We start from the raw sequence: 72,089 nt of genomic DNA, 5'->3' as shown, positions 1-72,089 counted from the left end.
GGTGAGGATGTGGAGAAAAAGGAACCCTTGTGCACTGTTGGTGGGAATGCAAACCAGTATAGCTACCATGGAAAATAGTATGGAGTTTTCAAAAAATTAAAGAGAATTGCCATATGATCTAATAATTCCACAACTGGATATTCACACGAAGAATATAAAAACACTAATTTGAAAAGATATGTGTCCTTCTGGGACACCTGGGTGGCTCAGCAGTTGAGCATCTGCCTCAAAGCTCAGAGCGTGATCCTCGTCCTGGGATCGAGTCTCACATTGGGCTCCCTGCATGGAGTCTGCTTCTCCCTCTGCCTGGTTCTCTGCACCCCCCCTTCTCTCATGAATAAATAAATAAAATATTTAAAAAACTATTTAAAAATGAAAAGATATATGCACTTCTATGTTTATTGCAGCATTATTTTGAATAGCCAAATTGTGCAAGCAACCAAGAGTCCATCAATAGATGAATGAATAAAGATGTGATATATATGAATAATTTATGCATATATACATATATTTACATATATAATTGAATATTACTCAGCCATAAAAAATAATGAAATCTTGCCACTTGCAACCATATGGATGGACCTAGAGACTATAGTGCTAAGTGAAATAACTCAGTCAGAGAAAGATAAATGCCATATGCTTTTATTCATGTGGAATCTAAGAAACAAAACAATGAGCAAAGTAAAAAAGAGACAAGCTATAAAACACTCTGTATTTTAAAGATTTTATTTACTTGAGAGAAAACAAACAAAAGAGAGCATATGAGTCAGGAGGAAGGGCAAAGGGGAAGGGAAAGGGAAAAGCAGACACCCTACTGACCAGGGAGCCCAATGCTGGGCTCTATCCCAGGACCCCAGGATTATGACCTGAGCCAAAGGCGGATGCTTAACCAACTGAATCACCTAGGTGCCCTATAAAAAACTCTTAACTATAGAGAACAAACAGATGGTTTCCAGTGGTGATAGGTGAAACTGGTAAAGGGGATTAAGAGCACATTTATCATGATGAGCACTGTATCATGTATGGAATTGTCAAGTCACTATATTGTACACTTAAAACTAATGTAACGTCTACTGAAATTAAAACAACAAAAGAAACTAACAAAAAAAAGCAATTAGTAACATAAAAAATCAAAAACTTGTACCTAAAGTGAACAAAAGAGATAAAATGAAATGGTTAGAAAAATGATCTTAAGGTGCCAAAAAAAGAACAAGAAACAAAACTGATGGGAAAAAGAGAAAAATAGGATAAAATACATTTCATCCTAACCAAATAAATAGTAAAATTAAATCTAAATGATCAAAATATTGAATTAAAAGACAAACAGATTAGATGAAAAGATAAAATCTAACTCTATAAGGCCTATAGGTTAGAACTAAAAGGATACAAAAAAATAATAATTCTACTAAGCCTAATGAAAACAAGCTGAGAAGCTGAGTGGCAATATTAATATTTGAGAAAGATTTGAGGATAAACAGTATTGCCAGAGGTAAAGAATATCAGTTCGTATTCATAAATCAGTACAAGAATTTAAATCTTAAAAATCCCAAAATATTTGAAAATTAAGTAAAATGCTCCTAAACAACCTGTAAATTAATGCAATAATTAAAAGAGTTATGATAAAGTATTTTGAACTTAGTGAATGCAACCTATGAAAATGTGTTGAATACAGCAAAATCGTTGTCTAGAGGAAAAATTAGAGCAATAACTGCCTACAGGAGGAAAATAAACACCACAATTCAATGACTTTCTCTTTTGATTCTAGATTTCAGAAAGAAGAAATAAAAATGAAAAGAATTTAATTACAATAAAGTTATAAAAATCAAGACAGTGTGGTATTAGTGAAAGAAGAAAAAAACTAACCAACAGAACAGAATGAGAAGCCCAACAAAGACCCACATAAATATAGTCAAGTGATCTTTGATAAAGGAACAAAGTCAGTTTAATGGAGAAAAAAATAGTCTTTCAACAAGTAGTATTGGAACAATGGGATAGCCACGTGCAAAAAAAAGAAAAGATTCTAGACACAGACAATTCACCCCTTACAAAAATTAATTCAAAATAGATGATAGAGTTCAATGTAAAATACAAAATTATACAACATTTAGAAGATAACATGATAAAATCTAAATGACCTGGGTATGGTGATGATTTTACTATATACAACATCAAAGGCATAACTCATTAGGAAAAGAATTGATAAGCTGGATTTAGATAAATTGAAATTCCTCTCTTTGTGAAAGACACTATCAAGAGAAATGAAGCCACAGACTAGGAAGACATATATCCCACAGACACATCTGATGAAGGACTATTACCCAAAATATACAAAGAATACTTAAAATTCACCATAGGAAAACAATCTAATTTTTTTTTAAATGGGACACAACCTGAACAGAAACCTTACCCAAGAAGATATGAAAATGGCAAATAATCATGTTAAACTATGTTTAATATCATAGGTCATTAGGAAATTGCTAATGAAAACAGCAGTGAGATACCATCACACACCACTTAGAAGGACCAAGACCCACAATACCAACAAAATCAAATGCTGGCAAGGATGAGGTTGTGGAGCACAGGAACCCTCACTCATTGCTGATGGGAATGCAAAACAGTACAAAATCTTTGGAATACATTTTGGCAGCTTCTTACAAAATAAATGTACTTTTGCCACACAATCCAGTAATTGCACTCCTTGGTATTTATTCAAATGAACTGAAACCTTATGTCCATAGAAACACCTGCACACAAATGCTCCTAATAGCTTTATTCATAACTGCCAAAACTTGGAAGCCACCAACACGTTCTACAGTAGGTGAAAGGATAAATAAACTGTGGAGCATTGAGACAATGAGTTAGTGCTACCAAGAAATGAGCTATCAAACCATAAAAGGGCACAGAGGCACATTACTAAGTGAAAGAAACCAATCTGAAAAGGCTATGTATTATATGATTCCAACTGTATGATATTCTGGAAAAGGCAAAATTACCAAGACAATAAAAGGACCAGAGATTGCCAGGAGTTAGAAGGGAGGGGTAAATGAATAGGTGGATCACAGAAAAATTTTAAGGCAATAAAACTATTCTTTATGATACTATAATGGTGGCTATATCCCATCGTATATTTGTCAAAACCCATGGAATGTATAACACGAACAGTGAACTTTCATGTAAACTATGACTTTGGGTGATAATAATGAGTCCATGTAGGTTCATCAATTGTAACTGAACTATCGCTCCTGTGCTGGATGTTGATAGTGGGGGAAGCTATATGTGGGTAGGAGATGGGGATATAAGAAGATCTCTAATTTCTGCTCAACTTAGATGTGAATGCAAAACTTCTCTTTTCATTAAAAATGAAAGGAGTCAGAGTAAAAGAAATAATACAGATTGGAACTGGAAACAGTTACATAGACAAATAATGAAACCAAAGCTACTTTGTCAAGAATATTATGCAAATATTGTCAAATCTCTACCCAGAATAACCAGGAAAAAATAGAATAGATAAATAGGATTGACATCACAACAGATTCTACAGGTATCATGAAGCAAGCAAAAGATACGAAGAATATCCCTAATAAAAAGAAGACATTTCCAGATAATATTTTCATCTGTGTACAAAATTCAATGCGTCCTACAAAAAAAAAAAGATAGTAGAGCTAATGACTTAGTAATGAGTTTGTTGGATACAAATCAACAAAGAAAATTGAAAAAAAAATAATGCCATGTACAATAATATCAAATAATAGGAAATGTTAGGTATCAATTTAACAAACATTGGTAAACCCCGTTCTCTGAATACTCTAAAAAACTGCTAAGCAAAGTTAAAAAGTTCAAAATGATCAAGATATACCTGCCCATGTTTCAAACACTCAGTATTGTTAAAATGCCAATTTTCTCCACATTGATCAGTAAATTAAATAAATCCCTAATCAAAATCGCAGCAGGATTTTTTTTTGGAAGACGTTGTTCAGTTAATTCTCAAACTTACAGAATACAAATGACCTAGAATTGCTAAAACATCTTTGAAAGAATACAAACAAAGCTGGAAGACTAATCATACCTCTCTTCACGTCTTAGTATAAAATTACAATAACTTAGCAGTATAATTTTGGCTTCACAACAGACCAAGAGCTCAATGAAACAAACACAGAAATAGACATATACATGATTGGGGAGGCAAGAAGGGACAAATCAGGGAACAATAAAGGGAACAAATTTTATAGGTGTAGGTACATGTCAGGATGCATCCAACTGTGCACTTCAGGATGTGTCTTATTACAATAAATTTATTTTAAATAAAAAAATATTGCATGATAAGTGGTATATTAAATATATATATATATATATTTAGGGTTACCTGTTCTCAGGTAATTTTCAAAGTGTTACATTAAAACCAACAGCAGTGCTCCATGCAATTTGTAAAGAGATAGGTTATTTCCAATCTCAAAGATCATTTTGCTATAATTTATTCAATATACCTCTTTATCTACACATTAATATTTTGTTTTCCACAAAGAATATATGCAACCTGAACTGCTGAGGGTGGGGGGGAAGCAAATCTGTGGGTTACACACATGTAACTAGAAAACTCCTATCTGTTTTAAGATCAAGTAGAAAAGTTCGTAAAAGAGAGTTGACCTCATTTTCTGTTTCTGTTCCTCTTCTTCCCACCAAGTCCTAAATGGTATAAGAAGCAATGCATTTTAATATGGTGAAAAGATGGCTACAGAGTGGGGAAAAATGGAGAGAACTATTTCTGAGTTGTCAGAACTAGTTAGAAAGAAAAAAAAAATGAAAGTTAGAAAAATGAGTCCGGCTTGATTCCTCCAGAGAGCTCATTTTCCTTTGCAAACATTTTATTGAATGCCATGAAATTAACTGATTTAAACGAATCTTCTTCTGGAAGGTTATTACAAAGAGACTTACCACCCTGCTTACCTACTTTCTATCCATATTTACAGAGTTTCCATACTGTGCTTCACATTGACTTGCTATTGACTTTGATATGGCCACAGGTGTCAACAGAAAGTACTAAATTGAGATGCAAACAATTAAGGATATTGTGAGGGTTGTAAAATGCATACATTTAAAGTATTTGGAAAACTTGCAATTTATACTTGCAGAAAATCAGTAGATTCTTTGGACAATCCAGGTTGCTGGAATAATAAGCCAACTTAATACAAATCTTCATACGTGCTCTGGGTGACGTTTTGAATAGTTACTGTAATGGTGACATGAGGGAATTTATAACGTTGAAGAAAGTTTAGATAAAAAGGCCATACACACAGACACACACCCAGAAACTTCAATATCTATTCCTATCTAATTTGCCATTGTTTCTCATCCTACTTTTTATACGCAGTACCAACAAAGGATGACCCTGAACAAGCCATGTTCTGTATCATAGAAAACTCCCTTCAGTCTCTCTGACATGCCCCTCTCATTAGTCCTTTTAAATGTCTTACTTTTTCAAATAATAGAGAAAGAAAATATCACCTTTTCTTAGTAATCTTAAATGTCCCACGTCATCCTACCTAGACAGAATTAATCACACATCCGTATGTACTCCCATGAATGCATTAAGGAATTTAAATTCAATACATACCATTTAATGAGAGTCTATTTTATATCAAGAATTTTATTATTTTCTTTATATATATTTTTTCTCACTAGATTGAAAGCCTGTAAAGATCAAAAAGCAGGCCATACTTTTTTTGTATTCATTACACTTAGCATAGTGTCTAGGATTTAGTATCAATAAATGCTTACTGAATTAATCCATTTTATGACCTTTGAAATACTGCCATTCTGGGGTGTGTACACAGAGAGCTTATGCATCTAATCACCAGGCTTCTTTGTAAGACTCCTTAGCTACAATAATTAGTTTTCACTGTAACAGGTTATCACATGGAATATCTAAAAGAATGCATATTCATCAAGGGAGGAAAAAATTAGTAAATCATATTTCCCGTATATCGTAAGAAATTCCACCTCTACCTATGGATATTTCCACAAATCCATTACCTTTTTTTTAAGTAAGCACTCAACTTATACAGAATCACTATAGCATTTTGGCTTTTTTAAAAAGATTTTTTATTTATTTATTCATGAAAGACACAGAGAGAGAGAGAGGCAAAGACACAGGCAGAGGGAGGAGCAGGGGTGCTAAACCACTGAGCCACCTGGGCTGCCCAGCATTTTGGCTTTAAATGCAAAATTGGAAGTCAGAGAAAGATGTGTTCAAATTCCCATTCCATGATTTTGTGAATAACTTTATTATGTGAACATGTTTGTGAGTTATTTAACTGTTTGCACTTAAACTTGCCTGACAGGAAGAAAAGGGACAATATGTTGTTTTATTAATGTATGCATTAAATGGAATATATGAAAAAGACTACAAGTGAGGCTGCAAGCAGTCAGTACTTAAATACAAGATCTATGCACCACCACCTGAACACAAAGCTGAGAGTATTCACGAGAGCTAATAAAAAAAAAAAATTATGCATGTTACTCTTCTTAAGAAATGTATAATCTAGCCAGAGAACTAAAGTTGTTTGTCATACAAATATGAGACAGGGTTTAATTATAAAACATATTGCCTGATGCAGACTGTGATATTATAGGAGTTCAGAGAAAGGAGAGAAAACTGGGAAATATAGAAATCTTTTTGTCTACGGGAGGTAGTGCAAAAGGATGGTAAGAACTGACTCATGCAAGGATTTGGCAGGAAGAGAGAAACACAGTTTGGATCTACTAAAATATAATATCAAAACCAAAGAACCGATAATACTACTCTTTCCTTTGTCTTTCTTTCTCTGAATGTTCTAGGGATGTGTTGATTAAGCACTTTGGACCAACCACATTTGGGCAGTGCCTTCCTTGTGTTGACTAAAGTTCTATCAATCGATGTAGGCAAATAACACTGCAACCAACTTCAAAAAGCATTTACCAACTACAGTCTCCGAGAGTCATTTATTATCTTTTGATTTAGGGTCACTGATTTTCAACCATGTTTTGATAAGCATCCTAGAGGAAACTGGAAACACTATTACCATAAAAGAAAATGAATAGATCATAATTATTTTCATATTTTCTTGAACTGTGACTTACTGACCCAAAAGGAATTGAGGTTGATGATGCACAAAGATAATTTTGTTTGCCTGTTTATGATTCAACATTCAATAGGATATTTGAAATACATGGAATTTTCTGCAGGTGTTTCTAAGAATAGGTACGAAGTGCATTGTTGTGCAAAAGAAAAATATCTTGGATGAAGGAAAAAGCACCAATTCCACTTAAAACGGATACCATGTGAATTACAATTTCTACTGATTTCCACTAAACATAAATCTTCTTGGAGATATTACCATCCAGGTTTGGTTTGGCAGAGTTTAGGATAGTAACTTTAACTTATGTATTTCTCTTTGTATTTCACCATCCCCCTTTCCTTTCAAAGTCATTGACGATCTACATTCTTCCTTGCTTCAGGGGAAAAATATGACTGGTAGGAAAAATGACATTCAACACAACACATTCCTCCCTGGCTGCTGAGCCTAAAAGCCCAAACCCATTATGAGGAACGTGCCTCCCTGCACTGAGATGTTTAAGGATAAACACAGACATGTAGGCAAGCAGAAGGTGGAATAATAAATGTTGTCCCAAGACAATGACCATGAGACAGAGGCCAACCTTAGTCTGGAGGCCTGAGTGATGGACTTAAGAAGATCAAACCTTGGGCACTGGAATTCCCAGCCTCACTGTGCCCCAAGAGTGCCACAGAAGCCAGTAGATCCAATGGACCTGAACAACAATGTGGACTGGGGCAATAAAGGGACCTCCCCAAGGCTTCAACGCTCTCTTTACTTCCAGGGTGCCAGAGCTCCAACAATGCCTGAGGTTGAAGTCCCATAAGTGCAGGGGTACAAGAACTCAAAGTCAGATTCCATGAAGATAGATTTAAAAAATATAGATTTTTGTAAACTGTGCTTCCCAGTGCTACACATGGCGTGCCTCCACAGGTGGTCATTTACGCACCCTCACCATGAAGAGGTTTATTTTTTAGCATCTTCAAATTTCCTTCTGGGACTCTTGCCTGAGAATACTTGTATTCTTCACAGAAAACTGAAAAATAATTGTGCCTCCCTGCAAACCTACAGAGTTCACTTCTCACTTACCATTTAGAGAAATCAAAAGAGATACTTTTTTTTTCCCCCATAGTTTATGTGACAGATTGAGTCTGGTAGTAAACTATATGATTTAGATATTTTCAAGGACAAATAGTAAACTATGAGATTAACAAGTACGTAGGTTGATAGTAACAAATGCCAATATAGGGAAGAAATGGGTACGAGGCAATTAAAAACATGTCCTGAGAACCTCTATGTGCCGGGTAATGTACGATAGATTGTTCCAGCAAATTAATCTCTACAAGTATCCTGAGCCCTCTGTCAGGAATGCTCTTCTCCTACTTACTGACTTATCTTGCTGTAGCACCTCCCTCTCGTTTTTACACTAATGTCACCTTCCAGTGAGGCCTTCCCCTGCCACCTTATCTAAATTTTAAACCCGCTCCCAACCTTTCTATTCCTCTTCTGTAATTAATTTTTCTCCTTAACACTTATCACTACCTAACATACTGTATGTTTCATCCATCTTGTTTACTAAATGTTTTATGCTTCTGGAGGCAGGGATTTTGTCTCTTTTGTATACTCCTAGATCCTCAACCCTAGAGCCATGTCTGACACATGATAAAAGCTGCATAAGTATTTGTTGGAAAAAATGGATTAATATTTGAATGACTCACTGAAGAAATGGCAGCTATTTATCCTCATTTTGCCAGATAGGAAATCAAGGCTAATACAGAGTCAGTAATTTACCCAAGGTCACACAGTAAACTGAAATTTGAATATAGATTTAATCTGACTCCAAGGCTTCTGCTTTTTTCACTAACACATTCTTTCATGTATTTAAAAAAGTCACGTGAGCATGCACTTAAACACCACGCCAGGGGCTAAAACACAGGAGATAAACAGGTGACTAAGATACTATTTCCAATGTTACTTTGTGCTCTAGGAAAGGAAGCAGGATAATGAAGAAGAAATTTCAGCAAAAAGACATGTGTACTCTGGCCTACTGAATGCTTACTGAAAGGAGTGGAGGAACTCTCCAGCTAGATTTAGGGGGTTATAGAAAGTTCCTTATGACATGTGATTTTTAAGCGGAGACATGAAGAATGGATTAGAGAAAAGAACAACAAAAACGTTAAAGAGAAAATGAAGAAGGAGAACAGCAGGTGCAAGATCAAATGATGGGGAAGTATAGCTACTAGTTCACAGTCTAGTCCTTGACCATGACGTCCATGAGTAGTTTAGTGGAGCTAAATAGCAGAGTCTGGTTTGAAGTGGAATAAAATGAAAAATGCCCAGTAATTAGGCTATGACATAAGGAGAAGCCAGGTCACAAGTGTTTTTGCTAGAAGGAAACCATCTCGTAGGACAGAGACAAAGATTAAAAAGAAAAAAGCGGAGAGCAACCCCTTTGGTTTATTGATACCTTAGTAAACTATTACCTCATACATTTCGAAAAAAAGGAAGTTAACCCCCAAAATATCTTGAACTATCTTCCCTTAAGTCTTTATTTTCAGAGACTGGACTCCTTGTCAAGACCTCTGTTGAGAAATCTACTGTCCACACAAATTAATGATTTGCTGAGATGTATTAGTTATATATTGATGCGTAACAAAATTACCATAAACATAGTCGCTTAAAACAACACATATTCATTATCTCACAGGTGTTAGGAATCTAGAAACGACTTACCTGAGTCCTCAGCTTAGGGGCTCCTAAGGTTGCAATCAAGCTGTTGGCGGTGGCTGCTATTTCATCTGAATCTCTGGGCAAGGATAGGCTAATATTTCACACAGTTTTTGGCAGAATTCAGTTCCTTGCAATTCCTGAACAGAGAACTTCAACTTCTTACGGACTGTAGATTGGAGGTGACCTGCAGCTCCTGGTCATGTGACAGTCCCACATGGGAGCTTGCTTTTTCAAAGCGAGCAAAGGAGAGAAAGTCTTCTTACAGGATGAGCCTTACAGTTTTATGTAATGTAGTCATGTACAGGTCAACACAGGCATCCTATCACCTTTGCTGTATGCTTTCGCTTAGAAGCAGGTCATAGGTCCAGCACACACTCCACGGGAGGAAAACACATGGGCATGGATACCAGGAGATGGGGATCCTAGCGACCAACAAAGAGTTTGTCTGCCACATGAAGTTTCTCTGCTAAACTCCAATGTGGTCATTTGCTTATCATTTCCCTTCACTGAAGTAAACACACACATGACCCTGTCTGTCCTGGTCAGCACAGGCTGCCATAACAAGTTGCCATAGACTGGGTGGCTTAAACAACTTCTATTTCTCACAGCTGTGGAAGTCTGGAGGTCTAAGATCAAGGCACAGGCACATTGGCAGATCTAGTGTCTAGTGAGGACACTCTTCTTGCTTTGCAAATGGCTGTCTTCTCAATTTACCCTCACATAGTAGAACAAAGAAGGAAGCTCTCTTGCATCTTTTCCCATAAGGACACAAATCCTCTTCATCAGGGCTCCACCACATGACCTAATGATCTCCCAAAGGACCCACTTCCTAATATCATCACACGTGGGAGGGGGGGTGGGATTTCAATATAACGATTTGGGTTTATGAGTCCATAACCCCTCACGTAGTCTAGTTGCTGTTTTAAAAATCCAGTATTAAATCTCTGGGAAAAACTTCACAACTCACAATGCTTCATCCCCACATCTGCTGAACCTGATATGTTTGAACTCTCTAGAGAGGGAGTTAGTCCCATTTCACGATTAATTAGAATCACCCATGCTCAGGGGATGCTGTAATTGCAACACCTGTTAATAAATGAGAACAGCTCTCATGATTTTTATGGCTCCTCCATTTGAAGCTATTCTTCCTTGATAGTTATCATTTCTTTAGGCTAAAAAGAGCTTGGCAGACCTGGGGACCAACTGTTCTATGTATTGATGTAAAAACAAACAAACAAACAAAAAATGCCAGGGAAAGGAGGTCAGAAGGGAGAGCAGGAAGCCAGATTTCCCCAATTTATGTGCAAACTTTAATCCACAAAGACCTCATAGGCAATTGTTTTGTAAAATGACATCCAAACAGTTGTAACTGCCAACAGCTATTTTATTCTTGACATCAATTTCTGAAAACATCACCTGTGAAAAGTTCAACATTTAGCATTTCCTATTGTTTTATTGTTTCTTTGAGTACAGATCTAGTTCATGTGAAAAGTGTCATTTGAGGAGGAGAGCAAATACTAATGACCCCCAGATGAGATAAAAGGACATGGGGGATCTAGGGAGCAACAGAGTGGACGCTGGAGTCAGAAGACCTTTGCACTACTTTGGGCAAACTGTGATTCCCAGAAAGGCAATTAACCTCTCTGGGCCACCGTTTCTGATGTGTAACACGAGAGAAATAGATGCTCCCATCTAGTCCTTTGATAGTTTAAGAGGAGAAATAAGACAGTCATTAAAAGTAGAGATTTTACTACATTCCCTAGATATAATTCTTTATTACTATCTTGAAGAAAAAAAAAAAGAATAAAAGAAAGGAAAAGGAAGGATTGAATGTCTCCAGAATTGAGCCTGATTTTATGAAGCTTGACACTGTGTGCTCATTTCTTCAGTTTGAGATGGTAATACATTCAGAAGGTAAGTTGGTCTAATTGTGCAAATCTCAATCTCTTTGTATTGCCCATAAGAACCACCCAGGTGTTCCCTCGGAAGGAGAGTACCAGCCTCCATTTCCAGATGTTCTCATTAGGAGGTCACAGGTGGGTCTCAGTGATCTGCATTTTTATCAGTATGGTTTGGTGCAGCTCTTGCCTACACCTCATTTACAACACCCTTGTCTAAAATTACAAGAATTCTAATCATTACTATTACGCCTTTGATTTCTTCCCCAGCCGAGGCATGCTCCAAAAGGGCCCTTGTACAAACCGCTCTCCTTTCTCCTGCCTTATTTAGATGACTTTTCAGGCTTCACTTTAACACCATTTTCTCCCATCAAGTCCTCTCTACTGCCAGAGACTACTCTAGGTAGGTGCCTCTTTCACATTTTATACCACTATGCGCTTCTTCACAGCAATTACCATAATGATAGTTAATTAATATCTGTGTAATTATTTAGTATTATCACCCTCTTCAACAGGATATAAGATTCCTGAGGCTAGACAGTGTTACACTGGGGTTCACTAGATCCCCCAAAATGGCTTGAACATAGGAGGTGGGAGAAAGGAAGGAGACAGCATAACCAACCGACAATTCCCATCATTAGAGTCTTAAAGGGAGAAAAAAAAAAGGCCAAATTATTTAAACTAATATTCTGGGGCTAAGCCTATATAAACACAGCACAGAACAATCTTTAAAAAGAATGAAAACACCTTCACTCTTCTCTTAAAGTGTCAGCTCAAACCAATTTTGCAAAGTGAATGGATTCTATCATGATTCTTCTGTGTAATTACTCAGGCTTTTTCACATTGCAAAGATAAAAGTACATTCAGATAGCCTTAAATTATTGTATTTTTGTTAATAGTAATAATAATAATAGTTGCTGTTATCATCATCATCATCATCATCATCATCATCATTTAGGAGTACAAAAAAAGGTCAAACAAAAAAAGTTTGAGTATTACCATAAGTTGAGACGGCAAACAAGGGGAGCCTGACTGGCTCAGTACGTGACTGGGAATGTGTGACTCTTGTTTTTTTTTTTTTTTTTTATTTTAATTTTTTACTTATTTATAATAGTCACAGAGAGAGAGAGAGAGAGAGGCAGAGACATAAGCAGGCTCCAGGCACCAGGAGCCTGATGTGGGATTTGATCGTGCCCTGGGCCAAAGGCAGGCGCCAAACCGCTGCACCACCCAGGGATCCCAGAATGTGTGACTCTTAATCTTAGGTTTGTGAGTTGAAGCCCCATATGGGGCATGGAGCCTACTTAAAAAAAAAATTTGACAAGCCCCAAAGAAAAATAGATAAAGTGTTCATTATTGATCCAAGTAAAATCTGTTTCCAATGGCTGGGCATTTGCAGCGAGGGACAGCAGATTTCTCACCTGACAAGATCAGTCCCAATAGTTGGTAAATTAGTAGAAAAATCAGTTGAAGTAAAAAAAAAAAAAAATCATGAAAAATGATATATATGTACTTCAAATAATTTTTGAACTAAAACAGAAAAAAAATGTATATTCATTATTAATCTGTTGATGTAGAGCCAAGTCTTCTTCCTTAAATGAATTTGCTAGTAGAGATGCATATATCCTTTCTTTCCAAACAATCCCTGCTATTATTATAGTATCTTCTGTAATTTCTAGCAAGAGTCTCTTAAGGTGAAGTTAAAATTTTAAAACACTTATAAACAAATCCCAGGACAAAGTGTTTATAGCCTCTAATGACTTGTTTTCTCAGTCTTCTATCCTCATCCTCCCATAACTGTTCTGATAGCAATTTTGGTTTAATGGTTTACCTTTATGAAGTTAAACGCTTAGCTCACTTTGCATAAAAGCCATAGCTCTTTTTCTTACTATATTCATATTTAATCAGAGTAAGTACTGTATTGATTACAACGGTACATGCAACACATGTGGAGACAGATTCAACGGATGTTAAGTAAGCACACAACCCGATTGGTGAACCCAAAATTGTTTAGGATGGCTTGAAGTCCCTGACTCCATTGGGAAGGGAAAGATGTTCATTGATCTGGTGATGTATTAAATAGAAGCCAGCTAATGAAGCCTCTATCCTGTGTAGTTTCAACTTCAGTGGCTTAAGTGGTTGCTAAAATGTTAATAGAATTTTCACATATGTAGGATAGTTCTCTCATCTTTACCAAACTACAATGGTTTTTAAGTGAGAAGCCACAGAATCTTCTCTCACAGGCTTTTTGTTCTGATCAAAATCCAATCGCCTAACGTTTATCAATTGAAAAGTGACAATATTGACCAAAGTAGAGGCACCCTTGAGAGACGGAGCCATTTTGAGTAGGAATTAGTAAGGTTCTGAATTAGATAGACGTGGATTTATAGCTCTGATATCCCACTGAGAGACTAAATGCACATATCGAGTATCTCCTGAACTTCTGTTGGGCAGAGGATATTAATGCTATAGTAAACAAGAGCCAGTTGGCCGAAAGTAGCATGATTTCTAGGGCATCTTGGGTAATTCTCCTCATTCTTTTAAGCCCTAACTATTGTATCCATGACTGAAATGTGATAGAATTATATGTAAAAAGTTTTATAAGGGCTACTTGGTTGTTTCAAAAATTTACCTTTAATCCCATGAAATTCTGCTGCTTGAACCAAGAAAAAAAATTTTGCTTTGCAAAATGCTAATACATTTTTGGTCCTTATGCCAAAGAGACAAATAAACAAAAACTCTCCAGTCAGTAATGTAAATCAAAATAATATTGGCATTGGGATAATGAAAGTGTTCTGAAACAGACCTTAGTGATGGTTGCAAAGCAGTGTAAATATACTAAATGCCACTGAATTGTATACTTTGAAATGTTTAAAATGATAAGTTTTAGGTTACGTATATGCATGACATACACATGACATGGAGAGGTGGCAGTGAGATGGGGACAATATTTGCTGGGTTTCTATCATGAGTGTAAGGGTAAAATGATTACAACTGAGGTATCAGGTGGAATGGAATCAGAGCTTAATGCCAAAATTGAGTTTTAGAAAAACTTTTTTAAAGAAAAGTTAAAAAATTAAAAAATTTAAAAAAAAAATTTAAGAAAAAACGTAAGAAAAAATTTAAAAGAAAAAAATTAAAGAAAAAAATGCCAAAGTAAGTTTTAGAGAACTAACAGCGATTATATTTTTGGACCTCTGGGTATGGGTAATCTACAAGTGGCATTTCCTTCCCTTTATAATCACTCACTGACTATGGACAATAAACAAGGCAGTTAATTACCCTGAGTTTCATACTCACTTTACCAGGACTTATTACAACAGGGGCTTAAACTAGAGGACCTTTAACCTACTTTCTAGCTTTTTCATATTCCCTTTTTTATATGACGAGTACTAGAAAAAAGAAATCTCTCCCTCTGGCACCCTTCTGGTCAGTTCCTTGGCCTTGTCTGCATTGCTCTGTGTTCTGGGGATCTGATCCCCACAGGCTACACCACCTAAGGTCCCTTACATCATATCTTCTAAGAGCACAGACTCTGGGAAGCCCTGGCAGGAGATGAGATGATCTGAGGAAACAACAGAACATCTCTTGTCCATCCCCACCCCCCTACTCTGGTTGGCTTCTCTTCATATCTGTGTCTCCCCCAGGGCAGCCTCCTTGGTTCTAGCTGACACCAGCTTCCAGTAACATTCTTTTACCCCTGGTCCCTTCATCCTTAATGGTGGCTTTGGTTTATTGTTGGAACTCGTCACCAGGTACCGTACCATCCTATGCTTATTTGTTTAACTCTCCCCACACCGCTTCTACAATAAATTCTCTTCATTTGCCCCCTGTGTTTCTAGATAGAATGCTGATGAAGAGCATAAATATATAGGATGCACATTCATGGAATAATTTAGAATTCATTGACAATACCCAATGGGGTGATTATGATACTAATATATGCCCATATGTTGTGTTATCCTCCCAATAATAGAAAATTCTTTTACTTGGTGACACTGCCATTCATTGTTCTGACCACACTCACAAAGGCAAGTGGCAGATATCAATGACCCTTTGGTCATTCCAAAGTAGGCGACCACTTCCACATTTTTTAATAAATTTATTTTTTATTGGTGTTCAACTTGTCAACATACAGAATAACACCCAGTGCTCATCCCGTCAAGTGCCCACCTCAGTGCCCACCACCCAATCACCCCCACCCCCCACCCTCCTCTCCTTCCACCACCCCTAGTTCATTTCCCAGAGTTAGAAGTCTTTCATGTTCTGTCTCCCTTTCTGATATTTCCCACTCATTTTTTCTCCTCTCCCCTTTATTCTTTTTCACTATTTTTTATATTCCCCAAATGAATGAGACCATATAATGTTTGTCCTTCTCCGATTGACTTATTTCACTCAGCATAATACCCTCCAGTTCCATCCACGTCGAAGCAAATGGTGGGTATTTGTCGTTTCTAATGGCTGAGGAATATTCCATTGTACACATAGACCACAGCTTCTTTATCCATTCACCTTTCGATGGACACCGAGGCTCCTTCCACAGTTTGGCTATTGTGGACATTTCTGCTATAAACATCGGGGTGCAGGTGTCCCGGTGTTTCACTGCATCTGTATCTTTGTGGTGAATCCCCAGCAGTGCAATTGCTGGGTCATAGGGCACTTCCACATTTAATATAATACTTAGAGTCTTAAACTGGGAACCTGTATGTATGGTTAGTTAGCAGTTTCGGGCATTTTTTCTATTTTTTTTTTTTCCATTTTTTCTATTAAGAGTAAATACAAAAGTAACAACAGTAATATGTAGAAAAACCCAAAATATATAATCTTATAATCCATAGGCTTAGGTGCTGTAGGAAATCATTCTGCCTCATGCTGTCTGTGAATTGTGTCTATTAGAATGGTTATCACCTGCCGATAGACACCACTACTTAAAACCAAAACCTTTCACACACAGTTAGTAAAATTGAATTACTCTGAAATTAGCATGTATGAAGATTTTTAAGAGATTAAAGTTCTGGAGCGCCTGAGTGGCACAGTGGGCTAAGCATCTGACTCTTGGTTTCAGCTCAGGTCATGTTCTCAGGGCCCTGGGATCGAGCCCCACATCTGGTTCTGCTCGCAATGCAGTCTGCTTGAGATTCTCTCTCCCTCTCCCCCTGTGCCTCCCACTAGTGCGTGCTCTCTAGCTCTTTCTCTCTAAAACAAATCAATAAATCTAAAAAAAAAAAAAAAAAAAAAGAGAGAGAGAGGGAAAAGTTCTCCTATTCCCCCTAAAACGGCTCTCAATTATTTAAAAGATGAGATTATGTAACGGAATAGTTTTCTTCAGCTGCCATAACAAATTACTACAACCTAGGTCGTTTAAATCAATAGAAGTTTATTCTCCAAAAGATGGAAGAAGTCCAAAATCAAGGTGATACCAGGGTTGATTCCTTCTAAAGCCCCTGAAGGAGAGAAACAGTTCTGTGCCTTTCTCCCAGCCCTGGTGGCTGCCAGCGACCCCTGGTGTTCCACGGCTTGTAGCCACAGAAGCCCAGTTCCTGCCTCTATTCGGCATGGGTCTCCCCCATTTGTGGCTCAGTGGCTCAGTTCTCATTCTCTTTTCTCAAAAGGACACCAGCAATCTTATTTGGGGCTAAACCTAAAGCCAGGATGATCTGATCTCAAGATCCTTAAATTCATCTACAAGGACCTCGTTTTCAAATAAGGTTAAATTCATAGGTAATTGAGGGTTAGGACTTGGATATATCATTTTGGAGGCACACTGTTCACCCCACTACATAGGTTTATGTTGTATGTGGTTGTATGTTGTAGCTTCTTCAGGACTCATATTGTTATAAAGAATTGAGCCTATGAAATGATAACCAGGTTTGATGATGCTGAGAGATTATTTTCTGAGAATTCTAAAGCTTTCTCTTAGTGGAACAGATTTTTGCCTTGATACATGAACATCTGCTTGGATCTCATAAAATAATTTGTACTCTTACAAATGGAAAATAATCATGAACTAAGACAGGTGGGCTTTTGTGCAGGCAAAGACTCAGAACTCCCTAAATTTATCTTTGAGACCCTAGTGATATTGAAGGCTATTACAATCTGTTGTTAGGTTGACATATTGTCTTACAACAACACTGCGTGTGCCAGTTATAGGCTTTAAGGTCGTTCATTCTTATATATTTTCTTTCTTTTGTGTTTCCAGGTTATCAATCTTCTAGATTCACGAGCCATCTATTTCTATTATAGCACAACTCAATTTCTCCTGACCTCGTAGTTGTATATACAATTCTCTGATATGTATCTCAGTAAATGAGTTCATCAATGACTATCCCTAACACCTTTCTGTTCCTTGTGTCTCTCCATGACATTAATTTTTTTTTAAATGGCTATTCACTCTTAGCTCTTCCTCTGTGAAAGCAAGAAGTTGATGGATATTGAGATTGACAAATATTTATATGTATTAGAAGCACACAGTTCATATTTAGGTGAAAAAATGCTTGAAGAAAATAAATGAGTAGAAGAAAACAAAATAAAATTTAATGTAATGAATTATTTATTGTGTGCCTGGCAGATGAGGTATTTGTGGAAAATGTAATGCAATTTATTATCTGTGGAAAATAAAATACACACTGATCTAAGAGTCAGAAGAACTAAGGTTTAATATTAATTCATCATTAGTTATCAGTGTGACCTTGAGCAAATCACTTTACCTCAATAAATCACAAGTTGTATTAATTATAAAATAATGGATTTATACCAGGTCATTTCTATAGTCCCTTTTAGCATTTTAACAGTTTATGGTCAGATACTAACATCTATGTTAGAAATGGAACACACAGAAAATATTCATCTGAGACTTTGTCTCAATCTAAAAATGATGTTTTCTTGCTTATGAATTTCATAGTATTATTCTATCCTCATTGATTTATAAACTCACTTGAGCCTAGTTTATCCCTTCATATGATCATATTACTAGAGGGAATCTATTGCCATCAAAGGCCTCTCTGGAATGTATTGTGTAAAATACCTGGCAAAGGAGAGGACTTGTTTCCTTTTTTAAAAAATATTTTATTTATTTACTCATGAGAGACACACAGAATGAGGCAGAGACACAGGCAGAGGGAGAAATAGGCTCCATGCAGAGAGCCTGACATGGGACTCTATCCAGGGACTCCAGGATCACACCCTGAGCTGAGGGAGACGCTCAACCCCCGAGCCACCCAAGCACCCCCGAGAGGAGCTGTTTCAACTACTTTTATCTTGTTCTACATTATGAGCATCAGATGCCCTTCATATATACGAGACGCTCAATGTCTTCATGCTTATTTGTGCAGATTCTCTCCACTTAATTGAGCTGTAATTTACATATAAAGTAAAATTTTTGTTTGTTTTGGAATTTGCTATAATTCCTCATTACATATTTGGATAAATCCAAAGAGCCATTTTTTAGATCTGCTTACTATAAGCAACAAAGGATTAACTGATGGTATTGGAAGTAATCAAGAGTAGAAACAGAAAATTACAAATATACTACCTTTCAAAACCAAAGCCACAACTCTCCCTCCTGATCCTCCCTGAGTGGCTATGTGGGACCAGGTCCTCTGTTAGTAGTTAGAAATGTGCTTGGGGATGTCACTGATTTCTTGGCTTTAAATGATAAACACTTAGCATCTAAGTAATTAAATTGCTAATATTTAACAAAACATTTTTGTGTGTAGTGCTCTCCTAGGGTTCTATAAAGTATTTAAACATGGCATATTCTTGACCTCCCAGGATTTATAATATAGCCTAACATGAATAGAAGATTAACTTCATAGAAGCAATAATTAGACAAATGTTATATAAAAAAAGAAGAAGAATGGGGCTCCTGGGTGGCTCAGTGATTGAGCATCTGCCTTTGGCTCAGGTCGTGGGCTCCTGGGATCCAGTCCTGCATCGGGCTCCCACATGCAGCCTGCTTCTCTTCTCCCTCTGCCTGTGTTTCTGCCTCTCTCTCTCTCTCTCTCTCTGTGTGTGTGTGTGTGTCTGTGTGTGTCTCATGAATAAATAAATAAAATCTTAAAAATAAAAAGGCTAACACAGTTTTAAGCTCCTTAAAGAAAGGAGAGATGGGCTACTGAGAAGATATTCAGAAAAAAAGTATATAGGAAAGTGACAGATATTCTGGGCCTTGAAAAATGAGTAGATTTCTACAGACAGCCATGAGCAGAGGTCCAACCTTGACGTGACTGAGAGATGATAGATAGAATGTGTATTGAAAAATAAAACTAAAAAAGAGACTGGGATGAACAAACAGATGGCCTTGAACGGCACGCTTATGAGAAAATTACTTCTGGAGCACTTTGGAAATTAAGTTGAAATGGAGGCCAGAAGACTAATGGTTGATAGTAGTGGAAATAGAAAAGAGAGAATAAATTCAAGAAGAAAATACTATGGAAGTAAAATCAGCAAGGACTAAAATTTGCAGTTGTACACCTTGACATGCACATTTGCTTAATACTTTGTACTCTATTATTACTTCGAATAATGTTTTTCATCACTAAGTGCTTAATAAGCACTCATTAGGATTAATAAGTCAGACAAAAATGATATGCAAATCACAAGATTTCAGGTGCACTGCATAAATATAATTTTCCCTGCTGTGTAAGTGTTCTTGATACTTTCTGCATCTTTTGTATTTAGAAGAAGCTTGTAATTTCTTGTCATTGTTATTTAGGTTTCCTGTCATCTGATAGTTTTCCAAGATGACTATCTGTCATCTCTCAAGGCATCTATGTCTGAGAGATCAGGAGTTGGGGAGGTCTTAGTAGTGATATACCTTTCCTTCCATTGTAACTTATGTTCTACATCTTGGGTCATCATCTAGGATATCAATAGTACCACTGCAGCTATACTTCCTTATTTTCTCTTGACAGTGTTCTAGGGGTTGATAAATGGTTCCACCTTGGTGTGGAAAGAAAGTATTTATTTTGAAGTTATATATAAGTATATGGAATCATCACTGACTGGCTACAATGACTGAAACAGGAAACAAGGGTTACTACCTCAACAAATTTGAGACCAATACTTCTAAGATTTCTTTCTCAGATTCCATTTATTCTTTTGTAATCCTTTTTATGTTGCTGGTTAGCCTAGCTTTAACCCTGGGAGTTTCTTGCTGTTGATACACTCAAAACAACTCACATAGAATAATTATTCTTTTTTTTTAGAATAATTATTCTTAGACATAAGATTTATGCTTGTCCCGATTTACCCTTTTCAAGGTTTTGTTTGATAGAACGCCCACCCCCCAAAAATGGCATCTAAACTGGGACAACTTATTAATACCACAACATTGCCTATTAAGTTTTAAAATGCATGTTTTGGTAAAGATCCCTTTACAAAGCACAAATTAGGGTGACATCTCAAGTAGGGTCTCGGGATGCCTGGGTGGCTCAGGGGTTGAGCGTCTGCCTTTGACCCAGGGTGTGATCCCGGGGTGCTGGGATGGAGTCCCACATCGGGTTCCCTGCATGGAGCCTGCTTCTCCCTCTGCCTTTGTCTCTGCCTCTCTCTTTCTGTGTCTCGAATGAATGAATGAATGAATGAATCAATGAATGAATGAATAAATAAATACTTTAAAAAAATATAAAGTAGGGTCTCTTATTTCCTTACACTGATATTGAAAAAGCCTACAGTTCCAGACTGACCTGACTTACCCATTTAGTTATAGGCAGAGGAGCCAATAGACAGAGTGCAATGAGTTTCCCTCTGTAGGGAAGTCCTGTCTCCTTAATACAAAGAAACAGAAGTTTAGGAGATCTCAGAAGGGAGAGAACAGAACTGCTATTACCAGAGTACAAACCAAAGGGATGGAAACAGGGCTCCTGCTCTAAGAAAATCGTAAACCTACATCTCAGGAAACTAAGATCCTATACTTGTCATGCTCAACGCAAGATTGGTTCCTGCCCAGGAAGTAAGGATACTGTGTGAATAGGCAACAGCTCCCTCTGCAGACACTGTCCCCATAGGAAGAGAAAGTGAAAGTCTTTTTTATCTTTTCTCAGCTAAAACATGTGAATATGTGTTCGTTCTTATACAACTAAAGACCAGTGGACAAATAAAAATTTATGTTTAAAAAATAAATAAAAAAGGGACACCTGGGTGGCTCAGTGGTTGAGGGTCTGCCTTTGGCACAGAGTGTGATCCCAGGGTCCTGAGATTGAGTCCCGCATCAGCCTGCTTCTCCCTCTGTCTGTGTCTCTGCCTCTCTTTCTGTGTCTCTCATGAATAAATAACATCTTTATAAATCAAATAAATAAATAAATAGTACAATCAATTGGTAATATATTTGGACAGTGGTGTTGGAAAATAATTTTGCATAAATCCCTCATGTTTCTACGAACGTAGGTATTAATAGCCAACTTGTTTCAGACTATCTTTTCAAAAATGATTGTATAAGCAGATCACTTTGGAAAGATAGAGACAGTCATCTTCACTGGAGCAGATTAGCTCAAATTCTAGAATAGTGAAGACAGAAATGTCTGTCTTCCCTGGAGACATTCCAAGTCTATAAAGATGGAGACAATCTCCCTTTTTCTACACAGTAGATTTGCTTGTATTCAGGCAATAACGGTAATATCTCTTTCCCAGGAATTTCCCAGCATCACCTAGATAAGAATAGGGTTTTCTAGGATCTGTGGTCTTCTCTATAATGCATCCCCACTGTATGTTTGGGCAAGATCTCGCTTTCATTGCATTGCACGGTGGGAATGGGGGCTTGAGGGACAAGTATCAAGATGACATTCCAGGTGGGGCTACTGATATGAGTAATAACCTGTCTTTCATCTCTGACCCAGATGCCTCATGTCTTTCTGCCAGCAACTATGATCCTATGACAGGTTACATTGGTTAGCTTTAAGGTACGGTAAACTCAAACTCTTTAGTATTCCTGGTATAACAGTTTAACCAATTTCTCTTTAATAATTTAGGGGAAAATATTATTTTGAAGATTAAAAAAAAAGTAAAGCTAATGGTTACCGAAGGCATGTACATTATAGTATTTAATCTTCACAATGACTTACACATTTTATCTGTGAAGGTAGGGAATCTTTTATTCTCTGTATTTTCTCCAGTGTCTAGTACCAAAAGTCCTCAACAAAACCGATGTTCCAAAAATATTTGTTACAGAAAAAAAATGAATGAGTAAATGAGTGATTGAGTATGTTTTTTTACGGATGGTAGACTGCTGTTCAGGGAAGAGAAACAATTTTCCTCGAGACCCACTGCTAATAATCAGCAGACCTAAAACTGATGTCAAATCTATCTATTCCTATAGCCCCTGTTGTTTGCACAGTTTTATTTTTTTTTAAGATTTTATTTATTTATTCATGAGAGACACAGAGAGAGAGGCAGAGACACAGGCAGCGGGAGAGGCAGGCTCTCTGTGGAGAGCCGATGCAGGATTTGACTCCAGGACCCAGCCGTTCCTGCATACTTATATTTTAATGATGCATCAGCTGATGCTGATAGCCACTCATCTCATGGAAATTTCTTTAACATTAAACTGCATTGAACAGCTATATAGTATAAACAAATAATAAAATATAGAATTAATTAAAATCATTTTCACAATAAAACTGCATTCTTTATAGCTGATGTGCAGAAATCATAGTTACTTTCAGACCTGCACCTTGGAACTTTTGTACTTAATATACCTAATTACACATAAATATTTTAGGTAACATGCCTCTACATTACATTATTCAGCATGGACAAAAAGTAATACTCCATCAACCCATGCATAATGCCCAAATTATTTTATTTTAGATAGATTAACCAGGAATTTCCTTCTGGTATTCACCTATATAGTACTGAGTTGTTTCTTAGAAAGACTCAGAGCTTACGTGTAACATTATTTAAATAACTCTCAAATCACAACTATGAAATGCATCCACAAATTTTTCATGAAAAGAGGGTCACTAATCAGATGTAATCATCATTTCACAATAAAAGACTAAAAATCTAGGGGCACCTGGGTGGCTCAGCGGTTGAGCCTTTGGCTCAGGTCGTGTCCCCGGGGTCCTGGGATCGAGTCCCTCATTGGGCTCCCTACAGGGAGCCTGCATCTCCCTCTGCCTATGTCTCTGCATCTCTCTCTGTGACTCTCATGAATAAGTATTTTTTTTTTTAGACTAAAAACCTGCATTGCTTAAGTTGGGAGAAAGAAGTGAAAGTGAGATCTATCCCTCTCTCAATTACAGGGCACCCTCTGGAGAAAGAAACAAGGTAGACAGTCTAGAAAAATCTCCTTGTGAACACTCGGACAACTGGACCACCTGGTAAATAGAGTTCAACAGAGGAAGAACACTTCTCCACGGAACGCTGTTAGCAGAGTGTCACTGAGATGTAGGACTGCTTATGGTAACAAACCTGGAAGCTGCGGTACCATGAGGCAGGTGACCTGGAAACCTCATGGTAGCTATATGGTTATGGTTTGTTTTAATAATCTGATGGCCTCCCCACCATCTGAGGCCTATGTCTGGAGCTAATAAAGATCGAAAGGCTCATAAGGCTGCATGCATTTATGTTTCTTCATTTTCAAGTTCGAGAAACAAGAAATGAATAATAGCTATAGTATTTTTGCAAAATGCAATGTCTGGCTAGATGTTTTCACTCCTAGAACTCACAGAAAATCCCGCTAAGAATCAACCGTCCAAGGAGTCCAACCAGGACAGACTAAGGTTATGTGCTTAGACTACCCCAAATTTGCACAGTGCCCTGAATAGTCTACTATTCTACAGGTTGTTTGCATTGTGTCCTTTTTTTTTCTTTTTCTTTTGATCCAGTAGTATCTCTGAAGCATTTCTATATCATATTGACTCTCATGACCTTCTATTTGCAGAGATCAACCAAGCTGTTACAGAGTGGCAGTGCTGCTTGGCGTCAAGAAGAGTTCTTTTTAAACCAGTATGGCTTCTTTACAACACCTGTGCTCTCCCTTCTGTTTTTCTTCACACAGTGTATAGCTCAGGTCTCTTCTTCTCAAAAATAAGCATAGTTTTCCTCCCGGTTAGGAAGAGGAAAGTAAATGTAAGGGTGCAATGAAATCATGCTTTGTAAACAAGCGTGGGTTGCTTTTGTGACCACTGAAAACTAAGAAACATAAATTGTTTCTTAACTACAAGCTCTATGAAGGTAGTGAGAGTTTTCCTTCTCACTGCCAGGTGAGGAGAATAATGCAATGTCTAGTTCATTTTATAGATCTCTATTTGTGCATCTGTAAACAGATACATCTATTGATCTGGTGAACGTTAACAATAGATTTTTTAAAAATACTGATTACCTAGCTTTTGAGATACGTTACAATTTTTAATAAGAATAAACATTCCAGAATTTTCACTGTCATATTCATGTGCCTTGTATTTCTTATGTATATAATGGTTTGGAGCATATTTCTAAACCATTGGGGGAATAAACTATGCTTATTGAGTGTCTATATCAGTTCAAATGAAATAGGAGATTTATTTTTATTTGCATGTCACTTTAATACATTCATTTAATGTGGTTTCAGCCCATATGCATGCCCAGGGAGACACTGCAAATACAAGAAACAATGTGTCAAGTCCCTTTAATGAGGTAAATAAATAGAAAATTAAGCATTGGTAAATAAATGGCTACAATTTGACAAGGCACATAAATTGCTCTACCCAGATTCAGGAAGAGCAGGTTTGACCACGTTGAAGTGTCACAAAATAGTGAGGTCATTGCCTCGTAAAATCCCCTATGAGAAACACAAGTGCTGCAATTATGTCTGAACCCTAAACGACTTGAGGAATATTCAGAGGCTCCACCATACCCAGTGTAATGGGCTAATACTCTTATTAAGTTCTAGTCAAGTACTGCGAGTAAGTCAGAATCATTTTAGGAACCCAAACTAGTTGAAATAATTCATTTCCAAGAGCCCACTGTGGCATAATCCGGCTGAAGCCATCTGCTTCCTGAAGTAAGTGGATTCCCAGGTTTATTACTGAAATACCATGGCGATGTCAGTAAATTTGCGAGGCTGATCTCTCCGTGGACACACATTTATTTAGCCAAACAAGTGGCTGCACTACCGGTAGGTAGCAGATGTTGTCCATTGCAGGATACAGCGTCATCTGAAGAGTCTTCTCTTTGGTTGCAACCAAGAGGGAGTCAGAATGTGAAAGGAGAGGAGTGATTTAACTGAAGGACCCACCTTTTGTTCCTTAAAGTCTCCTGTGATTTCCATTGCATCATGTGCCCAGATTTCCCCTGTCGATAACCACTTGAGGTGGTGCTTCACAGCATTGAATACTTTTAAACACATAGAAGAGTAGGGTTCTGCAAAGGGCTCATCTCTGACTATTGATACAAGCCAAAGATGAGCTTCAGGCCTCAATATTCCTCCCTGGCCCAGGAGTACCAGGCACATTCCACCTGTCACGTCACATGAATCTCTCTAGACAATAGCTTTCTGAGTCAGCTGCAAGCTCTCAGGTCTGCTAATGGCATGAGCTTCTTACTCTCTTTCTGTTGATTTCTTTATTCAAGATCACCATCTCTGGCTTGTGGTGTTTTTGCTGAAAAAAGAAAAAAAGAAAAAAAGAAAGAAAAGAAAAGAAGAAAAAAAGAGAAAAGAAAAGAAAGAAAAGAAAAGAAAAAAGAAAAAAGAAAAGAAAAAAGAAAAGAAAAGAAAAGAAAAAGAGAAAAAAACTTGAGGAAGATGTATGCTGGTTCATACAATGCCCCAAAGCAACTCTCTTTTTGTTGGAATACTTAGGATATGAAGTTGAGAAAGCTTATCTTGCAGCTAGGCTAGAGTGGCTAAGTGATACAATTCTGTCCACACCAACATAAGCAAAAATATGCTAAAGTAACCCTCTTTCTGCCTCTTTCTTTCTCCCGGAACCACAGACCTAGTCACACCGCAGCAGATATTGTGTGACCATGAGGGAAAGCCAAAGAAAAATCCAGAGATCTAGACCAGTAGCAGCAGATATCTGCCTTCAGATTTCTTGCTCTTTAACGAAAAAGTCTCTATTTTCCAGTGACTGTAAATTTATTTGTAACTAAAGCATTGTTAAATAAAACAAAATTATTAGACAAGGAAATTTTATTTTATTTATTTTTTTAAAGATTTTATGTATTTATTCATGAGAAACACGAGAGAGAGAGAGAGAGAGAGAGAGAGAAGTGGGCTCCTCTCAGGGAGCCCGACACGGGACTCAATCCCCAGACTCCAAGATCACACCCTGGGTGGAAGGCAGATGCTAAACCGCTGAGCCACCCAGGTGTCCCTATATTTTTGTTTTCTATTTGTATTTTTGTTGTGGTGATTTCTTTCCTATATTCAGTTTAAATCCACAACAAATTCTTAGAAAATTTCTTTTCAAAAAGAAGCACACGTCAATTTTCCCTTCCATCCCCTCAATCTTGAATGTTTTTCTTCCTAGGCTCTTGTGTCCCCGGACCTCTGACAGTTTCTCATGACTCTTGTTCTTTCTTCTCTGGCTCCTTTACAAGACCCCTTCCTCTGAGATTCTCATCAGAACATCACCCTTGGCCATCTTTCCTTATCATATGGCATGTCCCTCTAGAATTATTGTGTTCAATTCCATGGCTTTAATTACATAATGGTAATTCTAAGTTCATGTCTCCAGGCCGGAGCTCTCTCATGAGTTCCATATGGACAATGGTAAGCTGATCCACTTGCTTTCTGTAGGAGGACAGGCATGATTTGTAGCATTTGCTGATTCCTCCCTCTGTAGCCAATTTCAGGCTACCAATAGTTAAATCACTAGCTCACAAAGTTCCTGAATACCAGCAATTGGCTTTTTGCAAGCTGATATGAATTGGTTCCAGTGCACCAGAGAGACTAGTAGATGTCATCGTTTGACTGTCAGAATCAATATGTCCCAAACTAACTGCCATTATCTTCTTCTCTCCCAGCTTTCTTCTTTTCAGTGATTAATGCTACCACTCATTTACTTCCTTAAATCAGAGTCGTGGAAGTCAGCCTCGGTTTGTTCTTCAGCATCACCCTCCACATCTGATCAGTAATCAGATCTGCAATTATTTAATTTTTTTTTAAGATTTTGCTTATTTATTCATGAGACACACACACACACACACACACACACACACACACACAGATGCAGAGACACAGGCAGAGGGATAAGCAGGTTCCATGCAGGGAGCCCAATGTGGGACTCGATCCCGGGACCCCAGGACCACGCCCTAGGCCAAAGGCAGACGCTCAAGCACTGAGCCACCCAGGTGTCCCTATTTATTTGTTTTTAATATCTTTCAAAATACCCTAGTGACCCCACTAAATCTGAGTTACCCTTATCTCTCACCTGGATCATTATTAATAGTGTTCTTAATGGTGTCTATATTTTTGGCCCAATTGATTCTACTTCCAATTGATGATGAATGCAATGACAAGAGGGATCTTTCTACAATTCAAACTTTATTGTGTCATAGTCTTAGGTCTCGCTCTTCATTGGTCATTCATTGAGACCTTTACTGGTTTTGTGATGCATCTTGGATAAAGTTTCAAATCCTTCAGGATACATGTAAGGTCCTCCTGGGCTGATACCTACTAATCTACTCAGCATAATTTCTTATCCCACAGATTACAATTAAGAGTACATAGAGGAAATTAATTATGGCCCTTCTTTTGATTCTAAGCCTTTGTGCATGCTTTTTTTCTCTTACAATACTAATATTATCTAAAAAAAATTTAAAGTTATATTTATTTATATGAGAGAGAGTGCACGTATGTGCATGCTTGCAGACAGGGTGGAGGGAAGAGGGACAGGGAGAGAAGCAGACTCCCTGCTGCGCAGAGAGCCTGACATGGGGCCCATGACCCTGAGATCACGACCTGAGCTGAAATCAAGGGTCAGATGCTTAACCAACTGAGCCACCCAGGTGTCCCTTAAAATTAATATTATTCATAAAAAGCATATATTTTAAGTCTTTAACATAATACATACCAGGCCTTATTTTAATTCCTTTATTCATAGTCTTGTTTAATCCTTGAAACTACCACTCTAATTGTTTTTGTTTTAATTTAGGAACAGAGAGGTCAACCAACTTTTCTAAGCTGGCACAGCTAATAAATGTGGGCATTATATTCTATTGTTTCCCAATGCTCCACTCCCTCCAACTCTTAATAAAATTACAAATTCTGCATAGACTCCCTGTCCTTCAGGAAGCTTATAAAAATGGAAGTATTTATATGTGTCCCAATAGTATACCAAATTAAACCTAAACCTGGGCATACTTCTGTGGAATTACCTATTTACTTGTCCCTGAGTCCCAGAAAAATGTTATGCTTCCAGAGTCAAGGCTATCTTGCTGGCCACTGTATCTGAAGCATTTGGTGTACTCTGTACATAACAAATGTAAATTCATATCTGTTGAATGAAAAGTGAGAAAATGCTACTTGAGATCAGTAAGACTCAGTCATTTATAGATTCATGATTACCTACTGTGCTTGAAATGGTAACCAAGTAAAGATATAGTAGAAACTCACCAAAGCTCTCTCTCACCGCTTTTGGCTGACATATTTAATGTGGGATTATAACCCAAGAAATGAACCAAAGGAAAATATAAATTGCAGAATTATAGATTATAGATTGTTAAAGAAATTTACAAATCTTTCTGCCCATTCTTCTGTCTGTAGAGATAAGGGAACTAAAGTTAACACAAATAATGAGATCTGTCCAATCCTTTGTTCAACCGTCTCATGAGATTAAACTAGGGAACTCAAGAGGTGCTTTTGTTCTCAAACAGAATAAAAATGTGAATAATCACTGAGAAATAGGGAGTGAAAAATTGGATCTGGGCATTTCAACACCGAATCATCAGTTATTTGATATAGTTGCTACTTTGTTATAAACATTGACTAACAATATGATAAGTGATCAAAAACTCAGTGCATGGGATGTCCAAGGAACGATGTATTCATTAAATATATCCTGGGTTCTTTTTTTTTTTTCTCTTTTTACATTTACATTAACAGAAATACTCTGTAATGATATCTTAGTAAGGTGAACATACTCTCCTTTGTTATAAACTGAGGGAGGCGCCACTATTCCCCAAAGGGTTTTTATTTATTTATTTTTCCCCCAAAGGGTTTTTATAACAATCATACTTCTGTAAAACTTTTAGCAGTGCCTGTCATTTAGTAGACACTCAAACATTATGACAAAAATTTGATGAATAACAATAATATTGCTAACTTTGAATCCTTTCAGACTTTCATTTAAACAACAAAGTGTGTGTTTTGTTGTTGTCATTTCATTGTTTTTGTTGCTGTGAATTCTAGATAGAGTTTTATTAATACAGTCAAAGAGTCTCATACCTCTACAGCCACCTTCCCTGGAATCCCTATTCACAATCTGTAGCGTGACTGTCCCAAACAAATATCGTTAGAAAGGTCTGTTGTAAGAAATTAGGTTGTAAGCTCTTAGGCTGCACTGTGAAATGTGAATTTAGAATTTGCTAAAGGAAGTTTTCACTTTGTGTTTGAGTATGGCCATTTATTGCCTTTTTTTTTTTTTTTTTTTTTTTTTTGAGTAAAGGACTTAATGTTGCCTCAAACATTAAACAAAGAAGTTGAAAACATTTTTTTTTTTGTTTCAAAAGCCAATCTGCTAGAAAAAAAATTCTACTGATCCCATTTATGGATGATTTTCTTTTTTCTTTTTTCACCTGCTTGCTTGTTTTTAAACAAAATGCTAGAAAAAGCAGGATCTCCCCATTCAGGTTCATGCTTGGGCCTTCTTTATAGTGCTGGCCATCCTTCATTTGCTTTGACATCATAATCATCTTAGTCACAACTGATCATGGGACATTGTGAGCAGAATAAAAAAGAACAGAGAGAGAGAGAGACAGAAAGAAAGAGAGAGCCTTAACGTGCTGGGCGATGCCACTTGTGCTTATATTTAGAGACTATCACATTGGGATGATGCAGAACCCAGAGACACCTCAGCAGAGAGGAAGAAAAGACACCTCTCCAGCCTGCATCTCAAGATAAGTGTGATTTCTGTGTAACTGCAGTGGGTGAATCAGATCTGCTACCTTGCAGGTCGGACAATGAAGAATATGTCCTATTCTCTCCACTGAGCTACTAAGGCCTTCCATCTTCCTGACAGCAAAGCTGAAAAAAAGAAGATCCAAAGCAAGAGTTGACAGTGTATAATAAATACTTGTCTTTCTTTTATGGAAATACCTCTACCATTTGTATGAGATGCCTCAAATTAATGTCTTCTTTACTCTTGAATCTTAGCATTGATATAAAAGTGACCATATGCTATTTCTAGAAAAGCTCCTAAGAAAAATGTATCAGAGTGAAAATAGCACTGAATCCGGTGAGGTGGCATGATATTGCATAAAGAGGATGTCTGAGAAGTGGACATTTGAGCAAGAACTTGAAAAAGTGAGCCATCAGCATATCTGTAGAATGTTCCAGGTAGATTCCAAGTCCCCGTGGCAGGGGCTTACTTAACTAGAGTGCATTGGGAATATTTCCAGAATGGTATAAAGGTCAGTTTGTATCACAGTGAGCAAGGAAAAGAATGACAGGTAATGGACTGAAGAGTCGATCGGGGAGCCAGATCACATGGGATTGTGTAGGCTACAGTAAGGAACTGGATTTTATTCAAAACAGAATGATGGCAAGAACTAGAGCAGAATAATGTTGATTAGTCGTTTTAGAGAATCACTTGGTTAGCAACACAGCACCACACCAAAAGCAACAAAAAAGACTATAAAAATACTATTGTCACAGCAATGCTTATTACAATTATAACCATTTATTGAAAGCATTGAAATCTAGAGGCCCAAGAAGCAAAAATAGGGTTTCGGGGTTTTTTTGTTTGTTTGTTTTGCTTTTGCCAAAACCCTGACCTGCTTTGCTTTTTTTTCCCCAACCCTAATGCAAGACATATATAACCCACTATTTTTTTTTTTCAGGCATTCTTAAATAATTCAATCCTCCACTGAATTTCGGTGCCAAGAAGAGTTTCATTTTGGTAATTAGAATGACCAGTCAAGTGTAGAAATCCAACTTTAGAAATGCACGTAACACTAACTGACTCTATACCTTCTATAACTCTTTTATTTACTTAAAAAAAAAAAAATCTTGTTGCTCTGCTTTCTCTCCAATTAAAACAGCTGCTCTATGAGGACAGGGATTTTTGTCTGTTGTGCTCACTACTATATACCCGGTACCTAGAACAGCCAGGCACACAGTAATTATTTAACAACAGGGTCTTTAGAGAGGAAGCACAGCTCTCACGGGACAAAGGTTCTACATCTCTCTCACATGATGAGAAGAGGAATAGGGACCCCAAGCAGAGATGGAAAAGTGGGAGCCCATCCGGGAGGAGAAAACAAGCCAGAAAAAGCAGAGGGAATGATATTTTCCAAATGGTACCCAGTATCTCAGGATAGTGAGCCCTGGGAACGGACCATCAAGTCAGATGAGAGAAGTCACTTGAAAACAGTTGATTCAGCTGAGTGGAAGGAGCATTGAATTCAATCTAAGTAGAAAATGAGAGTTGAGAAAGGTGGAACTTCCACTGTACACAACGGTTTCAAAGAGATTTGCTATTAATGGCTGCAGAAAATGGGAAAGGAAGTGATAGCTAGAACATAATATGGGCCTAAGAAAGGTACATTTAGTGAGAATAGAAAAGATCATACTACACTAACAGCCTTGAGGTTTTCATAGTTGAAATACAATAAATATTTATTCATATTTATCATACTTATTTATGTGTACTTATATGCATAGTCATTTAATATAATGTGGTTTTCATGGTTGAAATACAATAAATATTTATTCATATTTATCACATTTGTGTGTACTTATTATATGCATAGTCATTTAATATAATATGTGCTATGTTACATAGCATATTACATAACATAAATATAAATATCACATGTATTTATATTATATAATAGATCAGATATTTATTCATCATCTGGGGCTCTGGTTATAAAGCCACATAGAGACTCGGGCTGATAGACGTTTTTATATTTCACTACCTGCAACAGACTGTTTGACAAGGCAGTAGGGAGGTAAAGGAATAAGGGCAATAGCGCAATGTTTTTAATTTAAGTGTCAGGTGACTGTATTGGCTCATCTTGAACTAAGCACAATCAACTTCTGGAAGAGGAGCTGACATTCTTTGGACAGTATGCAGGAGAAGGTGAAAAATACACATTAGGAGCTTGAATCGGTGTTAACATGGGGGGTTACAGATTTGTGATTTTCGTCGAAACTAGGAGAATTCAAACCATAAGTATGAGTGTGTCAACCAAAGGAGAGAATACAAATGAGAAAAATTGAGGTGAACCTTTTGGGCTAAGAAAGCCTTCAAGAAACACAAGGAAAAGAGAATGTAGCAAAAGTAACAGAAGCCGTAAGTGGTTAAGGAAGAAGGTAAGAATCAGACAAAGTGGATTTGGAAAGAGGACAGGTTTAAAAATTTTAGTAGTCAAAACAGTAATAATGCAGAAAGGTCTAGAAAGGGGAGGCCACTAGATCTTACATTCTACGGAGGCCCTGGCAAGAACGGTTCTGGTGTCTTGTCACTGGTGAGGACAGCATAGACATCCAGAGGCCCACAGCGGAGGTGGGGACTTTGGAAGCCAACCCAGTGAGAGTAAAATATTCTTTTAAGATTTCAGAAATGAATGAATGCAAAAAAATGGGGCAGGCATGAGAGAGGGAAAGAAAAAGTCCCTTTGTGCGGTTAAATAATATCTTATGAAAGTGAAAGAAGCCTACTGGGAAAGGAAAAATGAAACTGAAGAGGGAAACCCCTATATCCTAGCTCAAGAGAACACTTCCACTTTGACAGAGCAAAGATCAATGTCCTTTCAACATGTTTTGAAAGCAGCTGGTTTGGGTAAGACCATTTTGTTTGTGTTTTGTTTTGCTTTCAATGTCTTCATGTTTTGGGGCCTGTTTACGTCACTTACGTACATTCTATATCTTTTATTATAACAGTCTCACCATGTATTCAATATGGGTTAGATGATCTTCATTAGAAAACGGGCAAAAATTTGCATCTTTCATTGTATATTCACATCATTTTTCTGCTAAGCCATCATTACAGTGCCGGAAATTTCTCTCTGGATTAATTTATCACAGGCAGATCTTAAAAAAAAATATTTGATTTGCACATTCTTCTCTCTTTAATTCTTTTCGATATAAACCAGTGGATTATATATTCCATCATATTTTATTGTCTGGAGTAGGAAAAGAACAAGAACATATATATATGAACAAGAAAATATACAGTTTGTGCTCCTGCAACCTCAAGGGAAAATTGATCATTTCAGCACAATTTCCTCTGAAGTAAAACCCAGAATGTTTTTCTTTTTCTTTACAGACAAACTCATTATTTTATTTTATTTTTTTTGCAAAGCAGATATATTTAATATGGTATTTAAAACAATACAGTAGGAGAATCCCATTCTAGCTTTGGCTATGCCAAATAACTGGCTCCAGTTCTGTTTTGCAAATCACCCATAACTATCCCTCATCAGATATAAACTGTTTTCATTCATCATTAACATGAAACCAACACTAGTTGTTTATTTCATCCTACATGAATGTTTAGAGGATGGATGTGAATGTGACTCTGTTCTTTTTAGAAAATATATTTGGTACTGACATTCTACAAATGTCATTAGCTGGCATTTATTTTCTCTGGAAAGAAAGAAAAAGAAAAAAAAATGCAATTCTCCAGGTAATACCAAGAAACATGCCTTTGAATACTCTATGTCATATGTACATATTGTTTAGAAATCTTAAACTGTGATTTTTTTCTACATTATGTCAATTATAATAGGTAGCTAGACACTGAAATTTCTAAAAAATACATGGAAGTAATGATAATCTAAGCTATAGTGGTTGAATGTGATACCTAGAACCAAACTACCTGAGTCTGAATTGACATTACCATGTAAGAGCTACGTAATGGTGGACAAATTATTTAATTGATTTCTCTGTGACTCAGTTTCTTCATTTGCAAAATAGGCATGGCAATAAAACCTGTGTCATTAGATTGTCATGAGGGTTAAAGTAGTTAATACAAAAGGTGTGCTCAGAGGCACACCTTTCAGTATTAGGAATGGATGTTATGAGCCCTCACTATTAGCTGACATTTATTGTGTGTTTAAGATGTTTCTAAGAACTCCCTGTGGGTGACCTCATTTAATCCTCAGAATACAACTACAAAAATTGATTCTGTTTTCATTCTTACTTTACCGATAGTGACCAAATCCTTTCCCTCAGATTGTAGAACCTGGGTTCCACCCCAACGGGCTGGGCTTTAGAGACCTTTACCTGCCACAACACGCACTCCCACCAGGGACAGGTGATCAGAATGAACAAAAGTCAGAATAACTGAACTGATTCTGTGTGAAGTCATAAACTGAATCCATGATCCTATAAAGTATTAGGTGAAATTTTATTTTTAAATACTATATAGAGCATTAAGCTACTAAACCTAAGAAATTAAAGCTTTCTAAAGGCCTAACAACGGAGTCAAAAAGCAGAGATTCTAGAGAATGTCAAGTACATTTATTAACTTGCTAAACATTTAAACTGTGGCTAATATGTTTTTAATATGTTTCAGGGTCAAAGACCTACATGATTAGGAGTCAAAGACCCTTAAAGAATCCAAAGAAAGACACAGACCTTTCCATCCAGAAAGACATACATACATGTACAATTTAAAATATAATTTTAGGTGTTTCTAAGCCCCCATTCAGTCACGCCGGGTAAGAAACCATGACTAATATATAATGAAAAGAACTATCTAGCACTCTTGCAGTGTCTTACCTAAAAACTCAATGTGTCAAGACAGAGAGCCATAAAAGTGCATCCACTTGCAAATTTATGTTAGCCCACATCTTTCAGAAACTAACCAGAATAATAAATGTTTTAAGCTGAAAGGAAAACAAACCAAACTAGAAACTTTCCTTTAACTATAGTCTCATCATACAACTCTTAGAATTTAAAAGTCAAAATACGCTCACTTGGGGACACTATTCCTGTTTGCTTGTTTGCTTTTTCCAATAATGTTTTTAAAGAACAGTCAAGGGAAGCAACTTATTTTCTATGATTTTTGAAAAATAGGCAAGGTTCACTACTCCCATTCTGGTTTATTTTGGGAACTTAGTGTGTTAACTCCCTGAAGAAGTGAGCTCTGTTATCTTCCACATTACCCTTCTCAGGGCATGTTGCCTTCTGATGCAGGCCCTTATTTCATTTTAATGACAAGGCTCTGTAAATTTCAAAGGGTCTTACAATACCCAGCATTTCAGAAATACAGCCTGGTACATCTCTTCACTGTAATAGGCAAGGTTTTTCACATAATCTGGGCAAAGAATATCACCTTGGAAATTTTGAAAAGGAAAATAAGACTCCCTTAGGAAAAGAAAAATGCATGATTGTCATAGTTTGTGGAAAACATATTTCTCCAGTAGGAAACCCTATTCCAAAATATTGGATATTTTGTGTAAAAATAAGGATTTAGGGATTTGGAGAATCTTTTTTGTAAAAGCTTAATGTAGGTCCCATGGTTCATCACTTGCTATCTCTATTCTTACCCATTAAGAAATCAATAACTGTTTGGTATTTCCGAACTACAGTATTAAAAATTTAATATATATATTCACATATTCATTTACTTAAATTTAGTGCAATATCTTTACACCCAAGGACTAGCTATGGAGATTTATTATTTTTTTCTGTCATTCATTATGAAAATTTTAAACTTACAGCAAAGGTAACAGAATCATTTATCTATTTATTTTTAAGATTTTATTTATTTATTCATGTGAGGCAGAGACATAGACAGAGGGAGAAGCAGGCTGCTCTGGGAGCCCGATGTGGGACTTGATCCCAGGACCCGGGGATCATGACCTGAGCCGAAGGTAGACACTCGACCACTGAGCCACCCAGGAGCCCCTTATGAATTTATTTTTGAGGGAGTGAGAGAGAGAGAGAGAGAGAGAGAGAGAGAGCATGAGGAGAGGCAGAGGGGGAGAGAAAGAGAGAAAGAATCTGAAGCAGACTCCACACTGAGCAGGGAGCCTGACATGGGTCGCAATCCCATGACCAGGAGATTGACATAGTTTTGGAATACAGGTGAGGTTTGGCGGGGTGAGGTCCAGAGCCAACGAACAAGAAAGGAGTCTTGAGATGTCTTTGGTGCAAAATGGTGGTTTTATTAAAGCCTGGGGACGGGACCCCTGAGCAGGAAGAGCTGCTGCACAGGGGTTGTGAGGGGTGACTGATTATATACCTGGGAGGTGGGGAAGGTAAGGAAAGGGGAAGTTTCAAAAGGATTTTCATATGTTAAAGGAGACTCACAGGATACTAGAGGACTTGTCATTGTCAAGTTAAGTTTGTTTTTCCCAGGAAGACTGGATGGCTCAGTGGTTGATCATCTGCCTTCAGCTTAGGGCTTGGTCCCAGGGTGCTGGGATCGAGTCCTGCATCAGGCTCCCCAGAGGGAGTCTGCTTTCCCCTCTGCCTATGTCTCTGCCTCTCTCTGTGTGTCTCTCATGAATAAATATATTTTTTAAAAGGTTGTTTTTCCTTCTAGCAGGCATTAACATTCAAATAGTTGGGAGCTTCCTGGAGGAATGTCACACATATCCCACCCAGGAGTTAGGGGAGGGAGGTTGTAGGTGCCAACTTGTCCTTTGTCTTCAGCCAGCCTTCTGTTTCCTCATCAAGATCATAACCTGAGCTAAAACCAAGAGGTGGATGGTTAACCTACTGAGCCACCCAGGTGACCTTCATTTATTTTTCAATTAAAAATGCTTACTAAGTTCCCATTAAATACAAGGCAAAATAATTGCTTTGAATCTGCTTGAGAAGATATCACATATTCATAGGATATGAAAACTATAAATAGAATCAGAAAATGTATTTTGGCTAATTCTAAGAATGACATAGAGATCCAGAGGTAGGAGACAGCCATAACTCAACTGATAACATTCACAAGGGTTACAGTGTTGTAACAGACGCATGGGAACTGTTTTAGACTGTTTTGGAAATTCTATTTCATAGTGTTGGCACTTGCATATCAAGCCATCAGCATGCACACAGGCTCACGTGCCAACCCGCATGCACATACACTTACTGTTATATCTGTAGGTGATATAACTTGAGGCCACAAATTATTCATGTAATCTAAGTTTATTAGTATCGCAGAAAATACTGTCATTTGCTTTTAAAAAATATATATATTGTCTGATAAAATGCCAGGGTGGGAAAAATACTGAGACTTTTTTTATCATTCTGTTTCCAAGTCTATAATAGTTTTCCGATAAATTGAACTCACATAAAATGAGTTAGCTCAGTTAAAGTGCTTTAAGAAAAATTCTGTGTGTGTGTGTGTGGTGTTTCACAACACATGACCGTCTGTCATATCTCAATGCAAGAAATTAGTCTTCTCAGAGCTTTCTGATCCTTCTGTTTTCTCTTCCTCCAAATCACTGGAGGATTCTTTAAGTCTGAAGATATTCAGGGATCATTACTTTTACGAAAGATAAATTGCTGATTGAGGCTGAAGAGCTTCTTCTGGCCCAAAACAATATCGAAAGCTGTCATTGCCTGTCATTATCCCGATTAAAAATCATGAAATGGCCACCATAGAGGACTCTATCTAGAGTTCTTGTTCATACACTTGTTCAGAGTATTTTTAAATGGAAAAATTGATAAAACTTCACTTGAGAACATTTGATAGGCGTGCAAAGTTATAATTTCTCAAGATTTTGGAATGTACTCCGTAGAGCCACTCGATAAAACCAAAAAGTCCAATTAGAGGTTAACTGTATTTGTAACTGATAAAAGGCATACACTCTCATACACACATATAACCGATATTTATGACACAATCCATTCATTCATTGTGAATATTTACTGAACACATAATAGACAACAAATGTGGTAACATATTAAAAAAGAAACAGCCATCGTTATTTTCTCAAGAAACTGAGTTTGAGGTTAATTCCTGCCAGTAAGTTTCTATTTCAATGGGAAAAACAACATACTTCAAGCTTTAACCAACTACTTGAAAGTTACAGAACTTTTCATAAAATGGCCTCAGCTATTACTTACTGGCTGTGATATTGTGGACTCGGTTTCCCTACTGATAAAAGACAATTATAGTACCTTTTTCAGGGACTTGTTGTGAAGATTCAATAAATAGCACACATGCATGTTTTGTTTTGTTTTGTGTTTTGTATAGAAACCAGCATATTGTAAGTCCCCAATAAGCATAACCTATTATATTTTTTTTTCTAGTCTAACATTTGATCTGTGACATTAGACTATAAGAAATAAACTATGCTCCCTGTCAGGCTTCCCCTAAGCCTGTCCCTGGAACGCCACATGAAACAAGGTAGACAAGCCTACCTTGCCCCCTTTAAATGAAGATGGAATTAGATACATTAAGGTTGCGAATTGAAGCAAGACAAAGCATCTGCTCAGCTGTTCTGATTTGAGGGGAAGGGGCCATGATGAGATCAAGGAGGGAATATGTTTTCAAAAGTTCAGTAGCTGGATTATAAAACATACATAATGCTAGACTATCACGATTCATGGAAAGTTACAAAAAGGGGATGTCGCATGAGTGCAGGTATTTAAAGAAGTTTACAGTAGTTTTTTCTATAGTGTGAATTAGTACAAAATGTTTGTAGCCGACGCTGGGGAGGAGTGAGTAGGTGGAAGCAGGAAGTTTTGCAAAGGTAGCTTTCACCCTTTCGCCAGGTGTGAAATGATTTGCACAGTGAGGCTTCACAAAGGCAAATGTCTGTATGGGTCTCACTCTTATACACAACCATATTTGTCAAAACACAGAGAAAATCAAGAACTTAACAAGGGAGCCATCCCACCTAAAAGCATTTGAATTCAATTAAAAACTTCAAAAGGCCCTGGCCCCCTTGGAAAATAAAAATTAACTCCCTCCTATCTTCTAAGATGGCAAGATGACAATTATGAAATGAAAAGATGGAAATGAATACAAAGGATATCTTCAGGGGAAAATCAGTATGATCTGATGCCTGGATGTATAAGAGGAATTAGAATGAGGTATGTGTCAATGATAATAGCAACATTTCCAAATTTGGATTGCAGGAAAATGATGGAATTGGAGGAAGAACCATTAAAAGCGGTCTACTTTAGCAGGCTTTCTTTGGTTTCTTGTGTTCTTCCAGTTTACCAGTTATAACATATATTCCAGCCAAAATTTTTAATTGGATGGTACATTATCATACTTAGCATCCCAAAGTAGGACGCCTGCCTTTTTTTTGTTTTGTTTTGTTTTGTTTTTTTTACTAAATAGAAGCTTCTCTAATCTAGACATGTTGCCAGAATATTTTTAAAATTTTTAAAATCTCTGCAACTAATCTCACTGTTAGGATTCTCTTTCAACCTGGAGTTGTTTATCACCGAATCAACATCATATTTTTTCTTCTATAAGGCAGTTTTACTGAGGCTTAACATTTTATGTCACTAAATGAAAGTGATACACGACTCATAACAAAATGGAAAAAACCAATCTCCGAGCTCCATTTTAAATAAATAGAGCTTACAACCCCTTAGCGAGATGAATAAGCTTTTTTGCTTTATTGGCTTTTGACAAAGTTGTAGATGCAAACATGGATTGGCTGATGCAGCAGAAATTCTGCAGTTTAGTAGTTCTAAGATTATTATATTGCACTTGCTAAAATACACACACAACATCTAATATTTTTTTATGAAATTAAATATGCCCTGCAATTTGCAACAGAATGCTAAAAGATGCATTTCTATATGCAGATGCTCTTTTAGAATAATTTTACCTGGCTAAACATCCATGAAGTAGTTTTATTCTCTCATGATTCTTTATTATGAAGATATCTCTTGAATAAATAGACACTACCCTTTTCCTACCTGAATCATTCAGTAGTACTATAACTTGATATTTGCATCTACAGTGAACAATTTGGTGAGGAGAGCTAGATCATGACAAACGGGTAGTGAAGGGATGTTTACAAGAGAAGCACTTTATGAGCATATTGTTAAGTGGAAAAGCAAAATCAAAACTGTATACACAATGTAGTGACCTTAGAGCACAGCTTCAAATTATTTAATATGAATGTCTAAAACCCATCCTCTTGAATCTGGGTAAGCTTGCGACTGTTTCAACCAGCAGACTGTGGATGACGTAATGCCACGTGACCCCTGAGACTGGGTCAGAAAAGACCACACTCCTGAGCTGCCAAGTCAGAAGTTAGACTACCTTGAGACTATCACAATGGAGAAGGTACATGAAGGCCTTTTGATGGACAGTCCCAGTTGAATCCAGCCCATGTCACAGGTGAGTCAGGAAACCATCTTGGAACTGGACCTTCCAGCCCAAGCTGTTCTAGTCACCTACCATCTGAGGCTCCCTACCTGAGGACCCAGCCACAGTAGAACACTGGGAAGCTGACCCACCTTTCTGAATTTCTAAACATAATCCTTTTGCACAATAAAATGTCTGTCTTACATTCTGCTGGTGTGCTACAAACAGCTCACATCAGCTTTTGAGCAATGGCTATTACATTTTCAGGAATTCTGAAAGCAAATTTGGCAGAGCCATTAAAAAAATATAGTTTAACAAATTATATTAAAAACAAAATTAATGAATAGTCAAAACCCATAATTTCTCAAATATTTTACTACCTCAAGGTAGATATTAGGTCTTGTATTTACTGCTTTCTGTAATTCCTACCAAATTTATCATATTTCTATTTAGTAGTAACATATTCCATTTTTATGATTATACTCTATTAAGTATTAGAAAATCATTCCTGATTTGATTCACTCGTGATGAGATTTATAATAATTTGCCACTCTAACATCAAAAGAGTAAGCCCTTTTAGGTATATATGCAGTGTTATAATATGAAGAAAGAAATTGAGAGATGGCAGAGAGGGAAAAAAAATCGTATTTTTTTTTTTTCTTAAGAGCGTCAACCAACTAGTACTCAGCTGAATAGGTAATATCTGTTAGTATCTAGTGATTGTTTTATTGAACATGCAACAATTTTTAAGTAAAATTTCTTCATATTTTACATCAGTTAAATTCACTTAAAAATTCATACACTTCTTCTAAATGACCTTTTAGCCCTGATAAAAAATACTTTGCTGAACTAAACCCATGTGAAATCTAATTTCACTTGAGCTTCTTATGAAATTAATTTTAATGCCTAATCATACTGTCTTCATGCTGACAAAATCCATACTGAAGTTAATGAGACAGGTGTCTCCAAGGAATATCTGAAATTTTCATTCTACTCAAACAGCAGTAGTTCAAGGATCTTTGTTTTAATACTTTACCCTCCACCAACTTTTATTAAAAAAACAAACAAACAAAACAAAACAAAAATAAAAACAAAACCCACCTCAAATATGTTAAAATTAAGTCTATATGGAAGATTATGTAAAAAGTTAGTTAGATTTGCAACATTAAAAAGAATTATCTGACAAAACTCATTTACTTTCTTTTATTTTTTATAAATAATTATCTTTAATTCTAATATATCTGAGACCATATTTTTTGTTTCTCTCATCTCAAAAATGTTGAAGTCACACATCCTAATGCATGGCATGTTCTGTTTAGAAAACAACAGAATGAAAAAGAACCCATTTAAGATTTAAGATATACAATACAACTTTTTGACAACTCATTATGTAACTGACTTTCATTGCAAAGGTAGGTGATTTTGTTATCTACTTTCTCTGGAATCAGGGGATCTCATCAAGATGTTCCAAAGATTATTCAAAATTTGTGATATAAGTTATATTTTAAGTTTGTAAATATTTTATAAGCTTTAATTGGCAAAAATACACAAACATTGCAAACTTTGGTTGTAATATCTTACTTTATATCCAGCTTTAGAATTAACCTTCTCATGCTATGTTGTATTTGCATGTAAGTTTGGTGTAAATATATTGTTAGTCTAAAATGCTTTTTAAAAATGAACAACTATATGTATCAACTATGGTAAAAATATTTGGGAGATACTCTATTCTTGCAGATAATATTTAAATATATCTGTTCAGTGTTTCTCATGGTTTTTCAGTTATGCTTCTATCACACAATAGATGCTCAGATCTTTTAAAATACCTTAAGGATGCAAAGTACTGGAGTCTGATTTTACATTTATGAAATTTGTGACCTTTTATATTTTAATATTTTACTTGTAAAATCATGCTACAGAAGAAATGACTAATCACAAAATAACAATCATCATCTGAACTTATATCAAACAAACCTGAATCAGAAGTAGGATTAAAGCAAGATGTCAAAAACTATCACAAAATGTCCAAAGGATTGTATTTGGACTAAATGTGCTTTGTGCATGATTTTGCAAAATATATTTTATATTCTCTGCAAATTAAAGCATCTTAAAACAAAACACAGTAACTAAAAGATAAGACTATATCTCCAACCAAAGCTTATGGTTGAATGAGTAGTTGAAATGTTCCCAAAAAGAGAACCCCTGATTCAAAGGGCATTACTGGGCAATCCTAACCAACACTAGGTAAAAAAATAACACTAATTCTATGCAAATTCTTCCCCAGAAAACTGAAAAGGAGAGAATATCCCCACCTCATTTTCTCAGTCCCACATTGCCCTAGCACAAAGTCAGAGACCACGGGAAAGCTACATTTCAAAATAAACATAGATGCAAAAATGAAGACAAAAAACTTAATAAGTAAATTGTAAAAATATTTTAAATGATAATGGATTATGACCAACTGGAATTTATCCCAAGAATGCAAAGTCTGTTTAACATTTCTAAATGCCCATTAACAGATAATGAGGTAAAGGAAAGGTGACATATATGTATAATGAATATCACTGAGGCTTAACAAAGGAAATCCTTCCATTTGCATCACCATGGATGGACCTGGACGACATTATGCTAAGTGAAATAAGCCAGACACAGAATGACAAATACCTAATGATCTCAATTACATGTGAAATCTAAAATAGTCAAACTCATAGAGGCAGGGAATAGAATGGTAGTTGCCAGGGGTTGGAGAGAAGGGAAGTTGGGGAAGTGATGGTTCAAGGATATAAACTTTCAGTCAAACAAGATAAGTAAGTTCTGGAGATCCAGCACACAGCATAGTGTCTGCAGCTAACAGTACTACATTGTATATGTAATAGGGCAGATCTCATGTACACATACACATCATCATCATCATCATCATCATCATATCAGAATAATGGAAGTAGAAGGAAACTGAGAGGTAATGGACATGTTTATGGCCTTGCTGATGATGGCTTCATGAGTATATACTTATCCTCAAACTCAAATGATATATATTAAATATGAACACCTTTTCCATGTCAATCATACCTCAGTAAAGTGGTTTAAAAGATAAAATTTAAAAAAGTTAATCACTGTCATTTATCATATTAAGAGAATAAAAATGAAAAAATATGATATCAATAGTTGCAAAATTAAAAAAAATTGAACAAAACTGAAGTCCAATTTCTGATAAAAATTCTTAGCAAACCAGATGTAAAAGAGAATATTCTCAACTTAATAAACAGCATCTATGTAAAACCTATAGCTAGTGGAATACTTCCTGGCAAAAAATATCACACTTTTCCCCTAGGGGCAGAAGTAAGACAAGGAAGTCTATTCTCATCACCTACCAAACTCAGTGATAAAATATGCACTTCATTATATAAGGAAATTTCTCCACTCTGTATCCTCAATACTTAGAACAATCCCTGGTAGATGGCAGTTAATAATTAATCTCCACAAAAGAATGTAAAAGCAAATATTGCTAGATTAACAAATACAAAAGATAGCAAAATGATGCAAAATACATAATTTGGAAGGTTGGAAGAAATAAAGATTAAATTTATTTTATTTTTTTTAATATTTATTTATTTATTCATGAGAGACACAGAGAGAGACAGGCAGAGACAACCAGAGGGAGAAGCGGGCTGGGACTCCAACCCAGATCCCAGGATCACCCCCTGAGCCAAAGGTAGAGGACGTTCAACCTCTGAGCCATCCAGGCATCCCAATTAAGTTTATTTTAAATAATTATAATTCAATATAGAGATGTTTTGACAGTCTCCATGTGTTTGTTTCACATAATACACGTGTAATGATGAATATAAGAAAAATTAATTACCTTCTTAAAATATGTGATAAACAAAACTAGATAAATGTGTGTTTAAATCCTTTATTAACATACTATTTATTAAGCAAGCAATGATGCCTGATAGCAATAGTAAGAAAACTATAAAAAAAAAAGTAGCTCATATAAAAATGGTTGTCAAAATGTAGTCATGTCATCTTTGTTATACTGAAAAGTACTAGCTGTTAAAGATTCCAACAGCTTTCAAATGACTTTTACTTAATGCCACATTTATTTCGGTATTTAGACTCATGTGTAATCAAGTACGTAATGTACTCTGGGATTTTCATTTATTTATTATTTTTACTGAAATATTGAAGCGAGTCAAAGTTCTATGATTAATATTTCAGATAAAGAGTAAATCGCCATAATCTTTTGCCAACAAAGCTGAATGTCTCTTAAATATGGTTACAGCAGCACGCATGCACGGCTTACTGATAGGTTTAATTGGCTAAATGAGCCCAGTGCAATACTGCAGAATTGTGAGTTCCCACTCTTTGAGGCAGATACAAATCTCAGCCTGTGAATCCAGATGGACAAGAAATGTAAGTGTATTTTTCTATAAGTTATATTAATGCTTACAAGCTCACATAAATTTCAGGGGTTCTGACCACTTCTCCCAAAGCTGCATTTAATCTGGCGGGAGAATTCTTAATACAAAAGCAAGGGGAGGCAGGTATGCACGCTCTGTTTTTCGAGTCTTCTAACCAGTCACAAAGCTTTTTCTAGAATACAGTCATTCAGGTCGCATCTGGGACACCCTTTCTGTCTATGACAAGTCCACTGCTTCATAGAACTAGAATTGAGGGGACTTTAAACAGAACATCTACAAGCCTTATAGCACACATGCACACTGGAGCCCAGGTCCCTGGGTTTGAATCCCAAACCTACTGGGCACTAACTCTGTAATCTTGGGCACCATCATTAACATGTGTGTGTCTCAGCTTCCTTTTGCAAAAAATGGGTATAATAATATGGATTGAAATGCTATTATATTACATGTATAGAACAGTTCTTAACACTCGGTAGTCTATGTGCTTTGCTGTGAAGTATTATCAACAGTCATATTTACTGCATGAATTTACAACAAAAATGAGGGTAGAGAAGAGTCAGGAATACAGGATGCCCCAATCACTCTTACATGGCTTGTATGAGGAGACAGATAGACTTCCTCATAATGAACCCCAGATAGTCATAAGCTGAACTGGAAAACCATCACTCCCACTTCCACCCTTTGGGACCTGCCATTGCAAAACATACAGCATAGAATGCAGGCTTCCTGGGAGCAGGAGATGACTGGATACACAAGTCAAGCACCTCCTCCTAATTGACAAATGAAAATGAGCCATTCCCTTCCTGTAGGAGAATAGGAGCCTTGCACTGACACGGAGTCACATGACTGAGGAATAAAAGCACTGCTCCCTCTGACAACTATTTTCCATTGTCAAAATATAACACATTTTTTTTTCACTTTCCACCCTTTGCAGGTGCTTTCCCTGTGCCTAAAAATGAGTTGTGAAGAAACTGTGCTGGATAAATAAATGCCCCAAATGAAAAATCTTTATAGTTACTGGTGATTTTTTATTTAAAATCCAAACAACGCTGTCATTATTTTTGTTTTCTTTTGCCCAGAAATATTAGATTAATATTATGCAAAGATAAAAAATAAAATATGATAAAAAAAAAGAATTGTTCTCTTTGTTTTCTCTACCATTGCACTGAGGGACTGATTTAAGACATGCGGTATCATGTCTTAAAGAGTAAATTGCACCCCAACCCCAGGGATGTGCTGCAAGGTAGGGGAAGAGAAAGGGAAATCATCCAGATCTAAGGGCTCCCCGTTTTCCTCAGACTCTCCCCATGCTTCAGGATAGAGATCTTTACACTGTTCTGAGAGGGGCACAGAGACTTCCCTCATTCTCCCTGTTGTTCTCTTTACAACACAGTCCAACTGACATAAAGCTCAAAAGGCAAGATTTGACCTCTGGCAAAATGGAATCCAGGTATGTTAGCTGGCAGAGAGGGACAGGGGTGGTAGGAGGTTACAGGAAAATAAAGATTCACATTAAAATAATGTCCATTGCAGCCAAGTCATTACATGATTGCGATGAAATTAAATCTTCTGGTGCGAGATTAACACGCAACGAAAGTATGACGAAATGGAAGCTGAAGCGTCTGAAATGAAATTCTTGAAAAATCTTCATCTTAAAAATATCTGAAAATAATTGTTTGCTAAAAACATCTAAATTTAAACTGGCTGAGGAGCTGCTCATTGATGCTCTTCAACTTAATAACTTACCAATTAAGAAATCTGTGTAGTCAGGGAATTTGGGTTTCAAGTCAATTCCTCTTTCAAGAATTCAGATCAGGTGATTTAAAACTACCCCGCCTTTCAGGACAGGCTACTATAAAACAAGCTAAAACAAGCGGTAAGAGCTCTTAAACATTTGCAACTATGTTTCTGCATGAATCAACCTTTTTTTTATATAAAGATTTTATTTATTTATTCATGAGAGACACAGAGAGAGAGAAAGAGAGGCAGAGACACAGGCAGAGGGAGAAGCAGGTTCCACGCAGGAAGCCTGATGTGGGACTCGATTCCAGGACCCTGGGATTACGCCCTGGGCCGAAGACAGATGCTCAACCGCTGAGCCACACAAGCATCTTTTTTTTTTTTTTAATTAATTAAAAGTCCTTTAGATAAAGTGAAATGGAAATTGAAGAGGGTTCTGTAGACCCTCTTAGCAACCAAGGAATCAATTCATCTTAAAATATAACACACAATTATTAGTCTTAAAATGGGATAAAATTCTAGAAAGAGTAAAAACGTGATTTCACTTGGACAACTGGGGGTCATATAACAACAGTACCAATAAAAATAACATGTTTAAACTTGGTTTCCTTTGTACCATGTACTAATCAAAGTGCTGCATGTATTAATTCTGTAATTCTCTCAATAAGGTACTATTTCAACTCAATTTTAGAGAAGAGTAAGTAAAGGCTCGAATAGCTAAATAACTTCTCCTAAGTCACATACTTAGTAAGTGGCAGCGCTAGGATTTGGTGACAGACAGTCTGATCCAGAATCTATGCTGCCAAAGATTCTAATAAATACTGTGTCTTGTGCCAATTGAAAGGTTCTTTCGTTGAGTGAGAATTATGGTACTTTCTGAATATATTGCCTACCAAAAATTAAAAACAGACAAACTATCAATAGTTTCTTTAAGGCAAACAATACATGGTTTATGGTCTTTGTCTATACCCTTAAAAAAAATATGTTTTGCAGACTTTAACACTCAGGAAACCATGTCTACTAAACTCAAACCCTGGAGGTATTATTCCATTATGTGGTTGAATTTCTTTTATTTACGTATTTTTCACACTTCAGTTTGTGAATCGATATTTTGGGGGGAAATAAGTTTGAAAGCGAACAAAGTAAACTCTAAGAAATTGGCCATTTCTGAGAGTCTCTGTTTCAAACTCTCACAAAACAAGTATGTACTCTAGAAAGACAGGCTTTCAAAAATCACAATTAGGGATAGCAACTAGATATTCCAAAGGGAAATTAACTTTTTTTTCAAGTCTACATTCACTCATCTTCAGTATCTATCTCACCCTCCTAGGGTGAGTGTATTTCCTATTGCTGCTCCAATAAACTGCCACTGATTTAGTGGCTTAACACCACCTTTGTACAGTTCTAGGAGGTCAAAAGTCTAAAATCAAAGTGTCAGCAGAACTGCATTCCCTCCAGAGGATCCAGGAAAAAACACATTTGCTTGCCTTTTCCAGTATAGAGAAATTATCTCAATTCCTTGGATGGTCACCACTTCCACTGCCTTCAAAGCCAGCAGCATAGCATTTCCCCAACCATTTCTGCTTTCATCATCACATCACCTTTACCTCTTTCTGATCCTCCAGGATCCATCCCTCTCCTAAAGACATCTATCATTACTTTGGTTCCTACCTGGATAATCTGCGATTCTCTCCCCATCTCAATAATTGAAGTTTGATCACATCTACCAAGCCCCTTACCACATAAGGTAACATATTCACAGGTTGCAAGACTTGGGAGGTGAATATCTTTTGAGGTGAAGTATTATTCAGTGAGTAAGAAAAAACATTTTCTAGTGAGCATCGTATGGGAGATATTTGCAGTGAATCTTGGAAACCTTTTAGTTGTTGACATTTCTGGACAGATATTTCTAATTATGTTTTAGATCACAGAATATTCAACCCTGAAATGGGATGAGAGATGAAGTATTCAATTTTATAGACAAACACTGAAGCCTTCAGAAATTGTGTCCTTTCAAATATTGAATTGCTATCTCGTGTCTCGGATCCAATTCTTGGTCTTCTGACTCTTGGTTATTCCCTGGTCTTGCCTATTATTCTAAAGGAAAATGTTTATTACAGATATCTTGACCCCTATATTTTCTTTTTCCTAATAATAATGATAATAATAGTAATAATAAAAACTTAATTCACAGATGGACGAGTAATAGGCATACTTTGGAGAAATGCAGAATTACTGTTAGAACAAATGTTTTTGCAGGTGTCTGCAAAACGATATGATAAGAATCTGATCATATCACTGATTTTTGGCAAAGTAACTAATATACAGGCAATCTTGAAATGGAAAATAATAAGAGCAACTTACTCGCTTTCATCTCTCTATCATTCTGGCTATATCCGCTCCTGGGAAATTATTCGGTCCTTCCCTGGGTCTTTGAAGTTTGTAATTGCTATGGAAACTGCAAAGAGTTTTCTTATAATTGAAAACAAAACCTACAATATGCAGTTCATAAATAAGAATTTAATAATTATTGCAATGATTAAATATGTCTTTGCAGAAATTTTTAAAGTAAGTTTCAAAGAAATGTCTAAATGATTATGCAATAATTGTCAAGGATTTGGCAAGTAATTTGTATAAAATTTTTATAAGCAACCACAGCATAACAGCAGTAATGCATTTTGAATCTTAGGTTCTCTGCTGAAAGATGTGAAAATCAATTATATCCTTTCACTGAAAACAGGAGGGGTTTTTACATTCTTCCACATTCATATTATTATACAGACTCAGGATTTATGTATGCCATGTAATTTCACTTTCCAGACAACATATTTACTGTGGAATATGTAATTATACATCATTAGAACAAAACATTTAATTCTTCATTAATATACGTCTTCGCTTGGAACCAGGAGCTTTGAATTTAACATGGATTGTGATGAGGACTGACCTAGAAAACTAATAACTTGCCTATCTTTTAAGGCACTAGTTTTGATGGAACTGATATATATTACAGTAAGGAATAGCAATAATGAAGACTACTATTATTATTATAACAAGATTATGTGATCAGGAATACTAATATTTAAAACACGTATGTTCTCTGAAGTTCTTTAGGTCCAATGTTTTGACTACAATACTGTTAGTTTGATAATGGGTTTTCTTTTCAACCTACAGACGTAGAACCTGAGGTTTGAAAAGCATGATTCTCTGAGCTCAAGTCACAGCTTTTCAAGAAGTAGGAGGCAATCTAAAACAGTTGTTAATGGAATCTTGTCTCACATTTAGATCTTTCATCCATTTTGAGTTTATCTTTGTGTCTGGTGCAAGAGAGTGGTCTAGTTTCATTCTTCTGCATGTGGATGTCCAATTTTCCCAGCACCATTTATTGAAGAGACTGTGTTTTTTCCAGTGGATAGTCTTTTCCTACTTTGTCGGATATTAGTTGACCATAAAGTTGAGGGGCCACTTCTGGATTCTCTACTCTGTTCCATTGATCTTGGGGAATATAAAAATTAGTGAAAGGGAATAGAGGGAAAAGAGTGAAAATATCAGAAAGGGAGACAAAACATGAGAGACATCTAACTCTGGGAAATGAACAAGGGGTAGTGGTAGGGGAGGTGGGCAGGGGGTTGGGGTGACTGGGTGATGGGCACTAAGGGGGGCACTTGATGGGATGAGCACTGGGTATGATGCTATATGTTGGCAAATTGAACTCCAATAAAAAAATAAATTAACAAAATAATAAAAAAGTTGTTAAGAAAAGAACATTGTCGGGATGGCTGGGGTGGCTCGGTTGATTAAGTGTTTGCCTTCAGGTCAGGTCATGATGCCAGGGTCCTGGGATGGAGCCCCACATTGACTCCTTGCTCAGCAGGGAATCTGCTTCTCCCTCTGCCTGCTGCTCCCCCTGCTTGTGCACGCTCTCTCTCTCTCTTTTTCTCTCTCTCTCTTGCTCCCACTCTGTCAAATAAATAAATAAATAAAATCTTAAAAAAAAAAATCTTTGTCAGCAATTAAAAATGGAACTGAAAGACTTTTTCAGTCTTAGGCAAATCCTCTGCTCTCAGTTTTCTTATCCATAAACCAGAACTAAAAATACTCCCTATCTCACCTGCCGATCATCAATAGGAGCTATCATGATCATAAATGTAAAATACTTTGAGATGTCAGTGAAACTGTTCTTTTCCCTGAAATGAACACATGCACAGCTTTGAGAGTTTGAAAATACGTATTTTTGTTATAAAGTCTATACGAATTACATGATAATTATATGTTTTATTTTTTGGATTGTTAATAAATCATGAATGAGGTAATTTCTAAAGTATTACTGCTATATTAAATTCCACATCTTCCTACGGGCATCTGTTTTTTCTTCACTTGCTGATCAACAAGACATTTCTAAAACACGGATTCCTGATTAATGATCTTGTTAATAAACTAATCTAAATGCATGCTTCTGGGCATCTCCTAAAGAAAAGAAGGTTTTGAGTAAGCTAGCAGAAGAAAAAAAAGTTTATGAATAATGCATGTATTTGTTCACTTCTATCTCCCTACCTTTTGCTTGTAATGATATGTTTTGATAGCTGTAAATAGCAGGGATTTGTGGATGAAAGACACTGCCTACCTGAAGGTATTTTCCATTCTACAGATTTGACATACCATTAAATCACCCCAATAGCAAAATCAGTAAATGCTGCTTAACCCTAAGCTGTGAAATGGTAATAATTACACAGTGGTTTTTACTAGAGATGATAAACATTTTGCAAAATTGGGGTTGTATTAATAATTTGAGTTGGTAACATGTTCCAATGTGATATGTGGGATTTATGGGAAGTAGATGTTAGAGAGACATTACCTCTTAATGAAAAGCATAGCATTTGCCAAAATATACACACTTGATGTTGTAAACCTTACAAGAATTCAGACAATTTTTATTTTGTTGTTCATCTAACAGCTTTCAGATTTGACTAATTCCTTCCCCTTGGAACTAAGAGTAATAGCTATCATCATAATAAGATCCAGGCAATGCGCTAGGCATTTTGTAAGTATTAGTGCTGTGACTATATAAAAACCATACTATTTCCAGAAACACACTACAGAATAATAATGATGATGATCAATAATATGCTTCCTACCTTCTATTAATATAAATTTCTGAAGCCCTGTTCAAAAACCAGTCCATACCATGAATTCATTTTAATCTAAAAACAATGTTTTACTCCCATAAATTAGCCATTGTGTCTTTTAGGGTCCAAAATAGTTAGGTCATTTTTTTTTTTCCAAAACCAAAAAACATGTTAGTGCAAGGCTATGACTAGATTCACCCTTCTTTTATTTTTTTCTTACCCTTCTTTTAATTTATCATCGACTTCCTTCATACCCTCTATCTTAGTTACCTACTGCTGTGTAACAAATGATCACAAAAGTTGCTATCCCACTATGGATCAGGATGCCAGGCACAGCTTAGCTGAGTTCTCTGGTTTAAGATTTCTCATATGCCTTCAGTCACCTGAAGTCGTGCCTAGGGAACAGTCTGCTTCCAAGCTTATACGTGGTTGTGGGCAGAAGACAGTTCTTTACAGACTGTAGAACCAACAACCTCAGCTTCTTGCTGGTTAGCCAGAGACCACTCTCGTTTCCTTGCCACCTGAACTTATCTATATACTAGCTCAGAACATAGCAGTTGGCTTCAACAAAGGTGACACATGAGATGCTAGCAAAACCATCTTATAAACTTCTACAACCATCATGGAAGTGACATCCTATCACCTTTGTTGTATTCTCTTGGTTAGTAGCAAGTTACAGGTCCTGACCACCTGTAAGGCAGAGGGAATACATAAGGGGCTTGAGTGAGGTTGAGATAACAGGGGGTTGCCTTTAGAGTTTGTATACCATATCGTCCTTATGGAAGTCTTCAGAAAAGTCTTCACCTTAGTCCCTGGCATCATCCTGGGTTTTCATTGCCCCCACAAGTCAGCTATCCAAAGACCTACCCTGCAATTCATTTACCCACTTCTGAGATCCTATCCTAGGCTTTGCTATTACTCAAAACTGAACAACCCGCCACAACACTCCACTACCCCTCAGATGTAGGTCCTCTATTCTCATCAATCAAGTTTCAGCTCTTGGGTAATAATTTTATTAATATTTTATTAATATTTTTATTACCCAATATTTTATTACCCTTGGGTAAGATTATTTTTATGCCCATCCCACAGTAATAGTATAGGACGCATGTCAAATGCTTTCACATGAAGACTGTCAACCTTGTCAATATTTCACTTACCACTGGAGCACCTGGCTGGGTCAGTTGGTAGAGCATGCGAATCTTAATCTTAGGGTCATGAGATTGAGTTCCAAGTTGTGGGTAGAGATTACATTAAAAATAATAATAAAACCTAAGAAAAACATTTCACTTACCATAGTTAAAAATTTTAATTTATTTGAGTCTTTAAAAAATAATATCTCTTGTTCTTTAGGGTATAATTTCCATGGTTATATTGTATCCCCTTTCCCCCACTTCTAGGATAGGGCTTGCCATACACTGAGATGCAATCAATGCTCTTGAAAAATTTATGAAAGAGTGAATTATAGTTAGAACTAAAATTCAGCATTGATCTTCTACTCCATCTTCTTCATTCTTATTCACCTTCAAGTCCTTGAAATAAATCTTAAACTCAGTATGTAGATTTTAGTATCACCAATTCTGCTTTTTTTTCTATTTTTTCCACATTCACTGTTTCTCATAAGCTAATATTATCTTCCAAGGTCTAAGCGAAAGATGCTACTCAGAAGACATATTTTAGACTTTTGAAAGGTTGTTTTGTCATTATGTAACCTACTTAAAAATAGTGTGGTTCTTGTGTTAATTTATACTTAAATGATTTTATGAGAAAAATAATTCTTTTTATTTATAAGAAGACAATATAGAAAAAAATATTCAATAATCTTTTGCAAAAATCGGAGTTTATTATGTTCAAATTTTATACTTAATAGAGATGGATTCATACATAACTGTTGACATAGAAACAAATAGGAATAACCTAACTTAAAGCTATCCTGGTTACCTGGTAACCATATGTTGACTGGAATTCAAAGGTCATAGTACTAACAGGGGTAGAAACCAGAATTTATCAGTTAGTAACAATTTCTCTCAATTATTTTGAATACAAATTAGAAGAAATTTAATATTAAACTAGTCTGGTAAAGCCATCATTTCTAAATATAGGCAAAAAAAATGATAAAAAATAAAGAATTAAGAAAAAAATCAAGCTATTGAGGGACAAAGAATCTAAGCTACTCACTGACAAGTGCCAGAAACAAATACTATAAAAGAGATCACAATATCTCAAAAATATTGAGATTCTTATAGTTTAGGGTCTAAGGAATGATTTTAAGAGTTCAACCCCCTCTGGAAACTTTCTGCCACCAGATACTTATTTTATTCCAGGAGAAGACCTAATTTAATTTTAACAGATCCTCAGGTAAATTTTTGACCAAAATAATCCCTTGACCAAAACACAAAATTGTTGAGAACTCTAAATGCTCAAAACACTCCCCATCACTCTATTCATCAGGCCTATAATACAGACAGGCCTAAGAAACATCTAAGGGGAAAGGATTACAATCCTAATCACAAAGATCGTAGACTTTACCCTCACAATCTTACTTTGTCCAGTAATTGAAAAAAAAAATTATTCCCCTGCTTTAAGAGGAAATAAAAGATTAAAACAGCCACATTAGAACTTGTCTGGAATACTTATACTTTAGACAATATTGCTCTGAGACCTGAATAAAAGTTTGGTTTGGGACCCTGCATCTCAATATTCTATTCTTTGGATTGCCTTTCTCAAAGTTCTCAAGTCCCTCTCCACTGCCTGAGATGGCTTGCGGTGGCTCTGCCACTTAAGTTGGATAATCAAGGTCCAGGCCAACAGTACATGGGCCCCAGTCACAGTGTCACTCTTAGAGAACACTTCCCAAGCCTCTGAACCTCCCAGTTCCACATGTAGAGTTGACCAGATGCTCTAACAAGCTCCAGGACTCACATTTATTAGATCATCCTGAAACCCCAAAACAAAGTTCCAACAGGGTGGCCTGGCAAGTAAATAAGTTCCTCTGACATACATGGTATTGTGTGTGTGTATGTGTATGTGAGACAACACAAAATTGGGCTTCCAGAATGGTGTTGTCATACGAATTTTGGTTGACTGTCACTTATATGTACATAAGATGAGTTCAAGGCTCTGTGCTAACAAGTATCCACTGCACCATAGGCTTGAGCTGGAAGGGCCATGTGTCAGCCTTTGCTGATTGGTCAACTCTCGCCTATCAGTGTTACTAGTGCAGTACCCACTTTGGTCTACAGCACTCAAGGGTAGAGGAGTGGTAGTAGGACAGGCCACAAGCCAGAGGACAGTCATCACATTCCTGAATGTTCCAAGACACATGTCAGTCAGGCTGTCCTCCAGTAGTTGCCATGCTTACCTCTTCTGAAGATTTCAGTGGGTTCCAAGTGATGTCTTCTCTTACCTCCAACTGATACAAAAGCACATACTCTGCTGGGTCAATTTTAGGCCAAGGCAGATGAGGGAGGGATATCCTTAATATAAATGTAACCCTACTTCTCACTCTGCCCACAGTTCCTCAACCCTCCCCGCAACTGACGTTATTATTTGGAAGAGTGGTGTATGATTAATACTGGAAAAAGTTCACATTCTAAGGTGCCTTAGATTAGTTCACATTCTAATGTGCCTTGCACATTCTAAGGTACAGTGGTTAGAGCCTAAAGTGTTCCATAGAAGTCAAAGGTGGAGCATGTGTTGTTTTGTATTTATGTTGTAAATTCCAAGTGGTAAATATAACATGACCAGAAAGCACACTACTGCTTTCATTTTCTGCATGGTCTGAGTAAGACTTGTACTTGAGTCATTACCAAAATAGCAAAGGAATAATCTCTGATAGAATAATTGGAGACTTGTATTCATAGGGGGCAATAGGGATGAAACAACATCATCCCATAAATAATAATGCAATCAGCATTACAAACAGTATTAAGGAACAAAAGGAGCAAAATCAGTGTTAATACAATAAAGACATGGTTCTAAAGAGACACGATATAGTAATAAGTGAATTGCTACCTTTTTGTCATATTCTAAGAGATAGGAAATGTGCCAATATTTGGCAATAAAGAACTTGAAGAGATGAATACTGGATCCCAAGAGAGAAAGACAAGACTTAAACACTACACAAAATTTTGATGTGTCCTGATTGAAAAATGCATACATATGTAAATAATACTTATCTACCAATTATTCTAGATTTTCACAAATGGGACTATGGGACATCATATGGGACTATGGGACACACCATATGGGAGTATGAATTTTTTAAAATAACAGCTTTATTGAGATAAAATTCATATCACATGAAATTCACCCTTTTAAAATATATAATTCAGAGGTTTTTTAATACACTCACAAACTTGGGGAAACAAAATCACTGTACAACTGAAGACGATTTTAATAACCTCAAAAAGAAACCCACTCCCATCAGCAGTCACTCCCACTCTCACTGCCAGACCCTGGCAACCACCAATATATTTTGTTGTTGTTGTTGTTGCTATGGCTCTTCTTACTCTGGACATTTAATATAAATGGAATTAAACCATATGTGACCTTTGTGACTGACTCCTTTTACTCATCACAATGCTTTTAAAGTTCATCCATGTTGCAGGATTTATCAGTATTTCATATCTTTTTATTATCACCAAAAAATTTCTTGTATGACTATACCATGCTTTGTATATTCATTCATCAGTTGATGGGCATTTGGGGTATTTCCATTTTTTTGGAAATTCTGAATAATGTGTACATGTTTTCACATGGAAATAAGTGTTCAAATCCTCAAGGGTATAGAAAGGACTGCAAGATCTGGATAAATATATGTTTAACATTTTGATAAATAGCCAAACTTATTTCCGAACTGGCTGCACTATTTTACAAACATATCAGCAATGCATGAGCGTTCCAGTTTCTCAAAATCCTCATTACAATTTGTTTTTGCCTTTTTTGGTATTAAGCACTCCCTAATGGGTGTGAAATAGGAGCTTACCGTGATTTTGATTTACATTATCCAACTCATAAATAATGTGGAGCATCCTTTGGCATTCTTTTTGGAATTGTTATATCTTCTTTGGAAAAATGTTTAGCCAAATCCTTACCTATTTTTCAAATTAAGTAATTCTTATTCTTTATTTTTGAGTTGTAGCTCTTTATATATAGATTCAATACTAAACCCTTGTTATTAATATATGTAAATATTATTTTATATATATGTGTGTATATATATATTTACTATACAAACAAATGTGTGCATATATGTATATATATATTCTCTTTACTTATGATAGGCCTGCTCAGATTTTATTTCTTATTGTGTTATTTTTGTAATTTATGTGTTTTTAGGATTTTTGTCCATTTCACATAGGTTATTTATTAGCATACAATTATTCACAGTATACTCTTATAATCCTTTTTTTTCCTCTATATTCAATGGTAATGTCATCTCAGTTATTCACGATTTTATCAATCTGAGTTCTATTTATTTTTCTTTTGATCAGTCTAGTTGCCTGATGAATTATATTTTATCATTATAAGTATTTGTCTTTAAGAACAATTTTTCTGTTAAAGTGCATATTGTTTGACATTAGTTAGCCACTACAGCTTTCTTTTGACTTATTTCTATATAATTTTATATCCTTTTACATTCTCACTCCAACTAGTGGTATTTGAATGAAAAAATATGTCTCTCATAGACACTACATAACTGGAATTTTAAAAATCCATTATGCCAATTGCTGCCTTTGAATTGAGTACTTATACATTTATACTTAATGTAATTAATAAGGTAAAATTTATGTGGGTCATTTTGCTATTCTTTTCTATAAACCGTATGTTTTTCTTTTCCCTCTGTCCTTCCATGGATCATTTATTTTATGTAAATAGATATTCTCTAGTTTATGATTCTAACTCCACTATTATTTCTTTCACTACTTAGTTTTTAGTTATTTTCTTAGTGAATGCCCTGCAGGTTAAAATCAACATGTTAATTTATGACAATATAGTTCAGATTATTGCTAAATTAATTTTAATTGTAAATAAAAATTTGCTACTATACAGCACCCACCCTCTCCTTGGTGCTATTATTGTCTTATAAATTACATCTTTATATGTTATAGGGACATAAACACAGTTGTCATATAAATTATTGTCATGTAAATTACATCTTTATATGCTATAAGCTCATAAGCAGTTTTATAATCACTGCTATAGTAGTCTTTAAAATCAGATAGAAGAGTTAAAAAACAAAAAGTGAATTTATATGATTTAAAAAATATCTGTGTATGTACTTTTTCTTCCTGTTCTTTATTTGTTCTGTGGTTTCCAGTTATTGTCTAGTGTCCTTTCATTTTAGTGTGAATGGTTCCCATTAATTTTTATATGGTAGATCTGATAGAAAATTCTCTCAAGCTTTGTTTATATATAAGTGTTTTAATTTCTCCTTCAGTTTTGAGGTATAGTTTTGCTGAACATAAAATATTTAGTGACAATCGTTCTTTTAGCACTTTTAATATGTCATTTTATTTTCTTTAGGCCTGCATGGTTTCTAATGAGATATCATTTGTTAACCTACTAAAGATGCCTTGTTCATGATGAATCTCTTTTAGTGGCTTTCAAAAATCTGTCCTTGGCTTTTAATAGTTTATGATGTGTCTAGGTGTGAAATTCTTTTGAGTTTACACCAGTGGGGATTTGCTGGGCTTCTTGCATATGCAAATCCATATCTTTCATCAAGCCTGCCAAGTTTTCAGCCAGTCTTTCTTCAAATGTGTCTGTACATTTTTTTAACCTCTCCTTTCTTTCTGTAATTACCATTATGCATGCATGATTACACTTGAAGGTGTAAGTATGCAGGTCTCTGAAGATCTATTTCTTCATTCTTTATTCCTTCTGTTTCTCAGCCTGGATAAGGTCAATCGACCTATCTTCAAGTCAATTGATTCTTTCTTTGCTAGTTAAAATATGATGTAGAATCCTCCTAGTAAATTTTCATTTCAGTTCTTGTATATTCAACTGTGCCTTACCAAAGGTTGGTTTTTATTGATGTTTGTTGTGGTGGTAGTTGTTTACTTTGTTAGCATCATCCTGTATTAATTTTCTAAAGCCTATATTCTTTATCATTTGTGGTCACTGAAGTTTCTACTCAATTAGCTTGATGGTTACTTGATGATTGGAATTCAGGTAGTTGTCCATATTTAGCTTTACTCTGTATATATATATATATATATATATATATATATATATATATATTTGTGTGTGTAAATATATACAAAAATGATCAAGTCATATGTTATTCATAATCCAGTCAATATTTCTGATTATTTATTGGAAATATTTTATCTTGAATTAACTTCTTTTCCCCCCTTAATATTTTTTAAACTTTATTTATTTAGAGAGAGAGAGCAGGGGAGGAGCAGAGGGAGGGGCAGAGGGAGAGGGAGAATCAGAAGCTCAAGTAGAGTCCCCAGTGAACATGGACCCCAACACAGGGCTTGATCCCATGGCCCTGAGATTATGAACTGAGTCAAAATCAAGAGTTGCATGCTAAACTGATTGCCCATCCCCTAATATTTTTATTTATTTATTTTTAATTTTTAAAATTTTTAAAGATTTTATTTATCTATTCATGAGAGACAAAGAGAGAGAGGCAGAGACATGGGCAGAGGGAGAAGCAGGCTCCTCACAGGGGGCCTGGTGTGGGACTCAATCCCCCGACTGGGATCATGCCCTGAGTCAAAGGTAAACACTTAACCGCTGAGTCACTCAGGCATCTTTCCCCTGATATTTGTAGTGTTTATTTGTAATGACATTTTTTTTCCGGTTTAATTTAGATATAATTGATATATAACAATGACTTAAGGTATACAGTGTACTTATAATTCACACAATGATTACTACCAGAGTATTAGCTAACACATCATCATGCCACATAATTACCATTTTTTGTGGTAAGAACAATCAAGGTCTACTCTCTTGGCAACTTTCAAGAATACAACATGATATTATTAACCATAATCACCATGCTGTATATTAGATACTCATAACTGGAAGTTCTTACTCTTTGACTAACATCTCCATATTTTCCCCATCCCCCAGGCCCTAGTAACCACCATCTAGAATACTGATGATTTCAATGCATACTACCACATATGGCAGGCATCAGAGAGAAAATGACAAATACAGGAGGCTTAGGTAGACTCATCTTAAGGCTATCTGGTAAACAACAGTAAATAAGAAAGTAGGATAGTGTAATTAGTTTTATAAAAGGGAAATGTAGGACCCTAAACTATTATAATTAAACTTTCTATTTGACATTCACTATAAATTATCCTTTAGATTCAGATCTTTTTTGTCAATATTAAATATAATGCATACTACAGAAAAATAGCCATTGCATTCATTTTTTTATACTAGTATATTCATATACCAATTTCAAGCTACTACAACTTTCTTGTTTGTCAAGATCGATATCACATTTCCTAATTAGTTACGTTTATTTAATTATGCACTCTCTTTTAAGCAAGTGTAGGTAATTCAGTTCCATACTTAAAGTAATCAATGTAAAATAGACCATTGATTTGTCTCATTTCTCCTGATGTTACCCTGTTTTATTTTCTTTATAGTCAACTTTCACTATTAAACTTGTCTAAAATCTTTCTTTTCCTCTAAGATCTAATTTATGAGACCTGACAGTTTCACCTTGTTTGACACAAATTCAAGGTAAAGCCAATTTTTTTCACCAGAGAGCTAATATTACTTTCTTGCGTCCTTAAGTCATCACTAAGCACCCTGAAAAAATCCCATACTTAAAAAAAATGTTTATTTCACAAAAAATTGTCATAAGTGCACAGCTCAATTATTTTCATAAATTGAATAAATCTATGTAACCAATATTGAGAATGATCAATACTAGAACCAGAGTAGTTCTTCTTTGTACTACTTTACATTGACAAACCTCCAACCACTCATACCAAGGGAAATGACTTTTCTGACTTCTAAAATCATCTATTAGTCATTCCTGGTTCTGTAATTTTATTTGGATGAAATTATTTACTATGTACTTGTTTGAGTCTGGTTTCTTTTACTCAGCATGTTAGTAAGGCTTATGCATGTAATATATTTATTCTTATTGCCATCCAGAATTCCATTTGTGAATATAACTACAAATATGTTTATCCATCCTGTTGATGGGCATTTGATTATTTGCACTTCAGAATGGTTCTGCTTAAGAACATCCTAGGGCATAGCTTTTGGAGAACATAGGTAAGCAGTTAACTTTTAATGCACAAAACAAAAATTAAAAGAATGCTATATGTTATTTAAAGAAGTAGAAGTCCTATTCTTAGTTTAAAAAGTAACAGCCAATGATGCTGAATTAATTATCCATGTGACTAAACTCATCACAAGAACATCTGGCATCAGTTGACTGGTCTGCATCATCAGAAATACAATTAGATTGTCTTCTCACTAATGAAGAATTAAAGTTAAACACATTTCATGGGTTATCTGGGTGGCTCAGAGGTTAAGTGTTTGCTTTTGGCTCAGATCATGGTCCCGGGGTCCTGGGATCAAGTTCCGCATCAGTCTCCCCACCGGGAGCCTGCTTCTCCCTCTGCCTATGTCTCTGCCTCTCTCTCTGAGTCTCTCATAAATAAATAAATAGAATCTTTTGAAAAACTAAAATAAATAAACACATTTCACATTGTTTTCTTAAAGTTATTTTAACTCATTTAATAAACAAAAATGTACATGCCTGGATTAGAGATACCCAGACTAATAAAAATTAAAGACAAACAAGGCAAATATCTGCTTATAAAAATATGCTGGTGGTTAGATGGCTAGAAAATGGTACACATTAGAGAAAAAAAGTTAGATTTATCACTAATAAAATCCGTAAACACGAACACCTATTGTGTTTTATCATGAGAGCATGTCACTAGTCTTGATCACTTGGCTATTCATACCCCAAACTCTTTAGCCACAGTTAGCCTTTCTGTAGAACCCAGAGGATCTGACATATGGGATGCTTTAAGGTGAGAGGACACATCTAAAAAGTGAGGGCTTTCTCTTATTCTGTATGGCTGTAGCCTAATCCAACTGGACATTTCCACTGGATTCCACTGACCATATTGCCCAGGTCTTGATATTAGATTTCTAACTTCCTGACCATTTCTATGAGTTCCTTCTCTGAAGGTACTAATAATAATAAAAAAGCACACATGCCAGGAATAATGGAAATTCTTCTTATGTATTAATTTATTTAACCCTTATAAGAAGGCTGCAAACACAGAAATGTGAGTAATTGGCTATGGTCCTATAGCTATTGATTGTAACATTCAAACCCCAAACTGCACAGTCAGTTCTCTTAGCCGTCCTACACCAATAATCTGGGACTGGGCAGCTACTCTCCATACTTTGAGGACTACGTTATACCTAGGTTTTGGATGCAGCACAGTATTTGAAGCGATTCATTTCTTTAGACATCATTTTCTGTGCTGAAACTCAGACTCTCAACAACCCTCTTGGAAAATGAGTACTAAAGGTCCAGGTCTCTCCATGGGACAGGATGAGGAGCATCAGTTTGCACAGCTCACTTTTCTGTCCTTTTGCCTCTTAGGCACCATGATATTAAAATCCTGGTTCTTTCACTTGTTCCTGGTATGCCCTTGATCAAGGAAGGGTCTTTGCCTCTCCATCCTTCACATTTTTCACCCGTGAAAGGAGGAAAACAAACCTGCCATCAGAATTTTAGGATAAATTAAAGGGCATAATCTATATAAAACATAATTCTCAAGAATATCTAGGTTTTCCCACCCATGTCCTACACTCCTATGTTTATATATTTAAAATATAAATAAAAACATTCAAACATTTGTTCCACATTGTATCTCATACATGGGCTGCTGCTAAGTAGAAGTTTTGTTGGTCAGTCTTTACATTAATGTTTTTAGGATACTTTGCAAATTAATTAGCAGACACCTACAGTCAAAATTCCATTTTCACTCTCATTTGTCTTCTGAATGTTTTTCTTTCCCACTTAGGCATGAAAATAGACCATTAAGCTCTATCACAGCCTGATTCTTCCTCACCTTTGAAGTTGGCATCAGAGGTTTCTTCTGGAGATACCGATTCTGCAAAGGGCAGTGTTATTACCGTCTTGGGTAAGCAAGGATGAGGGAGATAATCAAAGGTCACAGTTAAAGCTGTGCTGAATTACTTTTCCAGACTTCAAGAACACAAGCAACAAGTTCTTACCGGTGTGTCTGGAATCAGACTTCCTGCAAGAGAGACTGTCCCATCTGCCTTTTGACTGACTTCATACCTCAGCCCATTTTACAACTCAGAGTCTATTCCTGCCAGCATGAAAATCATATGCTTGCTTTAAAAAGGTACTGTGCCTTTCTTTTGTCTTGATCATGACAAACCACAAGGTGTCCTAAATTCTATGAAGTAGATTGGGATGTTTACTCAGTAATCCTGGGCACTATAGGTTCAGCAGCTGAATTTCCGTTGGCACCTGCCTCTCATTCATTTTCCTGTCTTGTGACCACTTTTTGGGAAGAAACAACCACTTGGCAAGAACCCCAAGACATTTTCTGCTTATTTTTCTAAAGCCTCTAAACTTAGTCCCCCTATACAGTTCTCAATCAAATATCATACGTTAATTAAACAAACTCTGACCTCCTTATATATTTTGGCACTGGTCTTAAAAAATTTCATGGAAAATCACAATTGATAGCCTAGAATTTTCTTCTCTCTCATGGTTTCCCCTTCCAGCTGGGAGATCTGTATATGTAGCCCTGCCTGGAACACAATTATTGCAGTAGGAGAGAAGAAACCAGCTGTGAAAGATATTCTCCGTCAGGTAGTTCTGCACTTCTTGGGGAAGGCTGCCTCAGAGGGAAGCGTCGACAGCTGCAGACTGTCATATAAAAGACTTCCAATCGGTTAAGCAACTTTGAAGAAGCAAAACTCTGTTGTCCAATTTTATTTGTCTCTGAATCTGACTGCAAGGACTGCTTTTCATTACAGAGCTGCCTAGCAGGTGCTTACAAAGTCACAGTTCTTTGTATTAATGTAGACAAAAGGCCATTATGAACTGTAACTTTAGTTTTGGGAGAAAATACAATGCACTTGGTTGGATGAAGAGATGCTCTCATGTTTTCCTTTCTTCTGCTTTTTAAACTTGAGATCTTTTCATATCCTCTGAGATTTTGGGGTAACGGAGGGAAGGATATAGTCTCTTTTTTGTTATAAATAGGTTGTCACATTTCTTAAAAAGAGGGGAGAAGTTCTACCCTGGTAAAGGTAAAATATGAATAATTGGAATTGCCATCCCATAGTACACCAAAGGGTCTTAGGAAGGATAATAATAGAGTTATTCTTTATCTAAAATCCTAGTCATTATTAAATCACAGGAGGGATATTTTGTAGAATATTTTCTAGAATATTTATAGAATATTCTATAATATTTTTATAGAATATTTCATTCAATTATTTCCATGTTGCTAGGTATTTTATTCTCTTTTAATAAATGTGAGTGGCAAGGCTCAGAGAAAGTTCATCTAGCTGCTTAGTACTTGAACTCGGATGTGATATCAGGTCTGCTGGAGCAGAAGATTTGTGCCAGATTCTGGAATACTCAGTACGCCATGCCATGGTTTGGGGCATACAAACAAAAGGGGGGAACAGTAGAATATAAGCTCCATGGGGAGAGCACCACAAGGAATATTGGTCTCTTCTCTTTACTAATGCATCCACAAGGCCTAGATGAATGGCACACAGTAGGTACCCAATGATTATTGAAGAAGAATAAATAAACCAATGAATAAAAAGTTTTTAAGGCAAAAAATGGCATAGCATATGCAAGCTATGTCTGATGTTACCTTTTTACTTTTTAACCACTTATTTTTTAAAGCATAAAGAAAAGTGTATCACACTTCGCTACTAATACAACTTTTGGTTTTATTGATTTTCTTTCAAAACCAAGAGTGATTATTTTGACATTTAATAAACTTCTAAGGAATATGGCACAGATGCCAACAACAGAGATAAACATTAATTTGTAATAAAACACATGAATTAGTATACCAATATTCCCCACCCAGTACAGAACTGGTCCCCTCTGTCATACTCCTTCAATTCAGTGGAACTGGAAGTGGGAGGGGATAGAGAAGCATGATGCGTTAAAAGAAGGTTGACAATGTTATTAAGGTGAGTGGGCCTATCTTTATTCCAATTTTGCCTAAGAAAAGGATAATCACTGTGTAATAAAATTATCAGGAGTATATAGGTTGGATCTTTCTCACTTGGCATGTCAATTCTTTAGTGATATTAGATGAGAGCTTATAACCTTGAGGACCACAAACTGAGGAGACGTGGATAATGACATGCTGGTCTGAGACCCCTTAATTGAGAGGACCTGGCCCTAAAAACCAAATGTAGCTACCTTCTTTATTAGACCAAACTGGAAAAGGAGAAAGAGGTCTCAGTATCACCACAGTGCTAGAACACAGGTGAATACGGTGCTTGCACATCCTCCTAAGAACATTCAAGAGCATGTTCCAATGCATATTCTATATAGAGTTTTTTCTATGTTCCTATATGCATATGATGTCCCTTGATAGACTATTTAAAAACCTTTTCATTCCTCTTAGTGAAAACCAAGAGGTTTTGTGCCCAAAAATGAAACATGATAGGAATGTAAGAGGAAGAATAGAGATAGGCATAGCTGGCAAGAAACTATACATGTTGTGATAATGAAATATACATATCTATAGATGATTACTTGCATATCGATAGATGATTACTTATATAATCACCTATAGATGGGAAAGTATAGAATGGGGAAGATGTATTAGATAACTCTCACATGGCTGTGTTTCATCCTGTTGAAGAAAGAGCAAATGACGTGAATGATAGGACAGACCTAGGATGTTTCTGCAAGTAACAATGAAAAATTGACAGATACCCTTTCTTTTTTTTTAATTTTTATTTATTTATGATAGTCACAGAGAGAGAGATTGAGATAGAGAGAGAGAGGCAGAGACACAGGCTGATGGAGAAGCAGGCTCCATGCACCGGGAGCCCAATTCGGGATTCGATCCCAGGTCTCCAGGATCGCGCCCTGGGCCAAAGGCAGGCGCTAAACCTCTGCGCCACCCAGGGATCCCAAGATACCCTTTCTAAATATGTTTAATGTCAACTCTTACATAGAACATTTTAAAATAAATAAGTCTACTTTTTTCATTTTATTTCTTAAAAATACAAATGGCTGATGCTATCTTCCTTTGAGAGCTCATAAGTAGAAATGACTTTCATTGCTTACCTATAAAATAGTTCAGGTTATCTGAAGCAATTAAAAAATTGATACCTTCTAAGAATTAATTTGAGGAAAGTAAAGTTGAGCTTTAAATCATAAAAATATATGTAGATGGTTTTTCTATCAAGTAAATCATTTAATGCATGCAGTGATGGAAAAGGAAATACCACTGTATTTTGTACCTCTGATAGAGTATGCATGCGTATAAAACCTGTACACATCGTTCCATTTCCTATCCCTTCGTTAATGTAAATTATTCAGAACTACTTTTATGTTTTCAATTTAATTTACAAGCTTGTGGTTTATTTTATATTGAACATTTGGAGGGAGGATGAGATAAGCGGAAAATGTCAACAAGTGTACATGTTATCCTCAATAAAATAAATTACTTGGCTTTGTGACCCAGGTCACAACTGAGGTTGAGTAGTCCAAACTGTCTGAGGACATAATCATTAGGAAAACAGGGTGACTTAAATCTCAATGGGCCAATACTTATTTCAAGATTTGCAGTGATTTATAATTGTGTAGAGTCTACTCTCTATTCCTTACACCTGTATGTCATGATAAAAATTACTACATTCATTGGATGAGGAATTAGGTGATTCAGGAGCGATTTATGTATCAACTATCTCTTGCTAAATCCCAAATAAAGTCATGTCTCCAGAATTACACAATGGGGTAAAATGAGCTGAACCTCAAATAATGGGTTTGTAGGCTGAGGCCTAGGGAAAATAGAAGGCATTCCATTTAGGTTTCACAGCACATAGAAGTGAATTCTAATATGTTATACAATGAAATCCTTTCTCCAACTCTTTGAGGTCAAAATGGGAAATGTTCCCATAAAGAAGGTGGAGTTGAGCTGAAATTGCCTTCAAATTGGTTCTTCCTTGCGTAATCAGGGAAGAAATTAACCAGATGCTTTGCTCTACTTCCAAACCCAACCTCAATGAGGTGAAATATAATCAGATACTTGAAGTTCAGTATTTGCAGTTCACAAAATGTACTATAATAAATCAATTTATTTTCTACTTTTCTGCATATTCTTTGATTTTTAAATATGCTATGAAAATACATCGTGTCGTTTATAATTACCATCAAGTACACAAAATGCACAATGACGTTTTTATATCATTTTCTGATCATTACCAATGCTGCCCTTAAGAGGAGTCATTCAGGACAAATGTTTTTCTTTAATTTAGAAGAAAAAAGTTTTTGTTTTTGTTTTTGTTTTTTTCAAATTCAGTCAATAGATTTAAAAATGCTAAGCAAGCATACCTTGGAGATATTGTGGGTTTAATTCCAGACAACAACAATAAAGCAAATATTGCAACACACAAATCAAATAAGTTTTTGGTTTCCCAGTTCTTATAAAAGTATGTCATACTATAGTATAATCTATTAAGTGTGGGATAGCATTATTTCTTAAAAAAACAATGTACATGCCTTAATTAAAAATACTTTATTGCTAAAATATTTTAGCCAATCTCTGAGCTTTCAGTGAGTCATAATCTTACTGCTGCTGGAGGATCTTGCTTCCCTATGGATGGCTGCTGACTGATCAGGTGGTTGCTAAAGGTTAGAGTGGCTATGGCAGTTTTTAAAATTACGCAATAATGAAGTTTACCTCATCTGTTGACTCTTACTTTCACAAATGATTTCTCTATAGCATGCGATGCTGTTTGACAGCATTTTACCCACAGTAGAACTTCTTTCAAAATTGGAGTCAGTACTCTCAAGCCCTGTCACTACTTTATCAACCGAGTTTATGTAATACTCTAAATCCTTTGTTATCATGTCAACAGTCTGCACAGCATCTTACCCAGAGTAGATTCTATCTCTAGAAACCACTGTCTTTGCTCATTCATAAGAAGCAACTCCTCATCCATTAAAATTTCATCATGATATTTCATCAAGTCGGTCACATCTCCAGGCTTCAATTCTGATTCCAGTTCTCTTGTTATTTCTAGCACATCTGCAGTTACTTCCTCCAGTAAAATCCTAAGCTCCTCAATGTCATTCATGGGGGTTGAAATCATCTTCCTCTGAACACCTGTTAATGTTGATATTTTGAGCTTTTCCCATAAATCACAAATATGCTTAATGGCATCTAGAATGGCGAATCGTTTCCAGAAGGTTCTCAATTCACTGTGCCCAAATCCATCAGAGGAACCGCCATCTATAGCACCTATGGCCGTACAAAATGTATTTCTTAAATAATAAAACTTGAGACTCAAATTCACTCCGTGATCTATGGGCTGCAGAATGGAAGCTGTGTTAGCCGTCATAAAAACATTCATCTCATTGGATATCTCCATCAGACCTTGTGGGTGACTAGGTACATTGTCAATTAAAAGTCATAATTTGAAACAAATATTTTTAACTGAGTTGTACATCTCAATAGTGGGCTTCAGAGTCAGTTAACCATGTTGTAAATAGATGTACTATCATCTAGGCTTTGTTGTTCCATTTCTAAAACACAAGGAGAGGGGGATCCCTGGGTGGCTCAGTGGTTTAGCGCCTCCCTTCGGCCCAGGGCGTGATCCTGGAGACCAGGGATCGAGTCCCCCATCAGGCTCCCTGCATGGAGCCTGCTTCTCCCTCTGCCTGTGTCTCTGCCTCTCTCTCTCTCTCTCTCTCCCTCTCTCTCCCCTGTGTGTGTCTCTCATGAATAAATAAATAAATTCTTAAAAAAAAAATACAAGCAGAGTAGACTTAGCATAACTGTTAAGGGTTCTAGGATTTTGAGAATAGTAAATGAGCACTGGCTTCACAGAGAGTCACAGCTTCATTAACCCCTAACAAAAGAGTCAGCCTGTCCTTTGAAGCCAGGCATTGACTTCTCCTAACATAAAAGTCCTAGGTAGCATCTTCCAATAGAAGGTTATTTCATCTCTACTGAAAATCTGTTGTTAAGTATAGCCACCTTCATTAACTAACTTTAGCTAGATTTTCTGGAGAACTGTTTGCTACTTCTGTATCAGCACTTGTTGCTACACCTTACACTCTTATGGTTTCTTTCCTTAAACCTCATGACCCAACTTCTGCCTAGCTTCAAACTTTTATTCTGCAGCTTCTTCATTTCTCTCCGTCTTCAAAGAATTGAAGAGTTAGGGCCTCATTCTGGAATAGGATTTGGTCTAAGGGAATGTTGTGGCTAGTTTGATCTGCTATCCAGACAACTATAACTTTGTCCATTTCAGCAATAAGCTTGTTTCACTTTCTTACCATTTCTTTGCTCATGGGAATAGCATTTTTAATTTCTTTCAAGAACATTTCCTTTGCATTCACAACTTGACTGGCCCAAGAGGCCTAGAATTTGACCTATCTTGGCTTTCAACACGCCTTCCTCACCAACATTAATAATTTCTGGCTTTTGATTTAAATTAAGAGATATGCTTGAACAGTTGTAGGCCATTGCAAGGTTCTTCTTTGGCCTAATTTAATATTGTTGTATCTTAGGGAATAGAAAGTCCTGAGGAGAGGAAAAGAAATGGGAATGACCAGTTGGTGGAGCAGTCAGAAACATACATTTATCAGTTAAGTTCACTGCCTTCAATGGGCATGGTTTGTGGTGCCCCCAAACAATTATAATGGTAACATCAAAGATCGCTGATAACAAATCACCTTAACAAATATAATAATGAAAAAAAAATTTTAAAAAAATCATAATGATGAAAAAGTTTGAAATGTCATAAGAATTATCAAAATGTAACACAGAGACACATAGGTAGCAAATACTATTGGAAAAATGGCATCGATAAACTTGCTAGATGCAGGGTTGTCACAAATGCTTAATTTGTAAAAAACACAATATTTGCAAAAGTGCGATGTATGTGATCATCCACTTACATGAAATATCCCTTGTTTAATAAACTTGCTAATAGCATATTTAATAATTAATGTCCTTTCCAGACATTGAAAATCTATGATGTCATTCTATAAGACTAACATTACATGATGTTTTTATAGTTTTATACCTAGGCTAATAAATTCAAGCAAATATATAAGTATTATAAACCCTAATTTTGAGGCTTATGGCACAGAGAAAAGAATCAACAAGATGAGAGTATGAATTTTAACTCTGCCACTTCCAAGGGAGTGACTTTTGCCAAATAGCTTTTGAGAATTGAAAATATGATAGAAATTTAAACATGCATGGAACTAAATAGGGCTATTTTGCATAAAGAGTAAAACTAAGAGAGAGATTAACATGAACATAGAAAAAATAAGTAAAATGTATATTTATATATAAACATATTTTATATATTTAAGCAAAATAAAATTTATTTATATACTTATAAAATATAAGTAAAACACATATTTATATATGAATATATATACACATATTTATATATGCCCATGCCCATCATCATGAAATTTTGTATCACTGAAGTACTTAGAGTAAAGGGGAATAAGTCACATAAAAGATTCAAAAACAAAATGTCTTCAGACTTATAAACAATAAAGCTGGAAGCAATGTCTTCATTATTCTAAAGGAAAATTAATTCCCCCCTCTGACATTATCAGGCAAGTAAGACAGTAAACCAGCAGATCTCAAAATCTGCCACCCATTACTTTTTTTTTAGAACTTCACTTCTTTATTTAAATTTTAATTTCAGTAGAATTAACGTACATATTATATTAGTTTCAGGTGTATGATAGAGTAAGTCAACAATTCCATACACTATCCAGTGTTCATCATAATAAATGCATTCATTAATCCCCATCACCTATTCCACTGATTCCCCCCATCCACCTCTATGTATATTTTTTCAAGATGCTCCAGGAGACCAAGTTCTAAAACATAGACTAATAAAATAAAAAAGAGAAAGCCATGGACAGGGACTCAAGAAAAACACATGGCAAGCTGTCCTATCAATTTTAGCCTGAGCTGATAATATCTTAGTTAGCCGGTTCCAGAATCTTATCTACATTTGGTTTGTCTTGACCATGTGGAAATGAAATTCTCCTCTTCCCCCTATGCCTCAGTTTCTGGAAGAGCTGAAAACTCTTCACTTACTCCAGAGAGGCACTCTATTTTGACTTCCTTCTGGAAGTTGCAGATACATTATACCCAAACAAGTAATATGAACATAATGAATCATTTGCATATTAGGCTGGACTCCTGTCCCTGCTCACTGACTTCTCCAGGGAAGGTTTTTGTACACTGTCAAGGAAGTGCCACCATGATAAAGAGGCTCTGCTCATCGACCTTATCTTTTCATGCTAAACTTCATAAACACTATTGCCATTGTACTTCTTAGCACATCTAGGTTTGTGTTAGCACCATTTTGTTGTTATTGTTGTTTTCAAAACTAAGCAATATATTGTTTACTGACATATACAGAGAGAGTGAACTTACAAGGAAGTACAAAGGTATAATCAGCA

The 72,089-nt window shown here is 36.1% G+C and overlaps 1 long non-coding RNA gene across 1 annotated transcript; it reads left to right on the top strand.

The window, feature by feature from the left end:
* The first annotated feature begins 33,538 nt into the window (after nt 1–33,538).
* Nucleotides 33,539–46,612, top strand: LOC140613484 (uncharacterized). Its single transcript, XR_012014492.1, has 4 exons — nt 33,539–33,651; nt 39,750–39,860; nt 40,966–41,130; nt 46,453–46,612. It is a non-coding gene; the product is annotated as an uncharacterized lncRNA (long non-coding RNA).
* Nucleotides 46,613–72,089: the final 25,477 nt, after the last annotated feature.

Source organism: Canis lupus, chromosome 21, assembly GCF_048164855.1.
Source record: "Canis lupus baileyi chromosome 21, mCanLup2.hap1, whole genome shotgun sequence".
NCBI lineage: Eukaryota > Metazoa > Chordata > Mammalia > Carnivora > Canidae > Canis > Canis lupus.
Note: the sequence above shows the minus strand (reverse complement) of the source record. Positions and strands in the feature narration are given on the sequence as shown.